The following is a 72089-nucleotide window of genomic DNA, read 5'->3' on the forward strand; positions in this document are numbered from 1 at the left end:
GCCTAGGAAAATCACGAATATTAAACAATCACAAACGTAAATTTATGACCATGTCCCAGCAGGATTCGAACCCGCGACTGTCGCAAGAGTAGGAGGACCGTCCTGTCGCTGTTATCTCTGCGCCACCAAGCTGGCGGATCGAGCTTTTAGAATGGCAAATTTAACTGTTACCGATGAACATTGCCTTTAATACTTAAGGCGTTTAAAGTTTGCTGTAGAGTAAAAAAACAGTAATAATTATATTGTTTTTGTACATTTTTAGGCATGATAACGAATACTCGTGACGTGATATTACCCACCTATTGAAAAGATTATTTATGTTGTTTAAATAGTAACGCCTGACTCTTCTTTATAAAAATTTATATGATGTTACAAATACTAAAAGGAAGTCTGTTTACTATTTACAGCAAAACCTCAGCGGTGGATTGACCATTCGATGCATTATTTGGAGCATTTTAAGCAAAACGATGAAGCAGGTGTAGACAGTTGACGTTGAAGGCCATTCAAAGCTACATGAGAACAAATCGTGCTATAAAATCAGCAGAAAAAAATTAGAATATTATTAGAATAAAACTATATACAAACTAATATTAGCACCACGCAATTATAGAAAATCTTGTATGTTGTAACACTGCGTTTATGTAAATAATATGATGCATGTATATAATTCAGTTATATACCAAGTGTTGCAAGTTATTTTCAAATATCTTAGACAGCACAATCACCAAAACTTGACATAACTATTATGGGGAATTTTAAAGAAGAATGTGAGGAAAATATTTCCAATTTCAATACTGTTGAAACAACTGACGCATGTTTTGGTACAGAAGTGGGACAATATTCGGTTGGAAACTGTTTAGACACTCTATGACTGTGTTAAAAGCTAATTCCTACTCAATACCTCATTTATAAACAAATATTGTGTATATGTCAGGAGTTAATACTATTTTATTAGACACATAGAGTGAGATTTAATAATCTCTAGAATAAGTTAGAATAGTCATTAGAATCAGTTAGGATATACTTTAAAATAAGTTTGAATAGTATCTAGAATAAGATTTAGATTATAAGTTCTACAGCAGATCACTTACTGAAGTGATCTTGTACATGTCAGGATGATTATATTATATAATGGAAATCATATAATAATACTTATTGCCCACGGGAGATTGTTGATGTTCCAAGAGATTAATAAAAAAAAACATATTCTGAAATACTGTATCATGATGAATCATTCAAACATTGGATGCTTTTGTTGGCCAAAGACTATGACCTGAACCGTTTCATAATTTACAATCCAGGTGTCATTCGAATCGGACCGAAAAAGCCGAAAATCGCCGACGCCGAGGACGAGGAGGCGGGAAGGGAACCCGACGTTGAACCCGTTCAATATTTATGTCGGACGGGGCATTGTCGGGCACCGGGACAACTTCAAAACATAATAGTTTTCTGAATGCAATACAAAATAAAAAACCGTACCGATGTCGTTTCCCACATAAGGCCGATGGTACGAACAAGCCCGCTGCATGTTCGGTCCCGTGTAGTCTCTGTAGAATCGGTCGATAAAGAAAAAAATAACACAACGCCGCCCGAAATCGAAAATTCATAAGATGCTGACGCAAGAGCGACGGTTTCTTTTCCCCGAAAAAAGGAAAAACACGATTTTTCGGCCTCGTTACCGAAGAATAATTGGACTGTGTTCACGGATCTTGTCGAGATTTCGAGTTATAGCCGATGAACATCGGCCTAGAAAGAACAAACCACTCTCTGTTATACGGCATGATCATTTCTTGTACCATTAAATAAAGGCTGATAGTTTTGTACGACGGTACTGCAATTTCTAAAACATCAATCAATTAAAATTACATAAAAAATTAAAGATAAATAATTTTTTTAATATTGTACAGCATTCCAAATATAATTGAATGATGGCTTTTTTATTTAATTACACTGTTACTAGTCTTTGTCGACAAACCTACGATTCGTCTTTATATTAACTTATAATTAGGATGACCCTATTTCAGTCTCTGGTGTAATGATATTTATGTATTAATTCTGCAGTTTTTCTATTAAAAACACATTACACTACATAAAATCAAACTGTTTGAGTCTTTTGAGTCCGTGTTCTGCTCTTGTGTTAACCAACAGTTTTAATACTTCGATATTGACACGAGAAGCTCTCCTTATATCTCCCTGCGATTGTCTCGATTTGCTGGGTGACAGTCAGTATCTGACGGTCTCACTGTAAATAATCAGTCCTGTAGTATGGCGGTGGACCTACAATACCTCTCAGGACTGTTCTGGAAAACTTGTATTTATATTAGTTTTCGCATCATCTCTCTCACCATCTTTTCAACATCTCCATATTTCAAATTAAATTCGTATGTCTATATAGGTTTCAATTCAATACTTATTTGTATAACCACAATTTATTATGTACGGATATTTCTAATATTGTTCCAATGAACCAATAGATTTTCCTATATTTGAAGTCCAATTCCTTTTTTTTCTTTCTTATATGTCCCCTCCAGCGAACTTTTACATCAAGGTTCATTCCGAGATACTTAGCGTCACTACTATAAGGAATAATAGAATTATTTATTGTTATTGATAGATTTATTTTCTATATTGTTACTTGTCGGTTTTGATTTTCATTTGACTTCTGTGTCTTCTTCTTCGTAGTGTGTGGAGTTAATTACCACTAATAAGTGATAATTAATTGAATTATTTCAACAAACTGATGGATTAACCTAAAAATACCCCTGTTCTCATGAAGAGCAACACGTGGTTACTAGGAACCGAATAAATATATGTAACTAATAATATACCAGGTGTACCGGAAAATCATTGCCGATTTTTCTGAAAAAAAAACTACATAATATTAATTTTTTCATGACTTCTTCGAAATTGCCTAAGAGCTGCTCTACAAGCGCGTGTCTCATTGATGCGAAAAGTTCATTATCGGACGGGGCAAGGTCTGGAGAGTACGGCGGGTGCATAAACATTTCTCATCTATGTGCTTTCAATGCTTCTGTGACCAGTTTTGTTTGCGTTATCGTCCTGTAAAATCACTTTACCCTGACTTCGGGCCCATTATGGACGTCTTTACATCAATGCATGGTTTCAATTGATCATTTGTTGTAGATAGCGATCACTGTTACGTGTTTCACCAGGTTTAAACAGTTCGTAATACACTACTGCTCTCTGGTCTCACCAAACAGAGAGCATTGTCTTGTGGTCAAAATAATTTGACTTTGTAGTCGATTAACCGACTACGCCATGTGATAAACATGATTTTTTACGCTTAACGTTTTTCATGGCCCGTATATAAAAATAACTTGAAGTGATACTTTCGAATCAGTATTTCACAGACGATTTTTTGATTTTCCATTTTCCTGTCACTCAATTGATGCGCCATCCTTCTTCCCATCTGTGGATATTTCGCATTGTTCGTGTTTGTTCGCTAATCATTTCTTGATGCACATTTAACGCTTTGCCAATTTTTTTTGAATTTGGGTTGGGTCTCTATCCAAAATCTCTTGCAGCTTCGCATCTTCCAGTAAACTTTTTTGGTCTATCAGCACGTTCTTTGTCTCGCACATCGGAATTACCACTTTTGAATTTTCAAAATAATGCCTCACATGTTTTTTTTTTGAGGACAGAGCATACTCACCGTAAATTTCAAACTTCAAGCTAATATGTGCAGCAAATGCAGGTTTTCAAGCACGAAATTTAACATATTCAAAGAAGTGTATATCTATGACTGTGTTATTTTCGCAAAATATGAAATGTATAGCTTTATGTAAGTTTGATGTCAGTAGAGTAACACAAACCTAGCGATATCAGTTACGATAATGAAAAAAATGGCAATGACTTAACGGTGTACATCTAAATGAGATATTAACAGAAAATTAAAATCAATATAATTTATTTTGAGTTGATAATATTTATATCTTAGGTATTATTATAAAGATATAGATTATTATCTATATTATTAGATTTCAAATTATTATAAATGGAGGCAACTATATCCAAATATTGGACAGTAGGCTGTTACTTGCAGTTGGTATTATATTTATTATTTACGTTGAAATTTTCTCACCACCACCTATGAGCAGTTCTGGTCGCGTTTTCTTGAATTGTGTGATGGTGGCTCCTGTGCTTTTGTAATATTTTTTCTTACGACTATAGCAAACTATTACGGCATAACCTGGCTGTAACTTCTGATAAACATCTGTGAAATCTGTTAGGCTAGTTTAGAATATATGCTCATGAACAGTTCTGCATCCGGTTGAAATGACAGATAAGAATGCCGGACACACAAAAAATTTGAGCATGCGAAAAGTGTAATGAATGATGGGAAATAATAAATGTTGAATTCAAGCCAGCCGCGATCGCTGGTTAACTGAAACTGTTTCCTAAAATGTTATATTATAAACAGACCAATGGATAAATCATCCTCTATTTAGTAACATAGTAAACCCAGAGTGTATATCAAAAATTACCTTTTCACGGCGTCAACAATTTGGAACACAGTACAGTAGTTGCGAAAAGAGACAGAGGCGGTAAGAAACAGGCGAACGAAAGAAAACGCACCGAAGGACAAGGAGGAGGAAAAAAACGGTATTTCTTGTTAGGGCGGTATTTAAAATTGATATGGTGTTCAGCGTTTTTAACCGAACTGATCTGATCGGAGATTAGATACGGGAACAATGCAGAATTTATAAGGTTTAGTTTATCGGACGAGATTTCGCTTTAATTGGCTTGTTTTCGATGCGAGCCCGATTTCGATTTGGGAAATGCGAAAAATCGTATCGCATTGGTGGAACATCATCTTGTTGCAACGCTACAACATCCTATTTACCCGGTCGGGCTTCTTCCATCATCATGTTGTTTGTTTTCGACGTTATTACTCCGATTGCTGTAGTAGTTCAACGTCCTGCAACATGCTGCAGTATCACATTATTATTATTCACTGTGTCGATTGTTGTATTATCAATCATTTCTAATAATGTCAACCTGTCTATTATTTTGAATTTTTAGTTGAATGCTTCAAAATTATATAATTATTCAACTCTGGTACTCTTTTTCTTTTCATTTATCTCCGCTCTATGTTAGCTTTCTCCACTTTGTTACACGAATATCTTTGATATCTTTAATTTCCACATTCAGCCATTTGTTCTCGGATCCTTTTTTTCTTCGTTTTTTACTCCCTCCCTTTACCCTATATGTTCAAGTCTTGCTTAGTTGGTTTTTCTTCCATCCATCTTAATTAAACGATCAAAATTTAGGTATTCTTATATCATCTACCATAAGGACCAACACATAAATAGTGTTTATATTTGCGACGTAACAGAGCTGAAAGAACTAATTCAATATGAACAAAACCAAACCATTCAAGAATGCTTAGAGAATTTGACACCAACTGAGGCTACAGACTATTCGTTGTGGAAAGCAACAAGAAAGCTTAAGAGTCAAAAATAATTGGGTTAGAAGCAATAAAGAGAAGGCCGACATTTTCTCAAAATACTTAAAAAGCTATATTAAGTTAACGAAAATAAAATAGCTATCTAATATACTAGCTTTCTGGATTCGCCATTTCAAATGAACTTACTGCACGAGAAATTAACGATCAAAAAAGTTAAACAAACAATAATGAGAGAAATTAATATTAAAAAAGCTCCTGGTTATGACTTAATTACTGGTAAAATTTTAAAAGAACTATCAGAAAAGGGTATGAAACTATTAACATTTATATTTAATGCTATGCTACGAATTAATTACTCCCTAGCATCTGGAGAGTAGTTAAAATACTAATGATTCTTAAACCAGGAAAAATACCAGAAGATCTGACCTCCTATCGGCCTATAAGTTTATTACCGATAATCTCGAAAGTTTTCGAGAAACTATACATCAAGAAGCTAGACTATATAATAGAAAAAAGAAAAATTATTCCAGAATATCGGTTTGGGTTTCGCAATATGCATGGGACTATAGAACAAGTGCACAGACTTGTAAACAAAATAAACACTGACCTAAATTCCCAAAACCACAAAAATAACTACTGTGACAACAAACGCAGACGACACAGCAATCTCGGCATCCTATGAAGATACAGTCACAGCATCAATAAACCTACAAACCCACCTAGATCAAATACAATTATGGCTGAAGACATGGCGCATTAAAGTCAATGAAACAAAATCCATCCATGTAACGATTACAATGCGTAGAAGAATATGTCCACCAGTGAATATCAATCATCGTCAACTCCCCTAAGCAGAACAAGTTAAATATCTTAGTATGCACTTAGATCGACGCCTAACCTGGAAGAAGCATATACTCTATAAACGAAAACAACTTCGACTGAAATTATATCAAATGTATTGGCTCATCGGGCGCAAATCCAAGTCATTTATTAGATAAAAAGGGGTAGCTGCATGAGTCTATACTCAAACCTATTTGGTCATATGGAATCCAACTATGGGGTACCGCTAGAAAATCTAATATATCTGATTACTGGACATATATAAACTTTAGAATAAGCTTTAGAATAAAACTAATTAATTAAGATAATATTTTATACAGAAGATCGCTTAATGAAGTGATTTTCTGCATGCCATGTAAATATAATATAGACATAAGAAATACTTATTGCCTATAGGGCAGATTGTGGAATCACAAAGAGTAAAAAAAAATAAAATAAAAATATTTGCGACGGAAAATTTGCTGCTTACTGTGCTGTATTTGATATTTTATCAAAAATCAAGTTCTAACATTCTCTCTTAACTCATTGACTGGGTGAACTGATATAAGTCTGTTTTTTATTGTTTTATTTTTGATTAGTAACAATATAACAATAAATGGATGATTTTCAAAAAACGTAGGCTAACTGGGCCTTGTCCGTCGATATATTTCCATTTGCAACCCTTTTGTTATGTTGGTGTTTACCATACATATGAATTCATGTACCAACCATGTTTTAGGCTCTTGTCGCTTTTTTCTCCCATTTTCTATCGTCTTCTGTTCGTTTCTGTAATAGTTGATGAATCGTCCTTTCGTTATGTATCAAGCCGTCCTCAATGTATATTATCTTTTCTTTTCTTCTTCCTCAGTTCAATTTGATTTTTTTAAATTTTTTGCTTCACTGATATATCTCAAAAAAAAACAATCTTAATCATATCAATTATGAGGATTTTCCTCTGCAATGTTGTTTTTTTCATTAGCCATTATTTGTTATTGCCTTTATCAAGCACTTATAGATAGCTTTTATCTTGAAACGTTGGCTCATCAGACCGATTTTACTACTCTTGTCGATCACTATTTAATTCTCGACTTAATTGCAAAATTTTAACTTAATCTTAATATTATTTTATGACTAAACCATTGTTGGTTAAATATTAGTTGCTGAACGACTTTCTGTACTTCCAATAGTACCTCTGAAACATCTAAATATTTTTTTTAACAGCGAATGGACTTTCAACGCCATACTATTAATACACACTAAATTAAAAATAATTAGTTTTAGACAGATGTTCACAAATTGAACATAATTTCTAGAACGGCACAAATCCTTAAATTTTAAGATATACGCATTATCTATTGAAGAATATCAGTGTTAGCTAAAAAGGAATATCTAGAAAAATTGCAGTAACTACATCAATGTTAGAAGTTCGTTGAAATTAAACCAGGAAATATCTTGGACGTCTCACAGGCATTTGATTAGGTATAAGATATGAAACTGATCCATCGCATCTTTTCGAAATTCTCTCTTTTCACATAAAGATGCAACATTAAATCCTATTTTGACGTCAATTCCGCTGTACTGGGGGTACTGTCTTAGGACCCTACTAGATTTGTTCTATACCGCTGACTTCCCATCAAAAATAGGAAGATTTATTAACGAAAGGTCATTAACACAAAATATATATCTCTGCTTAGAGCTATACGCTACCAAAAAGTGGTAGTATCCAAAAATACACACAAATGGACGAGAGACTCGAATGTACAGCTTAATAGCTTGAGGTTGCCGAATTGTTCAAGCAGACTCACTGAAATATCTCGGATCCACCTCAATGGCTGATAATATTGGAAACATCATTTTCAATAAATAAACTAAAAAAGCTGAATAATATACTGAAAAAGCGAAAAATACTGCCAAGTTGAACGAGGATCAGAGAGATTGATTTATAATGCTATTGGAGAGCCCATATGGATATAAGGATCAAAGCGACAAGACGGTCCTCCTACTGTTGCGATAGTCACGGATTCTAGACCTGCTGGGGCCTAGATGTACTTTATGTTAAAATTTTGAATAAACAAATAAAATAAACAAAGAACCAAATGTTTATGGGAATGTCCTTAGGACAAACAACTTGAACTCATAACACTCAAATATTCCCTTTTAACAATTTCGTCGGGCAGAAGGAATTCGGCTTAACGGAATAGTAAATAACACCACGACATTCACGTCTTACTATTTCCTGATCACTGCAGTAATATATTCAGGATTGATGCCTGACGTTACATCACCATAAAACGGAGACTGAAGGATTTATAGACAAAATGCATTCTGAAAACATCTTCGGGAACGGCAGCCCGGTTTTGCAGAATTTCGATTATAGCTCGAGGAAATTTGACTTAATAAACTTCGAGGATTATTTCCAATAAGTAGATAATTAAATTGTTTGGGATCGTGAATTATTAGGGGTTTACTCTGCTTTGGAACAGACCTTATTGCTCTCTAATCTATCGCGTCGTATAATAAGATACATTGTGCTATTTTAATTGAAAAATTCTTAAACTAATAAAGAAACTTGACGTACTTTTAGTCGATCGATGCTTGCAAGATTGTTCTAGGAATAAATATCAGCTTTTGTTAATAATAGGATATTAGTACTTTGACGTTAATTATCATAATAAATATACTAGAGCGCAGTTTAAGTCTTCATTCACTACGAACTACGAAGTATTAGTCTCAGAGCACGTAACGTTTACGTAAATATTAGGTACTTGCATATATTTTGATGGTTTTTTATACAATAAGTTTAGATGTCTACATAAAATAGCAATTTTCACTCTCTAACCGACTTCAAAAAAGGAGGAGGTTCTATGTTTGGCGGTATATTTTTTTACTGCATGTTCGCGGATTTCTTCGTCAATTATAAACCGATTTTCGAAATTATTTTTATTCGAAAGAGTGCAGTTCGGACATGGTCCAACTGGAACCACGTCAGGATCTGATGTGGAGAAGGGAGGAAGGAATGTTTCCACATATTTTTTATCTAAAATAATCAGTTATTTGGGTACAATGTTATTACTGAACTGATGTGATGAAAACTGGGAAGTAGTTCAATGTAAAAGCCATTCAGGTTGCTATTTAGGAACTAACCATATCATATGAGAAGTCGTAGAATCACTGTAAGCAATTGTTTGTATGGTGTAATGGTTAAAACGTTAAGCTCATACGCAGAGATCGCGGGTTCGATTGCTAACGAGGCAGCAACTTCTTTGGTCTAGTTTGATCGGAATATTAGTCATATCAGCTAGACTAGGTAGCGGACCCTAGGGCATGAAACGTTCCTTATTTTCAATCATTCTTTTTTTATTCCTATTTTTGCTCACATTGGCTGTATTTTTACTTGGACTATCCAATGTAATACTTAATAAAATAAATACGTCATTTATTGAGTAAAAATCCAACAGTAAAAAGAGAAAAATAAAATATTTTTAACAAAAAAATTGAACCGACTTCAAAGAATAAATAAGGAAGTCACTAAAACGTAAAAAATTAATCAAACTTAGATTTTTAACACAAAAAAACCTTTCAAAATGAAATACATACATAATAATCCTTGTAATAACTAAATTAAAATAAACATAAAACTTATTAAACGTATCTACTACACGTATTTTATATTCAACTCCTTTCAGTTCTTTGGTATACGAAAGGATATTCTTCTATAAAGAAAATAACTATATAACAATATATAATTCTTTATTTATTTATTAATATTAACACTAGTACATTAAAATTGATAAGATAAGTAATTAAGATAAAAATAATAATATATTATTCTTTATTTTGTTCAAATTGAAGCAGTTAGAATAAAGGGCAAGTAGCAAAGTATCAGTACCTGAAATAATATGATTTTTTATATTATTATATTTATATTATTATATTTTTTTATATTTCTATTTATAAAATAAGAAATGATGCTATATGAAAATTATTTTAATTTTGTTTAATAGATAGGTTTCAAGTCGCACATCTCTAGTAATTCCTATTCAATGAAGCCATGATATAGCGCAATTCAAAGGTAACAGTCCGTAGAACATTGAAGACATAAAAGTAATGTCATTCGTTCGCTCTAACCAAAAGCCAAAGAAACTTAATAGACGGTTAAATTTTAACGTTAGTCGTTTAGTAAAACGTTGAATTTTTCACATTATTTAGTAAGTATTGATTGAGACTGTTAATAGAGACAAAGACTACTAATTGCATAATATTATTAGAAAACATTTTGAACGATTCATTCGATGTCATAATCTAAAATAAATAGTAGGTTTAAGATAAAAATATTGGTGCACTGGAAAACGGTATTTGCTGACTAACGGCCGAGCAACAGGTTCTTTTAATCAAATTCTTCAGACTGCGACCCTCCTAAATTACCGGGATTATGATTTTGTGTGTTTTCGTAATTTATTTAATAGCTCTAAAGACCTGTATGTAATGCCTGGCACCTGAGTCATTATTAAAATGGAACTCAAAAAGAAGCTGAAAAACTCCTGCACAGTTTGTAGAGACTGAAATTGGAGCCGTTCTGGCGTTTGATACGAGGTGCGATCAACATTATTTTTATATCTTCTCTATCTCATCTTCTCAAAACGTTAACTAATTTTCTAATTGTCTTGAAGACCTTTCATACGAGATTTTATAATACTATAACACGTGGTATCTACCGAATTGAACGAGTATTGAAGCAAGGCCAATTTATTTTTGCATAACAACTGTTTCATCACTTACAATAGTTGTAGTAATAAATTAAATTGTAAATTAGGATTTTACCAAGAATATCCAATGTAAGATCTAATTAATTTAGAAAACTTACAGTAGTTCAAAGCTAGTAAATTGTTACCCACTTCCTTCTTCTGAGATTACTTTGACTGCTTGCAGAAAAGCCCGTCATAATATTATAAACATCGCGAATAATAATCGAGTGTATTTCTAGTTATACATTTTATATAAACAACATTTCGAAAATCATCTCAAAGGTGGAATTTTATGGCATATCCTTTTTGACAACTAATTATTTTGATAATTATCTGTTAATTAATATACAATACAAGACCTCAATACAATATTCTACAATAATTCAATTGTTTTGAAATAGAAGTGTTATTTAATATTTTTTAGGAATAGTCTTTTTTTTATTTAGTTTTTTATTTACCTGATTATTTAAATGTAAATTAAATTTTATAGGGCAAAATAATTTTTATATAACGAATGGTCAGAAATTGTTATTTTCAGTTATTTCCAAAGTTAAAAGCTAATCCCTTAGAATCTGCATTACCATGTTAATTGCTCTAAGTGACATTTTCTTTGGGATATACGTCATTGTTCTCCCATCTGCGGGGCTCACTGTTGTAATTAAAATGATATATAATAAAAATGATTGATAGTCTTGTGAATTGCACTGTTTTTACCCATAAATGTATATGTATAATATCCTAGAATCTTTGGTAGCGAAATATCTTGAATAGCAAGCTACTGTCTCAATTTTCATAGACTATGACTTTGACTTTTATGACTTTACATCCTGTTCGACGATGCTTGTGCTATGAATTCAAAAACTAGAGATATATGAATTGAAATTAAAAAACGGTTTATATCTAGCGACCTTTGAATATCTAAACTCCAGGGTGATGACCAAGGTATAAGATCAACTTTGACTAACATTCGGGAAACTATATCAAAGAAGGCTTGGAGTAACCAGTACCGACTGCGTTAGGTAACCAATATTCAAATTTTATTTTTTATTTTATGTTTCAGAAATAAGCTGACGATAAAGACGTTTCGGACACAAGTACGATTTCTCCGTAAACACTTACAAACATCCACGTTCAAAATATTTGTGTACTCCTCTAAGAAAAACCTATCAATCAATAATATTAAGAAATATTATTATTATTTTATTAATAATAATAATTCTTAATAATTAATTAAATACTGAAAATTGTTTGTCTTTAACTCAGATACATGATATTTCAAAGGCCTTTTAGTTAGAAAATATTTAAGAAGTTTATTTTTTTAGTTTATTAGTTTTGTATTAATATAAGAATAGTAACAACTAATTAGGCTTTGAGTTAAATAATTCAGGACTTAGTTAATAGGTTTTTTAATGGACCATCGGCGGTTGTTGATCACATTTGTTAATTTAGATATAGAGTACCCTTTTCGAGACATTTTTTACCACCGCCGCCGCCCTTACTAGGAACTTTTATAAATCTGTTGATAGGGTAAGGTTCTTGGAAAATATAATATTCTCTCAAAGTGAGCTTGTATACAACAACATCGTACGATTATTTACGTACAAGAAGTTCAATTGACCAATAAATTAGTAGTAAGTACAAGGAGTGATTTACTATTTACATCCAAATCTAGCTGAATCCATGTGAATCGCTGGAGCCAACAATATAAACAAATAAAAGGGTCCCCAAAGCAGTTTACTACAAGAGCTATCGAGAATTTCTGCAATATCGGCAGGAGAAGAATTTTTATTAACATTTGAAGAGAAACTTTTTAACCATCTGATACAAGCGAAATAAAATTCTTTATTAAAAATGTTATATTGAAAAATAATTTTCTTTAAACGGAATTTTTGATATTTTTATGATTTATTGAAAATTGGATGTATGTCGCGACACCATCATAATAACGCGGAGCCGTTTTTCCAATTAATGAGTTAAGAAGAATTATTTTGATAAAGGATCGGCGGCATGGGGAATTATAGTCGGCAAGTTTCCCGGACTTTGGAAGTTAATAACCATAACGGAAATACAAACTTGGACCATCCTTTTTCATTAAGAAAAGTTTTGATGGTGGGGCGGCGGATCGCGGAAAGCGGACGGAGCGTAAAAATTATCACCGTCCAATGGCCGATTCCGAGACGATGTGCGCCCGATTTATGCGCCTCTTAATTGATTTTTTACTACGACTATAAGTGGAAATAGAAAATGTATTGTTCAAAATATATTTAACTTACAAGTTTGAATTTTTCATTATCCGCTATATCAGGAACTGATCTTTGTCATATACTCGTTTAAATATGTATTTATTGTTCCAAAAGGCGGTGTACCGAAGAGTCATTAAAATCTTCAAAGTTATACATATTATATCACCTGGCTAAGCCGGCCGATCGACTCCAAGGCCAAATCGTTATGGTCGTAAGACAATTCTCGGTGTTTGGTAAGATTAGAGTATTGTGGTTTATTATGAACTATTGAATCCCGGTTGAATAGTCAGTAGTGATCGAAAAACCTCGAGAAAGGGCCCGAAGTCACCGTAAAGTGATTTTATATCACGATGACGCCTCGTATCTCAAACGAAACCGGTTAAGAAAGCATAGAAAGCACTTGGGTGGGACAAATTATCCCATCTGCCGTAATCTCTAGACCTTGTTCCGTCCGACTATCAAGTTTTCGCATAAACCGCGCTTGCAGAGCATCTTTTTATCAATTTCAATGTAGTTAGTAATGAATCAATGAATGATTTTGTTCAAAGGACAAGCAGTTTTTTGGGATAAATTACCTGAAAGATGGGAAAGTTGTATATAATCAATTGGCCAATACTTCGATCAAATACATTTTTCCATATTCTTGAATATGATTGTTTCTTTCCGAAAATAATTACTGACTTTCCGGAACACCTGGTATACTATGATAAATAGTATCAAAATGAATAGCCTTTTAAGCAATTGCCAACGATGCATTCATTTTGAGAATTCCGTACATATGTCTATCGAAAATATACAATTAATGATAGCCAATGAGATCCACAAATGGTCTAAAAACTGGAAATCAGAGCTATGTAGCTCAGATCTGTCCATAACAATGTTGCGTTGCTGCGAAATGATAAAAACATAATTACGTCACTTAGTTAAAGTCGAAAACGAACGATATGTTAAATTGGAAGCGTTACGTGAGACAAAAGAAGAGTAAATCTGCCTCAAAGTCGAGCAACTGCAGTAGTTAGTTCAAAAATACAACTCTGGCGGTTGATTTGATATCAAAGAGATTGCTTTATTATTGTAACAGTGAATTATTAAGCCTATTTGGACTTAGGAGATTTAAATATGGGGTTATACCAAAAAGTCAAACCAACTATCTACCTAACTGTGACAAAACAAAGTTCCTCGATTAATTGCCAAAGCTTGTCTTACGTAACTAACAAAGAATTACACGATGACCTCAAAATCAAATGCATCCAAAAAGTTATCCAATATTTCGCCTTAAAATATGAAATTAAGTTATTAAATAACACCAGCCTGGAAACAAAGCTATTGAACAATGCGCAGAAACCTAAAATATTGAAACCAACCAAACCACACGAACTTGTATGGTGTATAAGTTTTATTCCCAACTTTAGTTTATACAGCTTTATTTTAATTTTTAATTTAGGAAATACATATACATGTATATATCCTGCACTCGTCTTGCATGTGTATAAACCATACAATTGACGTTACTAAACCTCGGCAATAATAATTTCAAGCAGATTTATTACATCTTAATCCCATAAATTATGAATGATAATTCTGCATTGCTGGCCTTTTATTTTTGTATTAGTTTGCCACAACAGAGTAATCAATTATATTATGCCATATAATTGAAATTTGCTTAGTAACCAAAGAAGAACTCTCTATAAAAATTTTTAATAATAGTACTCTTCCTAATGGATATTTTTGAAACCATACAGACGTTTGCCATGCAATTGTTGATTGATAAACTCCTAGCACATCTAGAAGTTCAAAAGAATTTTATTTAGAAATAACAAACAACTTTCTTTCTGAAAATTTTTATCCAAGGATATAATAATAACTCCCAATTCACATAAAATGAACTTTACAGATTAGGTTTGGTGTGAGAAAAAATTATGTAATGATATCAAGATAATTTAGTATAATTTACAACTTCATTGTGTATACCAGTGAAATTTTTAAAATATTGAGTGCTTACATGTCTATTTTAATCCTCCAGTCCCTTCTTTGTTATTAACTTTGTTGGAAACTAAAACCGATATGACGAAGCTGCATCATCATAAGTATCTTAATGGGCTACCCAGCGAACATCTGTAAATTAATCAACAAAGCTAAAGATTGTCGAAAATGAAATTTTTGAGTATATTTATATAGTAAATAATTCAATAATATTAACTGGAAAACTATTGTTTTATGTTAACGTATATAAAAACCGTCAGATTTTGCTATTATGTATATTAGTCTTCTTCAGTTTCTACAATTTATATTCACAGCAGAATCTAATTCTTGTTGAAAATATGGGAGATTATAAACAGAACTAGAAAATATTTTGATTGAGCGGCTCTGCCTTGGGAATCATGACGAGTAGGGCCGAAAATTCAACTTTCGGCCCTTGTGGTATTGTATACTATTATAACGTTATTTAGTGAAATTTTCCTAGTATATTATTCAAATATTAAGTATTTGAAACATTTTTACCTGAATCAATTATAGAAACTGAAGAAGACTAAAGAAATTACATAATAGTAAAATTCGACGGTTTTGAAGTACATTAACATAAAACAATAGTTTTCCAATTAGTATTATTGAATTATTCATTGTATAAATATACGCAAAACTTCATTTTAGACAATCTTTACCTTTACCTTTGTTCAACTTTTGGCCCGTGTGTTGTATACAAAATTTTTTTTCATAGCCGATCGAAAGTACGTTATTAATTTAACTTTTAATTTTAATGAGCATATTTTTGATGCCTGCCCCCGACATCAATAGATTTCTTCGGCAACGTATCTGTATTTATTATTAATCCTGCTTCTGCATCAAAATTTCGTCATTTTCAACATTTTCCTCGCCCGTGGATTCATTTGATGATAACATATTGTTCATTTTCTCTGGATTATTGAATCGAATGACGACAAAACAATATTGGTGATGATTTTTAAGGTTAGAAGTAGCAACGTTAATGACAGCGGTAAACAATTTGTTATAGCGACAAAATACATAGTCTCTGGTTACGAGTATAGATACGCATAAGAGATTCTTTCCTCCCGCCTTCATATACGGTGCCGGTGGACTCACAGCGAGTAAATGTTTAACTCTCTTCCCTGTTATTAGGGACGAAAGTACGTACTTTCGACCGAGGTACGAAAAAAACGAATCTATTAGTATTGTGCTGACATATCAATGAAAATTGCAGCACTATTTTATAACTCCAATTGTTACTGTGCAATTTTTGTAAGCTTTGGTTTACGTATCACTAATTCATAACATTCTGTTAAATGACCCCTCCTGAATAACTGATATGAGTATAATGCTAATTCACTATACTGTACTGTTATAAAAAAACTAATAAGATATAGAAAACTAATCTGTATATTGTCAAAAGTAGTTGTATTTTAAAGTTATTTTCTATCGCTAATGATATTAAAACTTGCTTAAAACTGGTGATTTTGACAAGACGATCAGGTGCGAATGATAAGAATTAGAGGAAATGCTTGCCACGGATACATATAAACACTTAAAGAATTATACAAATTGCTCTCAAGAATAATATATAAAGTGGAAGAAAACTTAACTGGAACCGAGGAATGAAGGACATACTACAGAAAAAGAAGAAACTGAAAAATATTGAAATTCTGTACAGAAATATCTTTGTTTAGAATTTATTTACTTAATACTTAATACGAATTCATTTCATTGTTTGATTCACTCTTACGACAAATACAAACGGACGCTGTGTGTTTTGCCTTAAATTCAGAGAACAATCTCCGGAATTCTACCGGCTTAAATTTGGTTTTATCAGAATATCCGCTTCATTTGGTACAGTGCTTTTAATTTCGCCCATTTAAAAAGATGGCCGAATTAATGGAGGGTACTCCGCTATCAAACACGATTTGCCAAAACGAACGACGGTCGCTCGGACAGTTAAAAGCTCGAACGGATTATCGACGCTTTTCAGGTTTCCTGCGAAGGCAGGACTTATTTAATTAGTGTATAAATGCGGACGAGTGGCCGGGAATAACTTAGCAAATTTTTGTGTTCGTTTTACTCGCGAGATTGATACGATTTATGTCTGTGATGCGGTATCGTGTCGGTGGAACGATAAAAGATAGCCCCACCTACACTCGAACAATACTGCAATGCCAAAACGTCAACGGAGTATTCATATAAACGACAGACAATCACGCAGAATATTAACGGTCGCAAACCTCAAGCCAATAGTATCGTAAAACGTCTTTCTTCAGTTGGAATCGCCGTTGTGAAGACTATAAACACATCGGGAAATGATGGGCAAGTATTTAAGTTTCTTGCTTGTAAATTAACGTCACTTTTTTAACAGCTATAAAAGGTGAAGTATTATTCGACTTTAAATTCAGTCTAATGTAGAATGTTTTATAGGTTAACCAAGAAAGTAATAACGCACCTATTAAACAGAAATGCAATATACAACGTGGGGCAAAACTACCGCCATCATTTTGATTGCCTATATCTTTGCTCAAACAAAAATCCAAGTAAGTCTGTTTTTCACAAAAAGTTTGTTTGATCTTTACAATTCGCTATGAATCTATTTAAGGCATTCTTCATGAGATACATACCTACAGCATCTGAGGCTGAATTTCTTCAATTACGTGACGAATATTCTCTTTAAGATGTTGAATCCTTTGGGGCTTATTCGCATAAACTTTTGATTTTAAAAAAACCCATAAGAAAAAGTCTGGTGCTGTTAAATCCTGAGATCTGGCTGGCCATGCTAAATCGCCACTTCGCGAAATTAGCCTTTCTGGAAAAACATCATACAATAATTGAATTGTTGAACGAGCTGTGTATGCTGTGGCCTCATCTTGCTGAAACCATATGTCCTCTAGTCCTTTCTCTTCCATTGCATATACAAGAAAATTTCGCAAAAAAAGCAGTAACAGTAACTGCAACACTTTGGTCATTTTCAAAAAATAGGGACCAATGATGTTTCCAGCATGAATACCACACCATATAGTTCTTTATAGTGGACGCAATGATGTTTCACGAATTAATTGATAGTTCTGTGTTCCCCAAAACCGACTGTTCTGTTTATTTACGTAGCCACGGAGAAGGAAATTGGCTTCATCGCTCATTACTAATTTAGAAGAAAAATCTTCTATTTCACCAGATAGCCTAGGATTGCTGTACTCAACTCGTTGATCAGCATCTCCCGGTAACAGTTTTTGAAGTAATGAAAATTTGTACGAGAACATTTTCAAAATTCGCCTTAAACTGCATGCAGAAATGTGTAACTGGGAACTACTTATCAGAATTTATGATTCTGGAGACTCTGGTCTACCGTCTTCCAGAACGAGACCTGTCTGCTGTCGTACCGTATTGTCGAAAATTCGCATGTAAAGCGATAAATTGTGGTTTTGTGAGGCACTCGAAGATTAGGGTATTTTGGACGGAATTTTCGCTGAGTGGCAATAATGAAACGATTACTTTCAATAAATATAGTCACTATTTTTGCTCGTTTTTGTGGCGTGTATTTATCCACAACATAATTTGGAGGTCTACAAAATATAATGGTTAAAGCGAAACTGACCTAAGCGTCATATAACCAAGATGGCGAGCCATCAAAATGGTAGCGAAACTTTTACCCATCTTTTATAATATACACCCTTAAAACAGTTAGGATCCGTTTATTTTTTTACGCTTCTTTAGAATATAGGATAATTTATTTTTGTACCCTTGTTCAGGTATCTTACCATGTGGTTCCATTAGCTACGAGTAAGTGCGAAAAGATTTGTCAAAGTAATGTGAGATCCGAATCTTGTTCGCTCGCTCGTCTCTACACTACTACTCGTTACTGAAACAGATGAGGTTTGTACCAATCCTCACAATATCTTTCGCATTGCATACACATAGGGCTTGAGGATTAATAAAGAAAATACGAAAATATTGACAACTAACGGATTTTTTTTATTATTTAACATAAAAATATACCCTTTATTTCATAGCAATCTACAAAATTAGTGTTATAAAATGAAACTATTTTACTAATAATTCATAACTAATCTATTTATTTTCCATTATCTGCCCCTAATTTTCCCTATAAAATAAGTAATTATATTAGTTCAAGAACAGGTAAATACAAAATTAAGTTTGATTATTAGCCGGCTTGGTGGCGCAGTGGTAAAACCGATAGGACGGTCCTCATACTGTTGCGATAGCGGCGGGTTAGAATCCTGCTGAGGCATGGTCATAAATTTATGTTTGTGATTATTTAAAACTTGTGACTGTTTTAGGCAAGAGTGTAAAATCCGACAAGGAAAATGGATCCCAGTCACGCCAGTAACCAGGCTGTGTAAGACCGGATGTCTTCTGGGATGATTTCGAAAGTTGGTTACTCGCCAGTCGGTAGGCTTAATGCTTAGGACCTTGGTTCGGAACCCACGTTACACTTTAGGCCCAGTCCAGATAAACCCATAGTTGATGAAAGGAGACTTTAAAATATATATAAAAAAATTGATTATTTTTTAATTTTTAGTGAGTTCCTTATTTATTATTTAAAGTCGGTTGAATTTCTTTGTTAAAAATATTTTATTTTTCTCCTTTCAGTGATATATATTTACTCAATAAATACTCAAAAAATATGGGATAACTTTGTACGTGCCTTTCAAATTTAAGGGTTTCCCTCAATTTCCCTCCCTTCCCCCCAACAGATCCTGATTTGGTTCCAATGGGACCACCTCGAAGTGCACTCTTTCGAATAGAACCTCCTCCTTTTTCGAAGTCGGTTAATGACTTCTAACCACAACTCTAGTAAACAACAAGGCGTATATAGAAAAGTCTAGCAGTGAAATCTGTCAGGTTAGATTAAACAAATGCGCATGTGCAGTTCTGACCAATCAACACTTTTTGTCAAGTCATATACTATCGTCTATATTCAGTGACTGGATGATCCCAGATACCCTTCAACGATATCTGAAATTAACGTCTCAGGTAGTTAGATCTTCGTTATCTTCCTTTACAACTCGTCGCTGATAACACCTCCTACGTCTTCAACATCTAGGATATTATATGCTGGGTATTTTGTAGGCCCTTATTGAATGATGTAAAATTCGACATGCCTCAAAGTCGTTACATATATAACTATATTAGTTCAATGGTTACGTTTCTCTTAACTATAAATGCTAATGAAAGTGCAAATTCTGGGTATTGGCATCAAATCGACTAAAACTGAGACCAGCAGCTCTTTTCTCATTTATCCTAAATAAAATCTTCTTCAAATACTTAATTAACATTATTTATTCTTAATTAAGGCATTGGATGATAAACATCGGTGTTTGAAGTACAATTTTTAAAAATATTGTTGTTATACATTAACAAGTTAAAATCACACTTTCACTAGCAAGATTCGAACCCGAGACCATAAATATACTTTTCTTTAGAATTTGTTTGAAATTATACAAAATCCAATTTTTTTATTTTAATTATCAGTCCAACCATAATTATTCGTCGTTACCCAAATTTCAATCGGGTTTCGAGGAACAATCGCCCCGAAGCCGCAACCATTCACATCGACCGCGTATGTCCTTTTAACGGATCCGCTGATCAGACTGTTTCAAGTTTGGCGGCTTCTCGTCATTCTGATTGGCCGTTGGTGTGGAAGGACGCGTCTCGAACGGAGGGCGACACAGATCCACGGAACTCTGTGAATAAGACGCTTATGTGGGAGAATAAGGGATGATCAATCAAGAGCTCGATTAGGTGACTGTTGAGTTGGAAATCGCCAGATATGGTGTTCTAAGGAGGGAATCGGTCGGTTTCGCTGACGTCGGCGGGGGTACCGGTAAAATGGGAGGGTTGACGATTTATATATAGTCGAATATACATAACAGGATAACTCTTTATTTATTTTTGCTAAAAATAATATTTTATTATTCTTGTATATTCGACTTGCCTTTTGTCGGACATCTTCTATTTAAACCTTTTGAATAACAAGATTTTTTTGCGATTGTCAACTTTTAAGTTGATCTATATTTAAATTGTGCACCAAAGAATCGGCCAAAATGCGAAGTATTAATATAAACAATAGAAAAACTACGTAAAAACACATTTATGATATACTGGATGCTGGAAATTCTGGTATTTATGCTGGAAACATCATTAGTTCCTATTTTTTTGAATAAGACCAAGGTGTTGCAGTTACTGTTACTGCTGAACGGTACCAAGGCATGATTTGAAATTTTCTTGTGCCTGAAACGAAAGAGCAAGGACTAGTAGACATGTGGCTTCTGCAAGATGGGGCCACAGTATATACAGCTCGTTTAAGAGTTCAATTATTGTTTTTCAACGAAGATTAATTTCGCGAAGTGACGATTTAGCATCGTCAGCCGAATCTCCGGATTTAACAGCACCAGACCTTTTCTTATAGGTTTTTTTAAAATAAAATTTTATGAAAATAAGCCTCAAACCATTCAACATCTAAAAGATAATATTCGTGACGAAGTTGAAGAAATTCAGCCTCAGATGTTGTAGAATGTCATGAAAGATGCCTTAAAGGAGCCGAAAGTTGCATAGCGAAACGCAGTCACCATTCAGCTGATTTAGTATTCCAACCATAACGAAAAGAAAATGTAAAATGGTAGCGGGACTTTTGCCACACCTGTTATTAAATACTTATATTTACGAGGTTACAACTAATCGAGATAATAAATTTGAACAAATAACATAACTATAGTAATAAGTATGTGGCATAAAAACCAATATTACGTTAACATTTTCAATGTAAATAATAAAAAGGTGCAGGTTTAAATGCACAAATTTTAAATTCACCTCCCTTTCCCCTAATGGCTCGAATGGCATCGAACAATGGTTTATTATATAGTGCAGCGAGCGGACACTTGTACGAAATGTCACTTCTCGAACTGTGGCGGATTTATCTTCGCCGAGCTGTGGCCGTAGCGTTGAAGGTTGAAGGCTCGAGGACGTCGCCTGAATGGGAAAGTGCAAAAACAATTTATCGGCGATATTTCAAAAACGAGCCCACGGACCAGCGGCCGTAAATAAATTCGCGCTTCCAATGCCGCAAAAAAAACGAACTGAAAAATACTAGACGGCTTTTTTCGAACGGCACGGCGTTTGTTTGATTTCCAAGAACGATGCGACTTTTTGATTTTAACGTCTTCGCGGTGTTGAAACCGTCATTATAAGAGCGATATATCTGCGGAGAATAATACTATAATAGGATATTGATGCCGGCTTGGTTGGCGCAGAGGTAAAGTCGACAGGACGATCCACCTACTATTGCGATAGTCGCGGGTTAGAATACTACTGAGGCATGGTCCTAAATTTATCTAGCATTTATTAAACTGTAAACCCTGTGCGTTCGGGAATAATCGCCGGACGATCGCCTTTTTTGACGCTGCCTGCGAGTGGGATAGATGGCTGAGAGCTGAGATATTTTTAATAATAAAAGCCATAACAATTGGTTTTAAGAATGGAAGTCCAAAGGTAAGTAACTTTTTTGATTGATTTTATTTAAATTATGTTGAAAAAAATTATCAAAATAAATATTACATTTATAGAGAGAATTTAGAGTGTCAATTTTACAAGAAAACATTCTTGGGTATAATCCATTATTTCAACCAACGTTATGAAAATACATGTATAATACGTCCGCTACCAGCTGGAGGTAGTCAATTCATTAATGGAGTTTGTCCGTCAATAATAATAAGAAATAGTGCATTAACTGGTAACAATTAGAACTATATATTACTCATTATGTTTTAGTAATAACATCTATTTTAGGTGAAGCATCCCTCGAATATACTGACACATGTGGGGCATAAATATGATATTTGTTACAAAAAGTTGACAAAAGCCGAAGGGAATAAACTAAAAATCAACTGACTACAGGCGTTGTAACTGTTGATAGGATTTTGCAGATTGCTAGAGTGGTAGAGAATAATACTCTATAATAAAAGCATAAAGTATAACAAATGCACATAGTATTATTAGTTATCGACACCCTAATGATCTAACGGCTACTACTCTCAAGGTAGAAAAGTGGAACAAAAAGTATTTCTATTTTAAATAAAATAGGTAATAAGTTCATGTTTTGCAAACTGATGTCTTGACTAATAATTTAATTACTTTTATAGATTAGATACAAATAAAAAGATTCATAGAGTCATTCTAACAAGCAAATTGAAAAAAACTCTTCCATTTCCATAATTTTTTTTTGTGGGTTACTATAAGACTTTCCATGAAAGTTTGTTAAATCCCAATAAAATTTTACAATTCACTATGTGTTTTTAACCTTGCTATTCCTTCACTTTTGTAATTCTACCCTGGTAAACTGTAAAAAGTGTATATAGCGTTCTTTAATTAAAATAACAATTAAGTCATGAGATTAAGTTGTTACTTTAGGCACTACCTTCAAATTCACTGTTTTGACTTTATATAGCATTACATTTATCTATATTTACTAGTACCAATTTAGTCAGTATCAATAAGTTATTTTAACAACTGAATTAGTTCATCACTGATATAAAGACAAGGTTAACCTCAAGTATTCTACCAAAATCATTCATCAATAAAATTTTCATATTTTTTAATTAAAAATCAACTAAACAGGTAGTCATCTTCATGTATGATTAATATTCAATTAATAATCTAAAACCCACTAGTAAACAGGCAACATCCATTAATTAACACAGAAAAATATTATGAAACATCGGGCAACTTTTATTATCAGAAGTTTAACCTCAACGATCTACTTCTCTTGGATGCTGCATCATAAATGCCGGCCATATGGCAAAAAAATTGATCGGCCATGAGTACACGATTATACCCGAAGTGCAATTATATTTATGAACGAACGCAGAGGGTCTGCAGACTAACGATTGATAATTTATATTTGTGATTGCTTAATATTTGTGATTGTTCTAGGCGAGAGTGTAAAATCCGAGAAGGAAAATGATCCCAGTGACGCCAGTAATCAGGCTGGGTAAGACCGGATGTCGTCTGGAATGACTTCTAAGTTGGTCACTCGCCAGTCAGTAGGCTTAATGCCGAGGACCGTGGTTTGGAGACCTCGTTATACTGTAGGTTCAGTCCAGATAAACCCTTCTTGGTAAATGGAGTCGAGAAAAAGAAAAGATATAAAAAAAAAGAATATTTAAATTTCGATTAATGTAAGAGAGAAAGATAAGATTGGGTCAGAGATGGTGGTATTAAGTTTGTTTATTTTAAGCCTTTAACTTTCGATTACATTTTAGTGGCAAACATCTGGCAATAACCTAAATGAATATATCCCGAGATTGTTACCATTCTCTCCTTCTCCATCTATACATATCTTCCATTGATTGCTGTCTCTACTTAACACTCTTCCTACTTCCGCTGGGATTTTTCTCCTCTTCTGAAGTATTTCTCCGATACATCCAATGGTGGTTCTTAGCTTTTTTGAGTTCTTTAAGCATTTTTCTTTTTCTAAACCTATCGCTAGACTGTATATATGGTTTTATAATACCACCTAATGAGATATTTTAAGCATTTCTTAATGAACTGATCACCATTATAACCAAAATTTTTGATAAAATTCTTTTTGGGTGATTACATGAGATGACCGTTATTTGTTGACATTATATACAATATAGAAAACATAATAGAGCAAAAAAGAGAGCAGCGCAGTGTTACCTCAACAAGCGCGTGGACAGTCGATGGTGGTACGTTTGAACTCAAGGTCAGTGACTGAATGATACAAAGTACCCTTCGATGTTATCCGATATTAATGTCTCGAGGTTACCAGATCCAATATGGAATATTATTTATCGGTGTTTTCTAGGCCGTTATTTTAAGATGTAAATATATAGAATATTCGAATAAGAGTCGTAATATCTTTATACAATGAAATGTCAATATGCTTTGAAAATTAAGATTCCGAAAGTCCTTATTTACCAACCCAATATTTCGATATAGTTCATGATTATTATTTCACCTATTGATATTTTTGGTGAAACACCAAAATTATAATCTATCTGAATGTATAATTAAGAGAGTAACACATGGATAGGATATAAAATTGCTACGTTTTCTTTCACTGACAATTTGTTTGAAATGTCTTGCTTAAAAAGACACAAATTAAAAATTCTACTATAATTTGAACGAGCCCCAGAAAACAGATGATCTACTTACCTTCTGTTGCAGTTACTGTGTTTTATAAATATTATACAGAGTATTTACATTATTATGGAGTTTCACAAATTAAAGATTAATTCTTCTTAAAGAACTTAAAAAATTATTCTTCCTCTGCCCACTAGGTTTGCAAAATAATATTTAAATTTTTGTTTCACATTAAAACCATATTTATTTTATTATTGGAATTATAATCTTCATCAAATAACTTAAATATTACTTTTCCATCTCAACAAAATAAGTAACATGGAATAATACGAAATACCGATATAAGCAAGCATTATAATTATTCTTGTATATTTCGTTATATTCCCTTAAAGAAATCTCAAAAATGCGTATTATTTTGCTACGAATTCTCCGAAGGGTACTGTTTAAAATATTTTCCTTTTCGCTATAGCAATTTTGATCCTATAGCAAGTGAAATTCCTCGAATTCACCCTCACCCCCATCCCTTCGAAACTTTTACGATATTTTGCCGATCTAATAATTCGCAACATATCTATCTGGCTTCCATAAAATGATATGGAAACCGTTTATGTCGAACATTCTTCTAAAGTTATTACTCTATCATTTATATCTAAATTAGTATTATTAAAAAAATAATAAATAAGATTATGAAACCTGTAGGGTTTTTATACCAGTTCATTGATACTAGTTGTTACCAGCTAAGTTACAATTTGTTTGTGTAGTGTTTAAACAAAAAGTTTTATTTCAATTGAAAAATATCCATGTTGTATCCTGAATAGCTTCCCAAGTTTCTTTGTTCAAGCTTCTAACCAAATTCTATTAGATTGTGATTAGATTTCAATTAATGTGATTTTAGTATGATTCGAGATGAAAATATTTCCGATAGTAATTGTATGAAAATTGTATAGTAATTGTATTGTTAAATGAAAAAAAGAAGGAAAGTAGATGGCGCACAATGTGATGTAGAGAAGTAGTAAGTGGTAAGTGCAGTAAACAGTGAAAAATGTAGGTGCTAATATTGCATCTTTAATTTTTTGCTTCTCAACTAAGGCCCATCAATACTAATATATCAGCTTTTGGTGGAATCCTTTATTAATTTTTGATATATGAATTCCTTTTGTGAATTTCCTTTTTTGATACTTAGAATAACTTTTAGGAAGTGATTATTTCAATTTCAGGAAGAGGAAAGCAGATAAATTATTACTTACATTTATTAGGTTTCTTATGGAAGTAATTTTGCAACATAAAAACAAATAACCTAGTTATTTTAAAATTTCGATTCAGTTTTTTTTAATTTTATAGGGTTTATCTGGATTGGACCTGCAGTTTAACGTGGGCTCCGAACCATGGTAAGTATTAAGCTTACCGACTGGCGAGTGACTGGTCTTATCCAGCCTGGTTACTGGCGTGACTGGGATCATTTTCCTTGCCGGATTTTGCACTCTTGCCTAGGACAATCACAATTATTAAACAAAATCAAACATGAATTTACGACCATGCCCCATCAGCCTTTACCACTGCGCCAACCAAGACAGCTGCATTGGATTTGGATTTAAATTACTTTTCTGATAAATATTTTTTGCTCTATAAAAACAGAATGAAAAAATCAAAGAACACTAAACAGTAGAATGCACTCATCTCCTTTATTCGCAATTGTTTAAGTAATATGTATCTTAAATTAGAAACTATCTAGACTAGAAATGGATAAAAAGCCAAACTACTACTATATAATTAATTTTGAAGCCATCTCTTTCATAAAGTCGGAAGATCAGCTGGCATTTTTTATTAGGGGATAATATAAATTATTTATAATATATGTTTCAATTAAATAAATATTGATACATATTAATTTATCAAAATTTATCTTAAGTTGGTTGTAACAGAACGTACAGTGAAAAATAAGTTTATTAGTCCTGCAGTTTTTACATAAATAAGCGTAGATATTTCATGTGATAATAAAGGAAGGTTGTTAGGTGATAAGAGTAAGTTTTCCTTAGAAATTCAACTTTACTTATTAACATACATATAAAGAATGATATATTTTATCTAGCATTAGTTCAATTTAGTCAACATATTTATTACGCGAGCTAAATTTGCCTTTTCCTTTTTCCTTTTCTTCCTTTAGGATCTACGTAACTCCTGCTATTTACCAAATAGTTTTGAAGCTATTTAGTAGGATCAGGTTTAGAAATCACCGTTAGTTCAATGATGCTATATATTTGCATAGATAGATTTGTCAAACTCTGGATTATCGTTGAAGAAAATGCTTTTTACGAAATTTTCTGCGTGCTATAGTTTGTTATTTTGTATTTTGTCGTTTCATGTGGTATATGGGTCAGAAACTTTTATTAACAGCTCTGTGTAGAGTTCAGAACCTAAAACATATTTTCCGTTAATTTAGGTTCCCTGAAAATTACTTAGTCGTTCTTCAATATTCCTGAAATATTGGGAAATACATTATCTCGAACAACTCACCTTTTCTTTTTTAAAATGTGCTTTGTTAATGTTCGCTTTTGTTCGATCGTAGTAGTAGTTGATTTCTTTTTCACAGTTTATATGAAGTTATTATTTATTTTAATTAGACTCGTAATTAGTACTCGTATTTCGACTGCTATTGTTTGAAACTTTTTTGAGAGCTTGAATTGGCTTATCGTCCTATACATATTGCCATTTATTGTCTTCAAACTTTATTTTTGTCATATAAGCCGTTCTTTGTCACTGAAGTCAAAATGTCTACTTATAAATCTTTCAAACCAAAACCTATTAAGATATAACGGATCAGCATCACCACAAATTTCTAAAGTGCGTTCCCTATAATGAAGTCCGGTACTTTCATAAAAACAAACAGTGTGTGTATAGACTGAATAATTCAACAATTCTAAATCAACGATTGTTTTACAATAAGGGGCAAAAGTTCCGCTAGCATTTTAATTGCCTATAACTTTGCTCATAAAAAAAGGACAAGTGAGCTTGATTTTCATAAAAAGTTTACTAGGTCTTCATATTTCTTTATTCGTTATGACTGAAAAATTATATCGGCTAAATGGTGACCACGATTCGCTATGCAACTTTCGACGCAATTCGTCTCTTTTTAAGACATGTTTCATGACTTCCTGCAACATCTGAGACTGAATTTCTTCAATTTCGTGACGAATATTGTCCTTTTGATTTTAAAAACCCCCATAAGAAAACGTCTGGTGCTGTAAAATCCGAAGATATGGCTGGCCATGCTAAATCTCCAATTCACGAAATTAGTCTCCGGGGAAAAACGTCATTCAATAATTGAATTGTTGAACGGGCTGTGAGTGCTGGGGCCTCATCTTGGCACATGTCCTCTAGTCCTTGCTGTTCCATTTCAGGCAGAAGAACATTTCGAACCATGTCTTGGTACCGTTCAGCAGTAATAGTAATTGCGACACCTTGTTCATTTTCAAACAAATAGGGACCAATTATATTTCCAGTATGAATACTACACCATGCAGTTGTTTTTAGTGGATGCAATGATGTTTCATGAATGAATAGAGGGATCAGTGTTCCCCAAAACTGACTGTTCTGTTTATTGACGTGGCCACTGAGAAGAAAATGGACTTAATCGCTCATTACCAATTTAGACGAAAAGCTGCACTTTCACCAGACAGTCTTAGGATTGTATTAGTGTACTCATCTCGTTGATCAGGATCTCTCGATAGAAATCTTTGGTTATTAAAATTCGCCTTAAACCGCGTGCAAAAATGTGTAATTGGGAACAACGTCTTCGAATTGATGTTTCTGGAGACAGAACGAGGCCTGTCTGCTGTCCTACCGTACTATCTAAAATTCGCATGTACACGATAAATTGTGGTTTTGTAAGACACTGAATTGCCAATAATGGAACGATTATTTTCAATAAATATTGTCACTATTTCTGTTCGCTCATGTGACGTGTATTTATGCCTAATAAAGCTTGGACATTTATACAACATAATGGTTAAAGCGAAACCGAGTTAAACTTCGCATAACCAAGATGGTACGCAATCAAAATGGTAGCGAGACTTTTGCCCCATCTATTATTTAGAGAAATGTCTAAACCATCGATTTTAATAATCAGGTTAAGTTGTTTACATTGAGATCACATTTTCACCAATGGATATCGGGAATCAAAGTACATGATTCTAACATAATAAGTTTGGTAATTTTGCATGACCATAAGAATTCTCATTAACCAAATTGTCATTATAAATAATATCTTGATAATAAAATAATAATAAATATGTGTATTGCTAAAAAATCTATATTTTAAAGATACCAAACCTAACAATTATATTCCTCGCTTACAACTTTGCTAGGTAATTATTCAGCAAATTAAATAAATTCTTTTCGGTTAGCCGCAGCACAATTAAAGTTAAAATGGAGTTCGCAACTTTACATTTCGACAAAAACCGTTAACATCGAATATACAGAATTGAAGTTTTTAACGAATAACTGAAACCGCCGATTACTTCGGTCTTTACCTTCGCGGGTGGCCTCGACGAAGAAGCAAAAAAAGTAACGGAAGCCCTTAAACAAACTGGAAAGTTTCGTGTCTGTTAAGTCCCTGGAAGTCTGGCGGCCGCTAGACCAACAAAAGTCATTTTCGAACAGATTTAACCAATTAGGCCACGAATCGACGAATGTAAAGCTAGAAGTCAGCAGGGCTACGAAAGGAAAAATAAAATTCGGGGCGATAAAACGGTAAAGAAACCGACCCCGGGCTAGGGCGAGCTGGGGGGAGTCGTGGCGCTGAACTGTGGGATCGGCAGAATGGCTTGGTAAAATATTTCGGTCTCATTCCGTTGGTTTGATTAAAAATGTGAGGAAATTCTTTCCAAATCCGTTCGTAACTTTTGCGAGAAATGGAACAGAGCCTCTCGTGACATTAGGTTTTAATTTGTTAGCGTTATAAATATATGCTTTTATTATTATACCCAAAAATTTGTTCTTATCAGCGCTATTTTGCTGAAAATTTAATTCCCCGAGTCTTCACGGAGGCCTACGTTGTTCGACTCGAAGTAATTTTTACTTTCCTCGCTGCCGACTTCGATCTTATCATTATGAAAATACTGATTTCAAGGGTGATACACTGATTATAGCGACCCTCCAACTTTTCGATACCATTTTTGTAGTACGATTTGTCCTTTGCTTCAAAATGGACCTGTTTCGGCGATGACCTCTTCATTCGACGAATATTTCTTCGCAGCGAGCATCTTTTTGGGATCTGTGAACAGGAAATAGTCGCTGGGGGCCAGATCGGTAGAATACGGTAGATGATGGAGCAATTCGAAGAACAATTTCTGGATTTTTCACACGATGCCATTGCCTTGGTGAAGAGACATTTTCTTTTTCTTAAAATGTGCCCGATTTCGTCCTTCAAACAGTCCAATAACGCTATGCAATAGTCGCTGTTGGTGGTCTTTCCTTTTTCAAGGTAGTCAATGAAAATTATTCCAGGCGCATCCCAAAATACAGACGCCATAACCTTGCCAGTCGACTGTTGCGTTTTCCCACGCTCTGAAGCGGGTTGATCGTGTGCAGCCCACTCGGATGACTGTCGATTGGACTTCGGAGTAAAATGATGGAGCCATATTTCATGCATTGTCACATATCCATGGAAAATCTCGGGTTTATTGCGCCTGATCATTTTCAAACACTGCTCGGAATGAACGGAGAAGTGAAAATCGATTGACAATATTGTACGGCATTAAAATACAGCGGTGAATGTACTAGGTTATTTTGTTTTGGAGGAAAAGTAAAATTACTACAATGGGTCTCACCACAGATACATTACGCCCATTTGTTTTTGGGATGGAAAATTATTCTACCCACTTATTTTCTCACATTTAGGCATATATCGTAAATATTTCTTTGGTATTGGAATCATTCAAATTTGTATCAAGAAGAAGTTAACAAAGTTTTAAATAATTGCGGATATATGGACAAATTTATATTTATACAAAATATATATTTATACAAAAATCGGAGTCATTTTAAAAACAATACTGGTTTATGAGAATATTGTATTGGAGCGAACTTTTCTCTAAGAACTACAAAGGCTTGTTCATCATAACCAGGATTTAGTCAAAATGTTTAAAATAGCACTGAATTGGATGCTATTTTTTTTTATTACTCTTCGTGAGTCCACAATCTGCCCTATTGGCAATAAGTATTTCTTCTGTTTATATTATATATACATGGCATGTAGAAAATTACTTCATTAAGCAATCTTCTGTATAAAATATTATCTTAATTAATGAGATTAGTCTTATTCTAATGTTTATTCTAAACTCTACATATGTCCAGTAATCAGATCAGGTGGTGTTAAACGTTTTAGTCTACGCACTTCACTATCACGTCGCATATTTAGCTGATTAGCGAGTACATTGGGATGCACTGACACTCTTTCGAAGTACTTCACACAAACACGTTGGATTACACTCGTTATAGGTTCTAGAGGAATATCGCGTTGTATCACTTTATTTGAAATATAGTACGGAGCATCAACAATGGCACGCAACACCTTATTTTGGAACCGTTGAATGATGGATATATTAGATCTGCTAGCGGTACCCCATAGTTGAATTCCATATGTCCAAATGGGCTTGAGTATAGACTCATACAGGAATACCTTGTTATCTAATGATAACTTGGATTTGCGCCCAATGAGCCAATACATTTGATATAATTATAGTCCTAGTTGTTTCCGTTTAGAGAGTATGTGCTTCTTCCAGGTTAGGCGTCGATCTAAATGCATACCAAGATATTTAACATGCTCTGCTTGGGGGAGTTGACGATGATTGATATTTACTGGTGGACATGTTCTTCTACGCAGGGTAAACGTTATATGCGTGGATTTTGATTCATTGGCTTTAATGCGCCATGTCTTCAACCATAATTGTATTTGCTCCAGGTGGGTTTGTAGGTTTATTGATGCTGTGACTGGATCTTCATGGGATGCTAAGATTGCTGTATCGTCTGCCTATGTTGCCACAGTAGTTATTTTTGTGGTGGGCAGATCAGCCGTATACAGAAGATACAGTACTGGACCCAGTACACTACCTTGCGGAACTCCTGAATATATGGGATTTAATTCGGTATGTTCATCGCCTTGATTTACAATAAAATGTCTGTCAGTGAGATACGATTTTAGTAGCTGATAGTCCGGATGAGGGAGAAGTTTCTTTATTTTAATATATGTCTAGGAAAGCAGCCGAACAATATCTTTTGGCATTTAGGATGCTATTTGACAGCCAGGATATTGTCATTAAGCCTGACAAATCACCTGCCAACAAGCACGCGAGGAGGTTTAATTCACTGACAATCGACGAAATGGACAGTGTTATTATTCGAGAAAATTTTAAAGGCCGATCTAATTGATAAGTTCAGCGCATGATCTAGTTCATAATAAGACATAATACTCTGGACAGAATGACAAGGTATATTAGGTGCTTGAATGTATATGAACGTTATCATTATGTCTCTTTAAAATGACATTTATTGTTTATAAGTGGTACTATTTATAACAGTCAAAATATTTTCATATTCTAAAACTTCTTCCTGTCACGATATATAACAGAATATTCTTCTTTTTGGTTTGGGGAACAGAAGGATAATGTGGAGGATGTTGAAATGGTTCGAAGTGGTTTTTTTTATCAATCCAGTCGGCAGGCCTCATTTTGGAGTTTTCCTACAACATGTAAACATGTAGTAACAGTTCATTCAACAATTATTAATCTCCCTGAAAGGTCCATCATTATATGAGCTGTTTTCATCCACAAAGTCATTGAATTTATTGCCTTCGATTTTTCATTCTCTCTCAAACTTTATTTTTTATTGACGTCCAAATCTCCATTTTTGAATAATTGAATTCAAAACTGACAATTGATATATGAACAAGCAGCGTAAGCTTTTAAAATACATACCATATTTTGTCCAACAAATAGATGTCAACATGTAATTCTTCTTTTTTTGATTTTTTTATACACGTATTAAAGTCTTCTTTTCTAAATTAGGGGTTTAACTGGTCTGGACATACAGTTTAACGTGGGCTCTTAACCACGGTCCTCGCCATTAAGCCTACCGGCTGGCAAGTAAAAAACTTAGAAATCATCCCAGAACACATCCGGCCATACCCAGCCTGGTTACCGGCATGACTGGGATCATTTTCCTTGTCGGATTTTGCACTATTGCCTAGGACAATCACAAACATTAAGCAATCAAAAACATAAATTCACGACTATTACAGTAGGATTCGAACGCGCAACTATCGCAACAGTAGGCGGACCGTTCTGTCGCCTTTAACCACTGCGCCAACCAAGCCGGCATATAATAATTATATCCTTATTTCTCATTATTATGAACTAACAACTCTATTAGTTTTTTGATGTCAAATATATTTTAAATATCTTTGAATATCTTGTAATGAAAATTATAATATTATGAAAGTTTCGATGTAAAATTGGAAACTAAATTATTTGGTACAATAAAAACAGGAATACTTTAGAGCGTACAGACAAGTATTCCGCTTGTCATAAAGAAGATTTTCGAGCATGAAATTGTTCAGTTAACGACCGGGAGGCAAAGGCAGAGAGGAGAAGCGAACGAGATAAAAAAAATAATAATAAAAGGAGAAATACCCGAAACTCCGAGCGCGGAATCGTTCGTCTATTCATTCGCACTTAAAAATCAACTTTCGACATTCAAAACATTTCGTAATTCCACGCTTTCGGGGTCCTTCGAGCTCCGCGCTCAACTTTTCGGTTTCGTGAAAGTTTCGACTTTTGTCAGTTAGTCAGTCAGTCAGTGCCGATTCCGGGCTACGACGAATTCGAAAAAAGAGGCAGCCGCCGTCGTTCAGCGGTGTTAGGGATGCGGGGAACGGGGGTACGGGGTGGAGCGGCAGCAGGGCTAAACTTTCTTTGCTGCGGAATTAGTCGTCGACGTCGTCATCCTCGTAAATGCATCGAATGGCGAATCGGATTTCTGATGAAGTATTTAACGAACAGTTCCGGTGACGTTTTGAATAAAATATTTCGCATTCAGAATGAATAGGATTAGACGAAGTTGGCGTCGTGTCCCTCCGTTCTTGTGGAAAAGTTACCCTCAAGCGTCAATACCATAATCTTCGCTGGCGAAAATGGTAAGAAATAAAAAAAAAGAATGGTTCATTTCTCCATGGTAGTCAGCCCAAAACTAACTTAACTACCAGATAGCATACTTACGACTTAATGCCAAAGATTGTGGTTCGGAACCCACGTCAAGAACAGTACGTCCATTCCAGAAAAACACTCGTTGACAAGGAAGAGACTTTAAAATATATCTGAAAAAAATCTGCAAAAGTAAGCAGAAGCTCTTCTCCTATGCCAAGTTCGTGTAAGTAGCTCTCACATGTTTTTCTCATTTTTCATTTTCTTCTTCCTTCAATTTTAATACAGGTATCGTTGAAGCGAGTACGCATGAAAAGTTAATTAAATGGTTTTTTTACCTTGTGTACCTAGGAGGGAGTACTTTAAATAAAGTATGTAAGGTGTTTAAGGGCACAGATACGATCACTAAACCACATTTTGGATAAATACGTAAAATTTCATCTGTTAATGTTGTGTTTGAAGAAGAGTGTGTATTGATTTGAGTGATTTTTATGAAGACGTTATGTAATTGTGCCGACGACGTATATAGACTCGTATAATTTGTGTAGAGACTATCCACAATTAGGGAGATACAGTACATTTTATCCCCCATTGCTCCTCCCTTGGTTATCTTGTATTAAGAAACTCGGCTGACTTAACTCTCCTGCTCGCAACCTGATTACTAATTATTTCTAGAGAGGGAAGGACTAGTATCTTTTTCGAGTATTTTTGTGTAATTAATACACCTGATATAAATAAACTGGACACAAATGAATTAGATTCTTAAACTAACTTCTACACCAGCAGCTGATGGATTTTTGAAGAAAATTAAGAAGGGTAAGAAGCATCTATGCAATATCTAGATAATAGATCTCAACTAGATATTTAACTATATATCTCTAATAATGATTTGGAAATATCTCTAACTATAATTTCAAATTATTATCAAAAAGAAACTACCAGATAACATACCCTACCAAATGAAATAAATTACAGTGATCCATCTAAATCGATTCAAAATAATATGATGTTGCAAAAAATAGACGAAAAGAGCGATGGAACCATTAAAACCTCCCCGATACCAGATCGGTCACAGTAAACATCCGAACTACACGATTTAGAAATAACAAAAAAGTGTCAAGTGCCGATAAGCATCTGTTTCTCAACGACCATTGTATGCTAAAGCTACCAGAATACATATTTCTGTCAGTTGTCTGGACACCATAACTTTCAGTCCGCCACAGAGACCGCTCCGCATTTTTTTCGCAGTTCGTTGTTTTCGTCTTTTTTCCTCGTATTCCTCTTCGTTTTACCGTAAACCTCCCCTCGCCCGCGCCCCCCCGACCATCCTGTTCTTCTTCTTCTTCCTTCGCCGCTGTCACCGTACCTTGGCCGTACGTAGGTACGTAGGCAGCGGGCACTCCCATTGTTGCCAGACGAAATAGCCGCCGATTTATGGACCCTCGCTTTCACGTCATCGACGTCAAATTAACGACGTTGCGGCCAGTGCATGCAATCGAAGGAAATTAAATTTTAAATATCCACCCATAACTCGGCGAATTTTTATTGTCTTCATTCTAATGAGGCCGGGTGGTGGACGAGGGACCGCCACGGTCGCAATTCCGATTCGGAGCCGAGAGTCTCATGGTAAAATCCAACAAATTTGAATGGATGGGGTCGCGGACGATTTCGCATTTAACGAGTCCGACTCGTTCGCCGCGAGTCGAATCGATTGAATATAAACAATATTTTGTCGGGAATATTTATGCTCGAATCGGACGAAATTGGAATGAAGTTTCGGAATATGGAAGCAGTTTTCAGCTGACCGTTTGAAATACAGCGATCTCGATTCAGATATGTATTGATCGAAATCGGCACCGTTGAATTTGCAGCATTCGTTGAAATCTATTACCGTTTTTATTATTCTCCAAGTTAGAATGAAAAACTTAAATTAACTTAATAATAATAATAATAATTTAGGGTAAAAAAGATGTGACTCGGTGAATGGAGGTAAAACGAAATAAAACAGTGGTGTTTACATGATGTGACCGTTATTCATTGACAATATAAAAAAAATGTGAAAATACCAAATAATAAAACGGATGGCAGCGGAGTTACCTGAAGACGAGGCTTGGGCAGTCGATGGTGGCACGTCTTAACCAAACGAGGGTTGAGCACTGAATGACCGAAATACCCTTCAATAATATCCCAGATAAACGTCTCGGGGTTGCCGCCAGCTATTCGTTGTCGGGTTCCAGTTGGCACCCCGCCCGTGTTCAACATCTGGGATTATATTTCTGGGTATTTTGTAGACCGTTATTCCACGATGTAAAATTCGACATGCTCAAGGTCGCTACAGTAATATATATATATATATATATATATATATATATATATATATATATATATATATATATATATATATATACTTCTTTCCTTCAGACAAGCACTCTATCTGCTTTTAACTAAAATAAAATGAAAAGGAAAATATTGTCTGGTGTTAAAATGACGTTAGTACACTCCTACTTTGAATAGGCTACATAAAGGTTGTCATGTAACTAATTCGCATACAAGTAGTACTACATGGTGTCATTTGGCCTATGTTCTGTATATATTATATTAATTAATTGTAAATACACATGTTCTATAATCAAAAGACATATTCATCATAAATTATAATAGAAGAGCACATATATCAAGAGAACTAGACTTAGTTTTGGTAATGGAAAATTGTTAATTATACAACTGTCTGCCGTTGATTATGCTTAGACCTCTTCTCACAAGGTTCTAATTGAATTTTCGTTGAAATTTAACGGCATTGAAAGTAGTTAAAATTTCTCGGCGACAAGTTCGTGGCGGAACGGAAGGTAAGACCGTACTAACGTCAAATCCACAACCAGATTTCCGACGGAGACTCAACTTTCCCATATTAAGTAATTTCCTCGAAACAAAGCACTTAAACCTGGCCCAGGGCCGACTTTCCTTCGATGTTTGGACTTAATTAAGGGTCTCCCAAGTAAAATGTTGATATTGTGTGGGCGACAGCGACGCCATCACGGCTTTTATAGAGGTAAAATGTCACGACAGTAAAACGTTATGAATATTGAGAGTGGATACGGCGCTAGAGAATTCTTAACTTTTCAGACATTGTCCATAAACCATTTTACATCTGAAATTGATTCATAAAATATTTCCGACTCCGATTTCAAAATCAAAATATATTACAATTTAATTCAATATTATTTCTAACATATTTTTGAAATTTCTAATTTTCAATTCTCAGATATTATTTTAAAATGATTTTAGAATGAATATTGGTTCATAAAATATTTCTGATTCTGATTTCAAAATAGATTATAATACCATATACAGTTCCATTGAAAACACTATAAGCTGGAGCCCTCATTTTCAATAGAAATTGTTTTTAGTTAACACATTCTTACCAGTAAAATGTGTTAGAAAGGTAAGTAGTCATACCATTAAGTATTAAGTTTCTGGGATATTATTAGAAATATTTTCTTGAGTTAAAAAAAGTTAAAAAAATAATATTGTATTTACCAAAATGAAAGATACTAATACATACCTTGATGTTGATCTATTCAAGATTTAATTTAGGAAATGTATAAAAATGGTGAGTAGTTCTTTTAATATACCCATAATTTAGAACAATTATTTCAATGATAACTGTTAGTATGGAAAGAATAAGAATAAGACATCACATTAAACACTATTTGGATACATAGGATTTAAATAGAACAAAGATAACCCATGAGAGCTCCAATACAACTTCCAGACATTGTTTTTAATAGTAGAATTACAGCAGACTTGTTATTTTAATTTGTGTACAGATATAGGTATTTCGAAATGGAAATAGATCACTTTTGACAAGACGCTTATAAAAGGAGACAAAGAAAAATATAAACTAGCAAGAACGGAAACTTGAATATGTAGAAAGAATAGTCTACAAAAGTATAAATTAACAAGTGATTGAATTAATGTTGGATTTGGAATGAGATTGGAAATTTGAAAAACATTCTTGGTGTGGGATTATGATTCAAAACTGACAATACTGAAATAGTGCAATAAATTTTGGGGGTATCCACGAATAGATCAATCTTTTGGTATCTTCATAGAAAGTTCTCAGGTAGGTCTCGACTAATCTGCTGGAATAAGTATTAATCCGAAGAAGCAAAGTCTGGAGAATATGGCAGGTGAGATAGCACTTTCCTTTTAATGTTTCCAAGTAAGTTTTCACCAGTTTTGCCACATGTGGTAGAACATTGTCTGGATTAAAAACGATATTGTTGTGTCTTTACTTGCATTTTAGTCGTTTTGTAGACAGTACTCGGTTCAAACATATCAACTGTAGTCGATAGAGATTGATGACTTAATCAAATATTGCCTTAAAATCCTCGTTCCCAATTCGTTCGTTTGTTTATAATGCTAAGTTCCGTATCAAAATCACCCATTTGGAAAGATCTAAACAATAATTCATATGTTGAATTCGATGGAGCATGGTTATCATAAGGTCCACACAGCATTTATTTATTTATTTATTTATATATTATAGACCTATCAGCCCCCTGGACTATTTAGGGTCTGTTTACAAATATACATTATAAAACACATTCGCATCAGTTAAAGTATACAATATTATTCCAAGAATAGAATACACAGAGCAATATAAATACATGGAGGGAATATAAAAACTAGAATTACATGACTAGAGTACAGAGTACATACTGCAAGATAACAAGTAAAGTATGTAAAAGTATAGAGATGCATGAATATATGAATGCTACAGTACAATGGCCGCACAATCCATGACCGTGATAAGGATACAAGATACAAAAAATGTAAACGAACATGCATAATATTACATACGTGGACAGTATAATATAGCACCCTATTATGTTTCTAGCAATACTCCTGTTACGACTAGAAAAGTAATCTGCTTGTTGAGGTTCTCCAGCCTAAGCGACTGGTCCATCGTCTCCCAGGTTGACGTCTCACATTCGACGCACAGGGGTGGACTTCTTCCATTAATGAGAAACTCAAGGTCAGTTTACAATGGCCATTTCTAAGACGTGAGAATAAGCTTAAGTTGCGCCTGCTGATATTAGTGCTGATAAGGCCCTGATAGTACTCTTTTTCACGTCCCAAAGCTTGTTGTTTTTTGTTGAATACCATCTGAGCTGGTCTAATATCGTCCGTAAGTGATCCCTACCTCTTCTTGGCTAAGTAATCCCCTCTTTCATTTTCAATGATCCCAGAGTAAGAAAGGAGCCACGTAAAAGTGATAGTTTTGCCGCTCCTTTCCAATTTACAGATTAGTTCATAGATAAGCACCCCTAGCGGGTGTTGAAGTAGATATGGCTGGAGCCACTTTAAAGAGCTAATTGAATCAGAGATTGATCGTTTGTCTTATAAGATGGCAAATGGTTCAGCCGTCAATAGACTCGATGACACAGGGAGCCTGAAGTATTTTTCCGGCATTAACGATGTAAATGCTGCCCCCACGTGGTTGCTCTTGAAACCGTTCGAGAATATGAAAAGATGTTTCTTGTTAGGAGATTTCTCAGTTTTCAATTGATTGAATTGAGTGCTTATATTTCTAAAGTTAGAATAAACCTTTGGTAGACTCTTCATGGAGAGAACGATAGTCACCTGCGACTGTCGCCATGGAGATAAGAATCTATCGTTGGAGGCGTATATCGGTGAAAATCCAGTGATAAGCGAAAATTGCATTTGCATTTTCAGTTTCTCTTTATTTTAGAGAATACTGAATTGTAAAATCATAAAGTATATTTTAGGATATTTGTGAAAAATCTTATGTTGTTTTGAATTGTCTAATATCCTGTCTGTTTGCTTAAGTGATAGGTAAACGGAAAACTTTTCCTACACATTCTTTTTTACCGTCAGTAATTGAGTCTAATAAAAAGGGAAACGTCACCAATCTCATTAAAGCTCTTGCTATTTTCAGCGTGGCCGATCAAACGGACCGATATGTCGACGGTAATGACTTTATTTAACCAAATCCATCAAAACCGTAGCACTTTGTGTGACCGTTACCATTAATATCGCTGAAACTAGAAGCCTGAAAACGCTCGAAAAACTACAGCTCTATTTTCCCCCGTTGGTTTATTTATATTTTGATGTGTTTATCAGGCCGAGCCAATATTGTGAAACTCGCTAAATAAATGTGGCCATTGCACGGACGTTAGTCAGTTAAAAATGCAACTGATCTTTATCTGTATTCTTTTAGTACTTGAATAATAATCTCCTTTAACGAAAGCTTTGTTTTAAATACGATAGATAGACAACTATAATAAGAGCGTTGTTTCTTAATCAATGTTCCTTTAAGAGGTATGGTTATCTGTGTCATATTTACTTTTTAACGTAAGGTTACCAATTTCAATCCTAAAATTTGTCTGACCTGACCAGAGATTTAAAATTGTACTTATTGCCCCTTTGATATTCATAGTTTGTTATATTGCGAAAAGAACTTGCAGAATTATTGCAACTAAGTCTGCAAAAAAATTAGTTGAGTGTGAATGAACAGTTTTAGTGTCTCAGAAACTTTTTAATTTTGATAATTTCAGATCTGAGTATGACATGGACTGATTTTGATATTGTAGAGTCTATATTAAGGACTATATTAAGAATTTATTATACATTTGATAACTGAACTACAGAGAATTTGCAGATACTACAATAATTTTTTATTACCTTGGTAGTTCAAAAACCTACCAAAAGCATTATCTAATAAATGTCTCCTATTGTGGAAATGTATATCCACATGATATGTCAAAGATCATCTCACTAGAAGAATTCTTGTGTAAAATAACTTAATCGAAATTATATATGTCAAATAATTAGATCCGATATCATTAAACGGGTTAAGGGTTTAGTTAATGCTCTTCACTGCTTTACCCATCTTATCTATACCTCATTGACAAGTACATTCAGGTGCACTAACACTCTTATGAAATACAGTTTCCTCTGAACGGCTACTTAATGAAAGTTATAATGTGTCTCATATTAGACGAAGAGGAGTTAGTCGCTCTATTTTCCATAAAATGTCGACATCATAGACAAATCCTGAAGAAAGTTTCCAGTTCTTTATTTGACGACCATTTATTCAATTTATATGATTTCAAATCAATAGATTAATACGAATTTCTAATTAGTAGGTTTGTAACGTTTATAAAGGCCTACTAATTGTTATTACTAATCTCTCAATTATAGAAAGTCAAAATGAACTGTTGAACTCAATTTACTATCGACTTCCCATATCCTATAACTTAAAATTAATCCTATATTTCTGTCTTAAAAAAATCCGCACAATATTCATTCATAATAATAATAATAACAATAAAATAAATAATTTTAGATTATATAAATATAATAAAGAAAGACATAATTGTTTTAGAATTCATTGATTATTATTCTTTTTCCTAAAACTATGTTTGAGCTGTAAATATCTTGGCCGCCTTTTATAATTTTAAAATGACTGTAGAGCGTTGTATCTAACAATTAAACGTACAAAGCGATGAACATGCAGAAAATCCCATTATTTTGTCTTATATGTTTTAGCAATATAATAAATTAACACTAATATGCTATTTCTTTTTATTATATATTACAATTACAAAGTACTCTATTTTACACCACCGAGGTGTAGTAGTGAACTCTGAGAATGTAGAGGCGGAGGTGTAGTACAGTTGAAAACCATCAGTACACACTTTGTTTCAAGACTTGTTGGTAAAGTGAAAGCTTATTATATATTAGCAAAACTGAATATCTACTCAAAAGCCAGTAAATTTTTTTATACTTCAGCTTGACTCCTTCCTTTTTCTTATTATGTGGCTTCCACCGGAGTTTAACATCAAGGGATATGTCAAGGTATTTAGCTGTATTCCCATATGGGATTACTTGCAGATTCACCTACCTTGCTTATCTTCAACGACTAGGATTGCAACGGCATCTGCAAATGTAGCAAAAACATTTTCAGTTAATTTAGGAAAGCCCCAAGTGTAGAGCAGATAATGAACTGGTCACAACGCACTTGATTTTGAACCTTATGCTTCAAACCCTCACGTCAAACTTCGTCGAATATTTGAGCAACATCTAGAAATATTGCGGGAAAAAAATCAACTTAAACACCCGTAGGGTATTGTTTCCTGGCACTAGATTGGTTTTATCCTTCTCTCCAGATGTTCTTCAGATAATTTGGACATTTTCGGTAACTGTGATATTGAATGGTACGAAACTGTTCCATGAGGTGGATTTCATGGTCCAGAAGTCATAATTACTTCAGCCACCTTTCACAATTTTTGTAGATATTGTAGTCTAAATAAAGCATATGTTAGTTTGATCATCTTAATTAGTGCCTTTCCTGTAAGCTCTTTTGTGGCTATATTGTTTTTTAATTTTTTTAACTTCGGTTAAGTGACAAATGGAATTTTCATGTTTCGTTGTCCAGTGGCGCAACGTAATTATATAACATCATACACTTTATGGAGTTGTATAGACTTTTAGCTTAATCTTGATTAACCATAGCCCAACCTCCAGTCTCATTTTTATCGGGGGTCATTTAAGTTTCTAGTAGCCCTCCATTGCAAATTATCAACACTAGTATTGTCAGCAAGTTCACGCAGAAATCCACTCATAGTTTTATTTTTTCATCCTTTCGCCCTCACTTTTCAATGTTCTGATATCAATTTCTTCATGGTGGTTATTACTGTTTAGTTTCCTACTAATTTCTTTGGTAACTTACTAGACTATTGAAGTGTTGAATATCTTTGATCTGGTTCTCCAAGTTGATACATTTCTTCCAATACCATTATCTGAGAAAATAAGTAGAGAATTTATATTGTTGCATGATAATTCTTGATCTCATATTTATTGTTATTTATATTCTTAATACTAAATTTGCTGAAATTCTTGAAAATATGTCAAATTAATTAATATATAAGTTAGGTTACATTAACAAGAGTATTCTGTTCATCGGTTATTTGTCCTACTGGTACACCTGTTCTAAAAACTAACTAAATCTGAAAATTTCATCGTCCCATTATATTGACATAAAATACGTTGTAAAACTGATTCAATTTTAATTCGGCTCGACCAAGTTAATAACGTCAACAAAAATCGCTCGTCTCCGAATAAATCCACCCCGGCGACGGTATGCAAATGAGCGTGGCATCCTCTTTCCCCCTCGTGTCCCCTTTTCCAACCCCCTTCCTAACTTCCGACCAACAATGCAACCCCATAAGCAAAAAGCTCATAAGATAATTCAGTCGGGTTAGAAGAATTTAATTTCTTTCGACGGGAAGACGAAAAGATAAACAAAAACTGAACAACGCTGCAAGCGAAAATTAATTTCAATTTTGCAATAAGGCTTTTATTTGTTTTATAGAGTCAATATCTTATGTTATTAGTTTTCGAGTTTCTATACGCAAAAGGATATGAATTCGAATATAGGGATTAAAAAAAGTTTTAAAAAGCAATAATTTACACAACTGATATAAACTTATAACCTTGTAAAAATTGATAATAAATTTCTACATTAGGCGTATTTTGATAGCATATATCTATTAGCGAGAATGCGAAATATCAATATAACAAAATTTTAACTTCGATGGTTAGTTCTTAGTTAGTTCTTAGATTGAAAAGTTCTTCATTTGGTCTTTTTGAGTTATTCAATGGATATAGACGCTAATTAAAGAACGCAACAACAGCAAATACCTATAATAACTTATAATAATACTTTTCAGTTTCATATGCTTTGTAATTAATGAAACAACTGTTTTTAGATTACATGTGATGAGAGTCCAGAAGGAATGAAAATGGCTATGACACGATTTGACTGAAAATGCCGTTTTCAACGGTTTTAGTATCGCGGTTTCTTTGCTTACTAGGCAATAAAAAATTGTGGCATATTGTGAGTGGAGATAGAAGGTTGATCTACTACGATATTCTCAAGCTCAAAAAATCATGAACTGTGGAAGACGGGAAAAAGTTTTTTTGCAAAATGATAAAAATATATGAATTTACATAACCATTATAATTTACTTGCTTAACATAACTTATATTTTACAACTGCAAATCATAACCGATCTATTAAAATATCATGACATAAAAGTTTTCGAATTATACTGAAAATTGAGGTAAAGTTTTGTAATTTAATGGTTTATGTGGTAAACGCTTTATATGCAATATGAATACACTACGAGGACTTCATTAAATTATAGGCATGTTATATTATACTTATTATTTCTAAAAATTGTGCCTTTATCGTGACACATTTTTTTCTCATCCCCTGATATGGAAACAAAGATTGATTTTGTAATCGAGATAAGGAATAATTATAATTTATAACTTTTTTATGGAAATTAGATCTTAAATTTTAATCCAACAGCAAATGTAGAATCAATTAAGTAAGCCTAACTTTACCATAGAAATCTATTATTTTTTTGGAAAATGGACTAGTCATATATAGATTAGATCTCTAAGTCAGTTTACAATTTTTTTTAAATGTATAGCTTTGTTCTGGAAAATCAATATAATCAATTTTAAGCATTGTCCATTGATAGCCTATCTTTTTTCCATCTTTCGGGAAGTTGTGGATTTCGTCTTGAAAGAACAATGTATCTAGTGAAAGTATCAATGGATCGACCTATTTTTTGGTAGTTTCCTAAGATGTGAGGGTCAGATAGGTTAGTATTCATATGTTATAATACATAGTAATCAGAAGTAGAAGAGAGCCAGGCGCGGAAGGCATGGTCATGCTGAAGAATAACATTGTTGTGTCTTTGCTCATATTTCGGCCATTTTTCTGACAGAGCATCACCTTGAACCCATAGTTTTTTCAATTCGTCAACTTAAGTTTATTTTGAGTGTCCAGAACACACTTTGACTTCGGTGCCAAAATAACCACATCTAAAAAGCCGAAAGTATTCACATATTGAGATCGATAGAGCATCGCTGCCATAAGCTTGACTTAGCATTCGATGACCATGAGCCGTATTTTTTTTTAATTTAAGTAAGAACGTAATGCTTCCCGAAAATGCAAATGCATTTTTTCCGCATCAATTTTACGAAAGAGAAAACGCAGATTAAATAACACTGAAGCCACACTTTGTTAATTGTTAATAAAAATAAGCATATAAAAATAATATTATCAATTTTGAACACATGATACATGATCTACAACAAACTCTTTTTATATTAACGCGAAGAGATTTCCAGTTTCTAGGAAGTAAGTCTTATGCGTTTTAGTTATATCTTCTTATTCGTCTTAGTTAGAAATATTACTGATTTTGCAGTATGTTTATTAAATAAAACTATCAAGATATGACAACAGAAACGAATGATAAAACCATACGTAATTTTATGGAGGCATCCACTTTAGTCGATTTATAGAAACATCGAATCGATTTAAGCTAAGTGTGGAACGTTACGCAGTCCTGGGACTTTCTGAATATGGTCAAAGAGCGTATTGAAGATTCGATTTAAATTTCAAATTATATTCGCGCCTGTAAAGCTTCCCATTTTATTGTTGCTTTATCTCGACATTATTTGGTAAGCGGCCGGGAGGATTTTTCCTCCTTCAATATGTATATACTTTAAACAAAGCGCCTGAAAATGCCCCAATTTGATTTAGAGCAGTTTTCAATATTCTTTGTCAATTTACCACCAATTCGGAACGAATTGAGAATTGATCTATCACGCATATTTATTAACATAAATCGTAAAATGTAAAAATGATGGTGTTGTTCTGCTGAGTCAAAATGTAGTCCAGTTATTCATTTTGAAGGTTCATCAACGCAATTTAATTTCTTTCAGATAATGAACCTTCTCATTAATATTTGGGATAAACTTAATTACTTAGGATTAATTTTCCAGATTCAGCAATGTGTCTTTACTGTATTCCAATTTATTAAAATTATATATGAAGCCCAGTCTCTCTTTTAGTAAAGATACCTCCAAAATATACGTTTTAAGGCACACACAGTATAGCGACCTTTATAAACGGACCGAATACCAAATTCTTTCATCAACTTTCTTGATATTCGAGAGACGGACTCCCATTTTTTTCTTTGGCAAGACGTCTTTACTGAATTTATGCCTTTCTATCGAAAAAAAATTAAATTATTTTGAAATTCTCAGAAATACTAATCGGCGGCAGATATCATTTTAGAATTAACAAATTAATCAGAATATATGTGAAATTGTTCCCGAATCTATATTGGAGAAGAGTATAATATATACCACTTCAATAGCTCCGAAATTACATCTGATTTACATTACGCCCTTAAGTACTGCGCACAGCTGACTACCTCAATTAAATTTCGTTGTAAATAAATAAAACAGCCATTGCGCTTTACTTAATTTAGTTACTCTACTTAAAATGAACTGAACCAAGCCGACTTTTAACTTCGGTCAAATAAATAGCATACAGTAATCTTCACCGATTCTATATTCTGTATTCGCATTCTTAAAATATTTCTATATTTCCTGTAATCCTGCCTATTATTTCAATACCCGCAGGATATTGTTATTAATTATAGGTAAAATGTTATGTTTTAGTAACAATAATTTTGCAGATCCCTAAGGAACAATATTGGTTTATGTTAAATATTATGAAAATACTAAGCATTATGGCATAGTTTCGGTAAGTGTGGTATACCAAGTTTAGACGTGGTGAAATGAGAACTAAAAACGGTTAACGCAGTGGACGCTCAAAAGAGGTTGTTAGCGACGAAAGCATTTAAAACATCCACAAAACGATTTTGAATAACCGTAAATTGAAACCGAATGAAATAGCAGACACTCTAAAGATGTCAACTGAACGTGTACAGAATATCATTCACGAATATTAGCGAATGAGAAAGCTCTATATGCAAAGTTGGTGCGCGAGCTCACTTTTGACCAAAAACAACGACGAGTTGATGATTCGGAACAGTGTTTGAAGATGATCAAGCGTAATAAACCCGAGTTTTTACATCGATATGTGACAATAGATGAAACATGGTTTCATCATTTCATTCACACGATGAAACGAACAGTCGGCTGGCAAAGTTATGGCGTGTATTTTGGAATGCGCAAGTAATAATTTTCGATGACTACCTTGAAAAAGGAAGGACCATCAACAGCGACTATTACATAGCGTTATTGGGCCGTTTGAAGAACGAAATCGCCGAAAAACGACCCCTGTTGAAGAAAAAGAAAGTCCTGCTTCACCAAGACAATACACCGTGTCACAGGTCAGTGAAAACGATGGCAAAAATCCATTCATCCACCGTATTCTCCCGATCTGGCCCCTAACGACGATTTTCTGTTTTCAGATCACAAAATAATGCTCGCTGGAAAGACATTTTCGTCGAATAAAGAGGTGATCGCCGAAACTGAGGCCTATTTTGAAGCAAAGAACAAATCGTACTACAAAAATGGTATCAAAAAGTTGGAGGGTCGCTATAATTAGTGTATTAACTTTATATGAAATTATGTTAAATAAAAAAAACTAATTTTGCCAAAAAAATGTGTTTTATTATGGTAGGCCGTTGACTTTTCATTTGACCTGTTACATATTCGTGTTTTCTGTTTTTTTTTTTATAAGGAAAGCAGCCTTACCACATCAATAACAGATTTTTGCTGTTATGTGAGTAGAATTGGCGAAGGTTATTGTGTGATCTTTTTAATTATATCGTATCTGAATTTATTCTCATATCATTTTACAATGCGGATCTATTGAGTGAGAAATATGAGACCTGTAAGCCTCAAACAAATGAAATTGCAACTTTTTACAAACACAACACAAAGTACATTTATCACTCTCAAACCTATCAGTTGGGAGACAACTAATTGGGTCGGTATGTGTAGTTCACGTAGTCCATAATGCGATAAACTGACTCCCAATATATGTTATCGTGAAAAATATATTCTTTCTTCTACAGCTGCAGCATTCGAGTGGAACATCTGAAAGAGTTTTGTGATTCAAGATACACAAAACATCGGAAAGGATTGGGAAACAGTAAAACAAGGTGATTGGCGTTTAGATTTGCCCATAAGGACTGTAATTCAGAATGTTTGTGTTAAGTTAATTAGAAAGAGTGTTACTGCACCCAAATGCATTTGCTAATCGGCTAAATGTGCGACATGATAGTGTACTGGGTAGAACTAGACGCCTAGGCCAGGAGCAAAATGGGATGCAAATTGGTGAGGTGACGCCGGGTGAGTCACGGCGAAATTTCATTACTTTAAAGAACAACAGCTACTGCGTAATATTGCATTATTTGACGCAATTTTGGTGATCTTGGGGCAGTTTTTCGCCTAAAGTCAAGGTGAGTATTTAAGAATGAGAATCTGTACGGATTCGACAAATTTTATTGGAGGACTACATATTAAGGACGAAATTCCTTTATTGAAATTCTCCACCATTTTTAATTAAAGTAGATTATCGATGGGGGAGATAGAAATTACCATTTAAGATTCGAGTTTGTCTTCCGAATCATATTCAGAACTAAAATCCAATTTAGTCATTATTAGTGAAGCATCAAATGCCATTGTACCAAGCCTACTTCTGTGTACAGTTCTCCTGCGAGGCGAGAACTGCCATCGTATGTGCATGGTTTCAGCGTCTGCCAGCTTTATCCCACATACACTCGCAGTGATCCTCACTGCGTCGCTTCACCAAGCTGCGTTCCATCTTGTGTTTGACCTAAAAGTTATCTAGTCTGATTAGTGGATATGTGTAGACTTGTAGTATTTAATCTTTCATACAATCCGTAGTTTACTAGTGAAACTGTGTGTAAGTGTAATGTCAGTTTCAGAACGATGAAGATCTAGAAATGATATATGCACAAATTTCATTCAACTCTAAAAAGAGATGGATTTATATACAACATAATTATTTATTATTAGCTACCAAAATACGAAACTAAATGAATACATTTTAGTATCTACATTAAGGAAGATAGTATCACTAATTATAACTCTGAGTAGTAATAGTAGTTGTGTATTACAATCAACGGAAATGTTATTAAACAAAATACAATTTAAGGAATATTATATCAATCCTAATCCTAATATGTAACCTAATATGTAAAGGAATCTTCATTATTTTAGTATAAAACTTTATATTTCAGATAACATTAACTGTTTGCCTACGGTGCCGATCTCTGCATTATTGAAAAAGGTTCGGAAATCATCCAAAATGCCGGATCATCCATTATTCATCGGCCCAACATATTGGCCTAACCGACTTAATTTGTACCTTTCTCCCTGGGGAGGAAGCCAATTAAATTATTTTCAGTGTGAAAAATAGGTCTTTATGTACGCAAAGCCCTACTCTCCCTTGAAAATTCGGGTCTATGGGGGGATGATCCACCCCAATTTCCTTGTTTAAGGTTCGGTTTCGGGACTACGGTAGATGCCCTTCTCGGTAAAAAGGGTGTTTTTTTTACGATGACTGTTTATACGGTACATTTCTATAATGTAATAAAGATTTATGGTTGGTAACATGTAGCAAGGTACAGAGAAGGCTGTGTTTCAATCTCCAATTTCGTTTCTTTCCTCATATAATATTGTTCATTTGCTAAAATATTTAATGTTCATCATAATTTAAAATCGAAGAAAGATAAAGATATTAATACTGAGACGTATCCTTCAGTAAAAAAAAGGACGCCATAATGAATGTTTCTTGCGTGCATTTTGCATGTTTAAAAGGAATAAAAAACATTTAATATATCAGTAATCTGATCTTATCTTATTATCGGATATATTTGTACGACTGAAATTCTAGCGGCTGTAAATCAGAGAAGATAAATTACGCATAATAATTTTAATATACAAAAACATGCGTAATTTTGGCTCATTCAGTTATTCCGCGGAGAGTTGACACTGCCTGAATGTTATATGTTCATCGAAGTTCTAATTCAAGACATACCAAGGTCAATAAAAGATATTCTACTCAAGATTAGTATATCAACATTTGTTCCAGAAAACTTCCGGTCTTTTCCACCCTGATTATTAGTATAACAAGAATCGTTGTTCCTTACCGAAGTTTATAGCTTTACCCAGGCATCTTGAAAAGGGACAAGTGAACCATTGTATGAGACCCTAAAAATGTAGAGATTGCTTGGACAACAATCCAAATTAACACATGTGGAAGGTATTTAATGAGTGTACCTTCAATTTCTATCAGTTCAGGTTTGATACTATAGACTTCTTTGAATAATATTATTAAATTAGAATTAAATAGTTGAAACTAATGGTAATACATGATCTTATAGCTACCGAAATTTCCAATTATCCTAACAGTTTCCATATGATAGACATGTTTTCATGTGGTAAGCATTTTCATCATAGGAATAACGCCATATTGTGCAGAATTATGCCAGTGGATATAAGTAAGTAGGAATAATAACATCATCGCACAATATTCTGCTTGACATAAATGAAGAAATGTTGAAGAAAATTTAATTTTGAATTTTTAGCACCTACCTCCATTAATACTTATATAATGATGCCATTCTATAGCGGATTTTGAAAGAATAATTTTTCTTCGCTGTACTGAGTTATCCTTAAAAGAAATCCTTAAAATTTAGAATGGATTGATTGATGTTTATATTATGAACCTAAGATAGCTGCTTGTAATATTCGAAATATCTTCTAAACCAAGCAAAGACGATTCTTGTTATTTTTTAAGTGTGTTAATCTATATTAGGATCAAATTTTCGCGTATGCCGTGTTTTTCTTTCACAGCTGAATATACCTTCCGATAAAACAAACTCATTAACTTATGGTCCCTACAAATAATGTAAAATGTAACTTAGCAGCGGATCTAAGCTATATTTGGCAGACATTTTAGACCTAAAAATTCTTCCTCTGTATAATTTATAACCGTACCAAATTTCAAGCGCCTCTCGGTGCTTCCCTTTTTCTAAAAAAGGTACGTAAAATTTTCGCTATGTCCATTAATATATAGAAGAAGTAGATTATTAATAGTCAGCTTGATAGCTGTAATTCTTAAGGTGACAAGACGGTCATATCGTTGCTGCAATAGTCGCGGGTTTTAACCATTCCAGGGAGATCGTGCATCTAAATAAAAAAGATTGGCAGTTAATATGCTATTTTTAATTAAATGAAAACATACACGACAATATATTTTTTCTAGCGACCTGCTCACTAGTCACCCTTCATTCAATCGAACCAACAAAACGATTTACACCACCACATCACTGAAAGTGTTATTGTAACAATATCGAAACCGCCAACTGTCACTGTTTACCCCCCTCGTATTTTTTAACTTCATCTATTCCAATGGCCCTACAATTGCCCCGAACAAAAACCAAACTCGCATCCATTAATACGAAAAAAAACCCACCCTTTGCCCCGGAACCGTCAAGGGGGTCGGTCGAGAGGGGAAAACGGTCCACCCTTTAGCCATACAATAAGGGATGATTACAGTAACTTTCTGAGCCGCTGGGGACAGTTTACTTTTGTAATAAAATTTCGTATCGGAATTGCTTGGCGTCAGCTGAAAGACGCGCGCGAAGAGAACGGCCGTGACAGGGGGCGGTGGGGAACAATTGGCTCGATCGGACGGGGAATGTGACGCGGTGGATGAGTCGCCAGGAGCGGGGGGCGGGGGAGGGGTCAAGTGATGTTGATTGATGGCGGCAGGACAGGGTTGTTGCATGACAAATTGTTCCGCGGATGCGGGGACGGGTACGGGTATGGTACGGGGATGGTGAATTGGGAGTTGAACCCCGTGAAATGGACGTCTGTTTGTCCTTTTCTAAGCGTTATGATTAGATTGGAAAATTGCTGTTACGTTCAAGAGTGGTCCCTGGGGTACGGTAAAGCAAACGCTTTAAATTGGAAGCACTTTACCATCTTTTATCTGTCCCTATTTCAAAGTTGGCCGTTAGTTAGTTCTTAAAGCATAATTGATGTGGTTTAAGTTCAGCTTAATAAAGGGAGATGCGACTGGAAAATTACTTGGAAATCAATAAAATCAATAGGGTTCGATTTTTAATACAAGATTTTGTTTAAAAACTACGAATATTTTAATAAGTTGAAATTTAAGACATTTAAATTTCTTTCACCAGTAATTGAAACCAAAATGAATCTGTACTACTCTGAACATAGCATCATACGCTTAAGAAATTGCAAGGTGCCTGAATGTATTCTGATATTTGTTCACTTTAGTACGGTATTTATTGATTGATATTTATGGAAACGTTAATACGATATATATTAATCAAAATAGTTTTCCCCAGGATGATACTGTGTCTAAAAAAATATGGTTGTTTCTCAACGATAAAATGCGGATTTGTAAACCGTGAAACCCAACCTAATCATAATGAATCGACACGAATAAATGGTTATCAGAAAGCATTAAATGAAACAGCGATGTTGAAACCGTTCCAAATGGCATTTTCAATCATTCATTCATCGCAAGTTCTAGTTTTCCTTTCTTTTGATCTTTTCATGTAAATCATCTTATGTAAATGGTTGAAAACAATTGTCTCATCAACTACTAAAATGTGTAAGAGTTTTTCAATATTAAGCTGGGTTGAGTTTGCGTCCAGTCGTCCGTCTTGGGACACTTTTTGTAATCCAGTTTGTTCCTTGTCGTTCATCATACATCAAAATCATCAAATTGAAATCTTTAAAGCTAAAATCGACAATAAAAATATGATGGCATGGTATTTCCATGTTGCTAAAAGTGTTTGGCGTTAGTAGATTTCTTCAAATTTGACAAAAGTAGTAATAGAAAATTTAATATATACTGAATAACTTAGTAATGCTAAATGAAAAACGAAAAACAAAAATGAACCTGAATATTTATTTTATGAAGAAAAATATCGATATTATCCAACATAAGCAAGCACCTAATAATCTTCTATATATTAGTCGGCTTAGTAAAACTTTTACCACCCTTGTTGACGAAAACGAAAGTAGAGTTCAGAACAGTATCACATAAAATTATATTTTACATTTTTTGTAGAGAGAATAAACTAATGTGTCCATCCTTTCAGAGGATATATACAGCTGTGATAGAAAAACCCGACATCAAGAAAATTTCGTTCCAAACTCGTTTAACAAAATTTGAGAATAGCAAGAATCATCTCTCCACTTTGTTTACAAGATATTTAGAATTTCGGTAACACCTTTTCATTTATTTTGATGCCTGTTTAACAGATAAACTTCTAAAACAACTTGTTCTTGGTTAAGAACTGATAGTAAATGATAAGGCTCTGGAGAAATAGTATATAAATGTACGAGACGTAATTCTAAAGGCTATTAAAATATTTCTATAAAATTTACTAATATTAACATCAGATTAACTTCAGGTTTCTTTAGCCAATAAATTTCTTTACAAATCACCAACCAAAAATAACATATGTAATAAATATGTTAGTTTACTCATCATTAGTCAAAATGAATGTTGCCTAGAGGTCACAGAGAGCAAACTAAAAATTAGCTATTTGCAAGTATGAGATCAAAGACTTTAATGAAAAAGCAAAGACGATGCAATTTTATTTCAAAATTTAGGTAAATAAATTATTCTTTTGATATTCTTCTAACATTCTTTTAATCATCATTTATTTTCTTAATAATATATATGCTAGGTGAGCAGTATGGATAAAAAATTAAAACTATACAAATACATAAATGAAGCAATGAAAATATGCAGCTGTTAAAATGAAACTGACAATATAATATATATATATATATATATATATATATATATATATATATATATATATATATATATAAATATATATATATATATATATATATATATATATATATATATATATATATATATAATATATAGCATAGATAAAACACAGAATAAATAGAAGAATTTATAAAGTAACAGCAAATTTATATGTGAAAAATAAACATTTTAAAGCATTGATAAATATTAAGGTATTTAACGAATAAAGTTATAAGTTATAAATGTGACTATATGATATTTTATTGTTTGAACTTTGTTTCAATTATTTTGGTTATTTGTTTTATAGATCTAAGTTTTGAAAAACCAAATTGAACAAAATTGATTGTAAATATAGTTCTTTAATATACATTTTTACATTTAAAAAAATAAATTGTCTCATTGTGTTTGTTATTTTTTTAATTTGCAAGCATGTAATGCTTCATTTATTATTACAAATTTATGTTTATAACTGAAAACCAAAGAAAGGTTCTATATACTTTTATTTGATACTCAGAATGTGTTCTGAAAATAATTTTACTCATGATAATTTTGTTACAGTTTAGTCATTTTAGGTTAAGTGCAGTATTCATACTTATCAATACTTATTGAAATTTAGTAGAGAATATATTTAATTAAAATATGAATTAAAACTATTAGTTACTGTTGGTTCTTCAAACAGCTTCCTTGTGTTTTTATATGTTTTAATATACAGATATATATTATTTTAATTAATTTAATGTTATATATCAAGTACATTTTCTGATCTCATATTTAAAATACAACAATGTGAAAACAAGTTTTGGCAACATATCATTTTTAATGTATTCGCTCTACTCTATAATGAGAGAAAAGTGATTAACTTAGTACATTGTAGTTGAATTTCGAGCACACGGCGATGATTAGTAATAATAACTTGACTATTTAATATTTCAGAACATAATTTTAAGAATATACGGTAGATTTTTAATATTAATTTTTTGTTATTTTACGGACCGTTTCCTGATGTTACGAACTACTAAGTCACTTATGTGAAACCAGAAATCATTCGAAAATAAATGCGAGTAAACCGATAAGCCTATTTTTGTCAAAAAGCTGTACTGCTATAAGTCGTCACAAACTATATCACCCAGTATTACAAAATTTTGAAAGTCAAATATATTGGGTAAAGCAAGGTGAAACAAGTACACCAAGATAATGAGTTTTGAAATCGTTTAAAACTCTGACTCGTTTACATGCATCAGAAAGAAGAAAAATTGAACAGATGGCTGCTTGGATATTCCAAGCTTGTTTTGCAGGATGGCAACATTGTCAGGTCGTCATGCTATCCACCCTATTTACCAAACATTGCATCTTATTTTGAATTCAGTTTTCTTATTTGAGATTCTTTTATTTGCCTTATCAATTGGTATGATGCGGAGACATACTTTGAGTACATTTATATTTAATAAGCCAACAAATAGCTTTTATATATAAATAAAAAGCGGAATCATGTTTGTGTTATTAATATAATAATCCCTCGTTAAATTAAATTCACTTGTTTTGTATTCTAATTCTGAGATTACTAAATCAAGAGAATTGAATGAAAAATGCGACCTCTCGTAATTCATCCGTTAAGTCGCCCTTAACACTAAATAATATCCATTAGGACGAGACTAAGGAGACTGCTTTATGATTCCTATTAATCCATTTAACCCAGTTTTCGTCGCTGTAGTCGGTAACCCTCTCCCGGAGAGGTGATCCAGGTTAATATAGTTCCTTATCTGCCAGTGCCGATAGTCATCTCTCTGGATATCTTATCCCTTATGTCCTACGTGACCTGTGTGCCGTTATAACAGGGAGTTTTTGCGGGGATTACGATAAGGCTACGGTGGGCGCTTTAATGGAATTACGGAAACTGATTCGTGTATTTACTGTAAACTGTATATAAACAAGAATCAAGCATTCGATATATCTCCAGTTTGAAACTCAGAAAAACATAAATTTAAAAACGTTTTTCATGAATACAATCTTTATCCAACCTTCTTCTAGCTTCTTTTCTTATTTATGCTTGCTATTATTGGTTATACATTCGCTTAACTATGTTTGTTATTCAGGTTTCATTAATTATCACAACACATCATTTTACTTGAACACCTCCTAATAACGCTTTGAACCTTTAAAGAAGTCATTGTGTTCATGTCGTACTCAGTTCTTTGTTTTTTTCATTACTTTCATGTAACATTGTAGACATTTTACCTTCTGATTCATTCATCACTTGAAATGTCTTTTATGGCTTGTATTCAACAGTCGCCGACCTATATTGAACTATCAGCATTTATTTCAATATACCAGTTGATTGCAATGATACATAATCACTGCGCTTTTTGGTTTAAACAGTGTTTTCTTCCTTCCAAGAATAATGTTAAATTAAGTTATTTTGCCAAAACCAAAACAACACGTGAACTAATAGCTGCAGTACCTTTTTGACATCTGTATTTTGTAGGTACATTTATTTTGAAATGGAAACATCTTATAAGGCATTGCCTATGGTTAACAGCTATTTATTTTGATATTTAGAGCAGCACATGGATATCATGCTAGAAAAACTCTTCATCTTCGTAATTGTTAAAGACTAATCGATATAATTATTGATAAATTCATGTAAGAATAGTCAGACAAGTAAGTAGTCACATATCATAAGAAAGAGCAGATATAACGAAATATACTAGATTTTTCAACAAATGGCCATCATTTTTCCTTTTGTAGTAACTTATTTTAAACGCTGAAGTAACTTTAAGCTAATATAATCGACATCTTGATACATTTCATTAACTTAACGTTCCTTTTTAAAACTTAAACTGTCCTTTAATCACTTTTTTAAAAATTGCTCTCGCTTGAGGTATGGTTTAGATTGAGTTGAATAAGTAGTGATACTTACTCGACCCGAAACTCGATATACTTACCAAACAATAGAATGCTGATAAAAATATTTTTAGTAGATGTCCGATTTTACGATTTGATGTTTCGCCTAAAACAATTTAGACCATAACTTACTGGGGATTCCTATAAGTTTTAAGTAATTAACCGCAGTATTTCCAAAACCCTAATTCTAAATTAAATAATTAAATATTGAAACAAGTAAGCACTGGAACATCATATTTGGTAGAAAAAGTATTTCAAAAGTTTTGATAATTAACTAAGTTTGTATTTTAACAGATTTTAACACGTAAATGATCTCTAACCATATCTTATTGGTGATTCCTTTAAGATACAAATAACTAAACACATTATCTCCAAAGCCATAATTCTAATTTAAATAATTAAATATTGAAACAAATAAGCACTGGAACATCACATTTGGTAGAAAAAGTATTTCAAAAGTTTTGATAATTAACTAAGTTTGTATTTTAACAGATTTTAACACGTAAATGATCTCTAACCATATCTTATTGGTGATTCCTTTAAGATACAAATAACTAAACACATTATCTCCAAAGCCCTAATTCTAATTTAAATAATTAAATATTGAAACAAGTAAGCACTGGAACATCATATTTGGTAGAAAAAGTATTTCAAAAGTTTTGATAATTAACTAAGTTTGTATTTTAACAGATTTTAACACGTAAATGATCTCTAACCATATCTTATTGGTGATTCCTTTAAGATACAAATAATTAAACACATTATCTCCAAAGCCCTAATTCTAATTTAAATAATTAAATATTGAAACAAGTAAGCACTAGAACATTATATTTGGTAGAAAATGTATTTCAAAATTTTGATAATAAACTAAGTTTGTACTTTAACAGATTTTAATACGTAAATGATCTCTAACCATATCTTATTGGTGATTCCTTTAAGATACAAATAATTAAACGCATTATCTCCAAAGCCCTAATTCTAATTTAAATAATAAATATTGAAATAAGTAAGCACTGGAACATCATATATGGTAGAAAATCTATTTCAAAATTTTGATAATAAACTGAGTTTGTACTTTAATAGATTTTAATACGTAAATGATCTCTAACCATATCTTATTGGTGATTCCTTTAAGATACAAATAATTAAACACATTATCTCCAAAGCCCTAATTCTAATTTAAATAATTAAATATTGAAATAAGTAAGCACTGGAACATCATATATGGTAGAAAATCTATTTCAAAATTTTGATAATAAACTAAGTTTGTACTTTAACAGATTTTAATACGTAAATGATCTCTAACCATATCTTATTGGTGATTCCTTTAAGATACAAATAATTAAACACATTATCTCCAAAGCCCTAATTCTAATTTAAATAATTAAATATTGAAATAAGTAAGCACTGGAACATCATATATGGTAGAAAATCTATTTCAAAATTTTGATAATAAACTAAGTTTGTACTTTAATAGATTTTAATACGTAAATGATCTCTAACCATATCTTATTGGTGATTCCTTTAAGATATAAATAATTAAACACATTATTTCCAAAGACCTAATTATAATTTAAATAAATAAATATTAAAACAAGCAAGCACTGTACAAGTGCAACTGTTTGTACTTGAACAGATTTTAATAAGTAAATGATCTCTAATAAAAGAGAATAGCCATCTTTTGTTCTTATATATTTAACGAATATCCAGTTACTCGATACACCCGAGCAGAGATTTATTCTGATGGCATTTTCGGTCTGATATTCTCCGGCAAACAGTGGGAAAACTCCAGAGGCGTTGATGTATATTTCTCGGCGTATATTGAACCACCCCGAGGATCTCTGCTTACATGTTTTCTCTTGAGCACAAGTTGCAAAGTTGACGATAAAACTTTTTTTGTTAGTTTATATGCTGGAGGATATCGTATCGGTATAATGTTTTCGTGAAAAACAAAATCTACGGACTTTCCGGTTCAACGACGCCTTTCCACACCATCTTTTATAGTTGATTTTTCTTGGGAAACTTTTTTCCCTCTCTCCCGTCCTTATCCCGCAAAGAGTGCGATGTGACTTATTCAACATGAAATTGTCTGATTTATATCGGTGTAATGCTTCATTTGTATCGGGATGTGCGAATTAATTTTGATGTACTTTTATTTTTATTAAAGTTGTTTTATTAGGTGCTCACACCTCTACCGGTAGTGCAATACTCTAGCTTTCATCCTTTTCATAAAGGAAAACAACATCATTCCTGACGAACAATCAGGCTTTCGCGCTCACTATTCATCCGTCCATCAGGATACCCGTCTGGCCGCACACATCCATCACGACATTGACAGCTTCCTATCTCCTTCTCATCACAAATGTTCGTATCCATACTGACCTTATCCCATTCATTTCCTGTTTCACGAAGAACAAGGTATAGCGTCGGTGAGCCAAGGAAGATAACCATAACAAGCTCTTTGAAATTAAAACTGCCGTAATTCTGAATGGACTGAGATTGGGTCACTGTCTTTTCTCGGACGGTCATTAGACGAATTTGAGTTTGCTTTCTCAGTGTGAATTTTGACGCGTTGCCTTCATTCTACCTCATATTCGGCGACTGTCTATGACTGACCAAGAGTAAAGCTATATATGCTGCTGTATATGCTAAGATAAGCGCCGCTGACCAATTAATCATTACCACTTCGGTGTGGGTGCTAATGTGCGCTCTCTGGTTAACAATCCAAATTATTTTAGCAATTTGGCAATTCCGTAAGGAAGATGTTGATTTGATGGTGATGCCAATAAATAGCAATCTCAACAAGCGTTAATCACAAGGCACTATATCTGGTTAGTATACTGGGTTCTACAGGACTTCCCATTCGAGTTGCAATGCTCTTACAACGTATAGTTGAGCGCGGTCATGAAGTTGGATAACTTTGTGTCTGTTACTCGTTATTGGTGATCTTTTTGCAACCATTTATGTTTAAGCCGTATTACGCTCAAGAATATTGCAGCAGATCCAGTTTTTATCACCAGTTGCAATACGTTACAGAAAACTTATCCATTTTTGTCTGAAAAGCAATAAAGCCGCCATGTATGATGCTGTTGATAAATTGAGTTGGGTTCCATCGAATAAGTCTCCCATTTCATTGTCTTCGATTTTTTGGATTCATTAAGCCTTTTAACCGCTGGAATCAAAACATATCTAATAGTATTTGATGGGCTTCGAAAGTAAATTGCTTGAAATTAAAGAACAAAACTAACGAGTATCGAAAATTGAATTTTGGTATTTCCATGATTAACATGAATACACACTGAATAACTGAATCATATTAAAAGGTTATTTTATGTAATGAAATATCAAAACCATAGAATGTAACAATCAGGCAATGTTTAACAGTTGTTCACATTTATATTTCGCATTTTCAACAATATTTATCTCTGATCAAAATACATAAAGCCTCGGAACAAAATGATTTGGAATTATGGATGGATACACAACTTAAACTCACCACTTAATTTCAACAGCTTTTAATGTAAGTTAAGAGGCTGGTTAGATGCTGTCTTAAATACCCTTAAGGGTGTGTTAGTATGTTGAATTTTATCCACTGATGAAGAGCTAGTCCATATTCTGATGATACTATTTGAGAAAATATACAACATGAGGAATTACTGGTAAAAAAATCTTCAAGTTTAGGGAATAGAAACAAAATGTTGCTTTAAATACAAGAATAAAAGACTTACTGATATAATGCTGATTTGTTTGAATATGAATCCCAGTACGGTTAAGTATGTAAACCAAATATAGGCTCCCAGAGCTTTCGGATATTCAAATTACAACAACTAGAGCTAGATAAGTAGAATTTATAAAGCAGATTTAAAGCAATTGTATCTTCTACCATGGTCTTAGATGGTCATGCAGTTTCTGAGCTCGGATGTTTTGCGTCTGCAGTTTCTGAGCTCGGATGTTTTGCGTCTACCACATTAGAGGCATTTGGGAGTCAGTGATGACCAACTTAAGCCAAGCTGTATATTGATTGGATAGCTGGATGATTAGAGAGCCAATAAGTTTGATTTTGAATTTATTCAGCTAACCTGGGTCAATCACCAGTCTACTTAGTCTCAGGAAAAATTATTCACCATTCGCTTCGAAGATATTCAAAGCATCCCTTTACAAAGCATACTGAAGTTTGTAAGACGTCAAAGGCCTACTGAAGTTATCCTCATTCTATGAATTACTAGAATTTGTATATTTCTCTATACCAAAAGCATCTTTTTCATAGCTTAGAGGAATTTGGGAACACCAAAAGCTATTACTCGATGTTTATCAATAAATTGTATGCAAAGTTTATATATCGACCACATACAATCCTTTAGCAGTGGTTTCTTCAGGAGTCATTTTAAAGGGCAATATTTGTTCGAAATAATGTGTATATTAGAGAATAGCTTAAAATGTGTCCATGCCTCTGACAATTTCAGTCGCCATTTTTTCTTGTATTGAGTATATGTCCGTCAGATTTGTAGCACGGTTGAAAAAATTAGTAAGCACATGTTGGAACAAAGTAGGAATAAATTGATTATGTCATTGTTCTTTCTAAATTTAAAATTACGATTAAATATAATTGGGATCATTATTGCATTAATTTTTTTACATTGCCCCTTACCAATTCAAAATTATTTAAAATGTAATGATCTGTACAGTATGGAGAATCATAGAATTATTTCTATCTCTTTCCTCTCCTCAAATTAGCACGTAAAGAAATTCGTACGAACCATTTGTTAACAGTGTAAGAAAGCCAGACGGGGCTTGCATTTGACTGAAATAGTAATTAATATTTCCGATCGGTAATTTTTTACTATCGACTAGTTCCACTGTTTTGCGACCATCAACTGCTTTAAATATTTTCAGTCGATTGTTCCCAACTTATATATATATATATATATTCTATATATATATATATATATATATATATATATATATATATATTAAAACGGTTTAAAGCTTTCCACTATTATTGATCTTTTTGCTATAAGCTGCCACTGTGTTAATTTAATAATTTAATAATAAATTAATTTCCTTTGGCTACAAGAGCTTTTGGTGTTCATTGTGTTGAAATCATCGTTTCTCAAATGTTTTCACTCATAAGGATATGCTCACCGTGAAACACCAGTATTTATAAAAACCGTTTGTTGTGTTATGAGGTATTTTGAGTACAACAGTACTTATTATTACAGTACACTTCAAAAATATACTACTAATCTGCTTTACACATAAGTTTGTAAGTATGACACAAATCAACAATGCAATGAAACTATTAGCGCAGAATTCTACTACAAACATTGTGTTGAAATCGGCGTTTCTCAAACGTATTTACTCATAAGGGTATGCTCACCGTGAAGCCCCAGCATTTATAAGAACCATTTGTTGTGTCATGAGGTATTTTTGAGTACAACAGTACTTATTATTACAATAAACTTTAAAAATATACTACTGATCTGCTTTACACATATGTTTGTAAGTATGACACAAATCCATAATGCAATGAAACCATTAGCGCAGAATTCTACTACAAACATTGTGTTGAAATCGGCGTTTCTCAAACGTTTTTACTCATAAGGGTATGCTCACCGTGAAGCCCCAGCATTTATAAGAACCATTTGTTGTGTCATGAGGTATTTTTGAGTACAACAGTACTTATTATTACAATAAACTTTAAAAATATACTACTGATCTGCTTTACATACTACAATCTCCATAAATCAAAATAACTCTTAATTAATTCATCCCATGTAGATGGAATTTAATGCAAAGTTTCGTCAATTTCAATGACACAAAGTAGGTGTAGATTTTACAGAGTAAAATAGGACAATATAAATAGTTTCAAAGACTCCGTAATAATGGTAAAAAAGTTGGAATCTGGCAAATTCTTAAAATCAACACAACTAAAAAATTTGACAAAATAAAATAGGAAATTGATTTAATCACTGTCACAGAGGCAGTCGTGAAACATATATTCTTGTTCCAAGCTTTTTAAGTTTAAAAATCGGTACATATTATATATTAAAATATATAATTAAATTGTTTCAAAAATATGACTGCTTGGCACGAGAATTTTTTTAATAACATCTTTATTAGATACGCTTAGTACAATCTTAATTTACAATTAATTTATTACTATTTTTCCTATGTACTTGGACTAATTCACAAACACGACGAGTGTGAGAAACTACATCAATATGTATTCCCCCATTATAAAATTATAATAACTTATAGCCATAGTTTACAGTAAAGCTATACACTTTATATATGTTTGTATGGTTTTGTTCGCTTCAATCTTCTGACATTCTGCACGCCGTCCAGCGGTTGTATTGCTTCCACGTTAGTATGATTTAGTAATCTTTTTTAGTGCTTCAAGGCGAAATCTTGGATAACCTCGCAAATCCATTTGATTTCCAGGTCATCGTGTAGTTCTTCGTTGGTTAAATACCGATAGGCACTGGTAATCAATCGAAGAACCTTGTTTTGAACGATAAAAATGACCTTTCACTCTGAAAGAAGTCATGGATCAGTTCACCACGTTTCGCTTTAACCTGCACCTAGAATAGGATCACTGAATGCCTTATCCCAGTCAGTCTGATTTCCAATATTTTGCATTAATACCAAAAACCAACTAAACTACAAGATTTGCTGGGCTAACTATGTTACCTATATATTACACCTCATCATTTTCGTAAAATATAGTGCTTAGTTAAAACATTGTCTGATAAGGAACTGTATACTTTTTTGTTTATTGGCTTTAACAAGTCGCCCCTTCTTTTCTTAAAATAACATAGTATTTTGAAATAAATTAATAGTTTTTATGTTTTAAACCCTTTTACATTTCATAACTTATATAACCTTAATTTAAATTCCGCTTACGTATCAGCTATACGAGGTTATTTATCTTAATTTTCCAGTTGCACCATCTCCTAAGGATCGTACGCCTCGTCGTCTTTTTGGCGAGGCGGTAGCTGACTCGACGTGCCCAACAAACGGCAACGCCGTAATTACACGACGACGTTGTCAGATTATAGTAATCAGAGTTTGTGTGCGTGTAAAAGTCAAATAATTACGGAGCTCCGCTCGGAATTTGATTATACTTTACAGTTTAATATTCGGTAGTGTAAATGGTTGTGTGCCGGCGTGTCACTTTGCATATGACGGAAGGAATGGGCGCTTTAATTGCCGGCCTATAGATGGAACGGCAGGCAGAGCTGTCATTTCGCGCGACAATTATAATTTAGCGGTGAAAAAAACAACTCTCGTATTTCCAGCTTTATTAATTTTGTAAGTTGTGCGACTCAATTATCACGACTGGAATGCGAAACTGGTTAACAGCCACGCATGCAACAGCCATTTTTTATATGGTAATCGCATGACAGTGTATTGAAACTGATTAATATAATAAATAAAGAAATACTGTATCAAATAACACGGTTTAATGAACATAGAGGAGACGTTCGTTCTTAGTTTTCTACACTAAATCAATTTTCCGTGAAAATAATATGTGTCCCATGCACTGGCTTAACTGTCATAAATGAAAATTACTTGAATCTGATGCTATGCTTTGATAATGTGAAGGTATTCGTCTTAAAGTTAATTCTATTTCTTATCTTGTCTTAATTCTTTTTTCTATAATTTTAATGTGCATTCTCAGAATTAATTTCCCGTAACTTATTATATTTTATATTCAGTCGATAGTTCCCAATACTAGTTCTTATGTTTTAAACCCTTTCACAACGTATATAACTTTAATTTAAATCCCGTTTACATATCAGCTATACTATATTTGTTATTCCTGTAAGTTAACTCTATATATACATATATATATATATATATATATATATATATATATATATATATATATATAGATATATATATATATATATATATATATATATATATATATATATATTGAATTGAATTGAATTACACTGGTTATAGGTTCTAGAGGAATATCGCGTTGTATCACTTTATTTGAAATATATGAGCCTATGCATTTGATATAATTTTAGTCCCAGTTGTTTCCGTTTAGAGAGTATGTGCTTCTTCCAGGTTAGGCGTCGATCTAACTGCATACCAAGATATTTAACATGGTCTGCTTGGGGGAGTTGACGATGATTGATATTCACTGGTCGACATGTTCTTCTACGCAGGGTAAACGTTATATGCGTGGATTTTGTTACATTGGCTTTAATGCGCCATGTCTTTAACCATAATTGTATTTGCTCCAGGTGGGTTTGTAGGTTTATTGATGCTGTGACTGGATCTTCATGGGATGCTAAGATTGCTGTATCGTCTGCATATGTTGCCACAGTAGTTATTTTTGTGGTTGGAAGATCAGCCGTATACAGAAGATACATTACTGGACCCAGTACACTATCTTGCAGAATTCGTGAATATATGGGATTTAATTCGGTATGTTCATCGCCTTGATTTACAATAAAATGTCTATCAGTGAGATACGATTTTAGTAACTGATAGACCGGATAAGGGAGAAGTTTCTTTAGTTTAACCTGCAAGCCCGTATGCCACACTTTGTTAAAAGCCTGAGATATGTCTAGAGAAGCAGCCGAACAATATCTTTTAACATTTAGGTCAGCGTTTATTTTGTTTACAAGCCTATGCACTTGTTTTATAGTCCTATGCTTATTGCGAAAGCCAAACTGATATTATGGAATTATTTTTATTTTTTCTATTATATACTTTATCTTTTTAGCTTTTTTATGTATAATAAAAAAATTTTTTAAACCTATAGGTCGGTAGGAGGTTACATCTTCTGGTATTTTTCATGGTTTAAGAATCATTAATATTTTAGCTACTTTCCAGATACTAGGGAAGTAATTAATTCGTAGCATAGCATTAAATATAAATGTTAATATTTTTATACCCTTTTCTGATAGTTCTTTTAAAAGTTTGCCAGTAATTAAGTCATAACCAGGAGCTTTTTTAATATTAATTTCTCTCATTATAGTTTGTTTAACTTTTTTGACCGTTAATTTCTCGTGCGGTCAATCCATTTCAAATGGCGAATCTAGAAAGCTAGTAATTTTAATTTCCTCTTTTTTATGTAGCTGAGACTGGAAAGGTTTAAAAACATTTTTTAAGTGTTTTGAGAAAATGTAGGCCTTCTCTTTATTGCTTCTCGCCCAATTATTTTCGTTTGTTTTAATAGGTGGTTTACGCTGCTGGGATCTCCTAAGATTTTTTGTTGCTTTCCACAACGAATAGTCTGTAGCCTCAGTTGATGTAAAATTTTGTACGTATTCTTGAATGCCTTGGTTTTTTTTCAATTTGGATTAGTTCTTTCAGCTCTTTTATTGCCCTATTAAATTTTTTTTTATTCTCTTCAGTCCTTTGCTGTTGCCAATTTCGTCGTAACTTTCTTTTTTCTGCCATATTTTTCTGTATTGTATATGATATATGTGTATTTTTTCTTGGAAATGTTTCACTGCTTGGAGTCGCGGAATATGATGCCTCCTGTATATTTTTTGTAAGATCTATTGCTGCTATTTCAATCTCCATTTCAGTTTGTAACGGTAAGTTTAGAGAGATGTTTCGGTCTAAGTTTTCTCTAAATGAGGGCCAGTTAGTTCTATTATTACACATTCTATTATAGAAGGGGGTTTATCCTTGATGGTCATTTATGAGGAAATTGTTACTAAAGTTAAAGCTAACTATTAAAGTTATCCAGTAGCTCCATGTCTTCGACGTTTTTGTGATTTAGTAAGCTTATCATTTTTGAATGCAAAATCTTGGGCCAATTTGGTAGATCCATTTGATTTCGAGGTAATCGTATAATAATTAATTAGAGTAATAATAGGTAATTAATCGAAGAGCTCTTTGACAGGATTACTAAACGTTTTAATGTTTTGATGCAACTCCATTTGTGTTTCTCACAGGTCTATTTAGGCTTTATAACACAGTTATAAGCCAATCTCTTTGAAAATATCTATATTTGAAATTTGAATCTGAGTCTTATTTGCTCTTATTTTTATCTAATGTGATATTTCGAAGATAAAATACCATCGAGATTAATTATGCCTAAGAAATTGTCTGCCAGAAAGAAATAAACTGTTAGAAATTGTTGAGTATTGGTTCCTAATATTTTTAATAAGTTTTTGTAATGAGGAAGTAGTTAAATTAAATTTCGAATGAATAAAAAATAGTTATTGGTAATGATGTAAGTATTTAGAGAGTGCACGTAACATTTCACTTTAGTTCCCTGTTCATCCAGTTTTCTCATAGTTATTTATAGTGTGATTAACAAGAACGTGGTTGATTTTTAAGCGTCATAATAATTATGAATATAAACAACAGGCGACAAAGTGCAATTTGTTTTCGTTTCTGGATGACGAGGTCGAAAGCCACGGCAAATATGGAAATGCCAGTGCGCCAGCCACCGTTACGTCGGCCGAGCCGTAACGCACCGCGATATATCTCTAATTATATCTTTTATCGGGCAGGGCTCGACGGACCGCCGCGTCGGCCGAACGACACGCGACTTTTTACTACCGGCGAATCGATTAGGATCTCGCTCGCCATTTTTCCAGCCGCAATTGCAGTTCTATATTAATTTAAACAACCTCGTCGATTTCATATGGTAAACTGACGTGAAAATATGCTTTTGCCAGTTTCGCGCGACTTTTATCGGTCTTACCGCGAACGAATAGCGTTAAACGCTTGTCGGCGATTCGTCTATAGTCTCAATCTTTAAGGGATCCACCCCAATTTTTTTTAAATTTTTTTATTATGTGGCATTAAAAAATACATAAAACCCTAAATTTTCAATTTTATATATAACCCCTGCTTTTTAATAATAATTTTAATAGTTTTATAATTTTTTATCTCGCTCGATAACATCAATTATTATCACTTGGTAAGTTATCCCCTCTATGTGTCCCCCGGTGTCACTTCTCACCCAGTAAACAGCACGGAGTAGAGATGACAACGAAGATGGTCTCCTATTTCTCTCAAACAATAAGCCTTCTCTCACTCCCTCTAGAGTTTTCGTCTATTGTTAGTGTTTATGCGTCAAGCGTGTAACTCTCATATCAAATATATTCTCAAGTAACTTTATTATGTATTTATTAATAACTAATATTATTAGGAACTAATAAAATGATTAATTTTGAGTGTAATTCGCACGATCGCTTAATTAAGTGAAAGGGAGAGTTAAGAGAAATGGTGAAAAACGGTGAAAGTTAGATTTTGTTTGTTAGATTTCAGAAATTTTTTTTCTGTTTACTTATAAGAGCCCTAACTTCTACAGATTTTTTTATTTACGATATAATTAATAAGAATAAAGATTTTCCCTTTCGTGAAACTACCTTAGATTCACATGTATATTTAGTGTAATCAAAGATAAAATAAATTATTAATATAATAATTTTGATCATTAAATAATTCAATCAGTTCTATTTATGTGTGTTTTGTATTCTACAGTGAACAATGCCGACAAAACGCAAAGGGGCCAATTTGAGCTGTGATACAAATAAATCTAGAAGCCTTCGAAATAGAAGAGCCCAAAGAACCGAAGAACAAGTTCTGGAGGAAAATACTGAAGCTCGTCTGAGAATGGCGCAATTGCGTCAAAAACAATTAGACGACACTCGAGCTAAACGCAATGAAGTCATGAGATTAGAACAGCGACAATCGCACAGTTTTAGTGGAAAATGGTAAGTTTCGAGGTGAAAATATATTAATACCACGAATACCTATTATACACACAGAAGTGCCAATTCAATTTAAGCGTATTCAATTTCCGATTAGATTGGCATTTGCAATGACTATTAATAAATCCCAAGGCCCAACAGTGTATGTTTGTGGCTTAAATTTGAGCACGCCAAGATTTTCGCGCGGACAGTTATCCGTTGCATGCTTTCGAGAGGGTAAACCATCAAGTTTGTCTCTATTAGCTAAAGACGGGCTAACAAAAAATATTGTTCAGTAGTTGTAGCATTAAGAGATTAATATTATGTAATGAATTAATGATATAAATAATTATTACGAGAAATAAATTTAAAAAATTATTGTTTGATGTTATGTTATTTTTATATTCCTTTATTGTGCACAGCGCTACATGCCTTTTTCACTCATATCCTTACACATTTCCAATAAGGTTTTTTTATAACAAATTATATTTTAAGATAGCAACAATTTCAATAGCGATCTCTATTATGTTTTCATTAGGTTTTAAGAGTTCATGCTATAACGCACCAAGCTGATTCCACTAAATAGATTTTTCTTAAAATTGTAGTAAAAAAATAAAATTTATCGCAGATACGAATTTTAAACATTTTAACTCAGTCAACAAAATGTTTGTTCATACTTTAATGAATTGACATATACTGAGAAGTGAAGCCTGTCAGTGAAGGTTCAACAATAAGTTGACACAAATGTACCCGATGGGATTTAATACACAGTAATACCTCCCACTACAAATCCTTTAAAATTAATGTATAGACCTGATATATTTATTTCATAGAGCACCCTATTTTGGGGCATTTTTTATTTACGCAGTCTTATTCCGAATCTTATTTATTTTATATGGGTTTATGCGTCCTGACTCGAAACATTTGCAAATCCTTTGATGGGGTTATGTCCTTTGAAAATATAATACCATGTAGCCAGACGGCATCGTAACAAAAAGGCTGAAACAAAACTATCGCGTCTTGATTCACATTGTTGGAAATATTACAAATAAATTTAATGTAAAATAGAACGGTGAGTGAACGCTCACGAAATATTATCATCAGTTATGATAATAAACAAATGAAGGGGCTACTAAATCAGATTAACGAGGAATCAGTCTTTCTTCTCTTTTCTTTTTTAATAAGGATATAAGCAAAATTATAAAGGTATGTACAGTCTTGTCGAGCAGTTTTGATACTCCGGCGTTTTTATGTTCACGAAATCTATCTTGCTGTTTTATCGTACTCCATTTAAATTTTGCGCAAACTATACCTTTAAATGTTCGCAGATTTTAACATAAGAACATTGTTTTGTTAACTTCGATCATTGATATTTTATAATTTTCATCATGTTGATTTGGATCATATTGAAACTAGGAAAAGATGTTTATTTCCGTATTTGTAAAATATTCAAGGGATTGGTTCGCTACTGCTTGAACCAACTATTAAAATTGTATAGCCAAACTAAAAACCTATAACCCCAGATGTATAAATATTAGAGCAATTTTGTTAAAACCAATTTTGTAGTAAACACAGATCAAAAGGTCACAATATATTTTGGGCTAAAAAGGAGAAAGTCTTCGTGAAAAATAAATCGGTTACCTTGACGATACATGGTTTGGCTACCAGAATTTCATCACCTACTTTGCGCTTGAACTTTGTATAGCTGATATATTTCAAATTAATGAAGATCAGCAAATATATATATATATATATATATATATATATATATGCAAATATATATATATATATATATATATATATATATATATATATATATATATATATATATATTTATGTTGAAATGCTTGGAAGAAACAAGGAATTTTGTAATATTTTATATTTTGTCTCGTAACTAAAAGAGCACTATCACCTATTTCATCAAAACATATTGCACTTCCAATGCTATACATATATATGCCTACAGATCCGAGATAAAAACATCACAAGATAAATAAGACAGACTTTGCTTGTGTCTTAACTTACTGGGACCTTAATAATAAACAAACAAGGCTTCAAAACTTAAGAATTAACATGTTCTCTTAAACCAATCCCCATATTGTGATTATCTGGTGTCAAATAATGAAGACTAAGATGGCAATCCCTGAATGATTAAATAATTCTACAGCTCGCACCTGCCTTAAATGCGTGAAGTTAAATTACCTACAAACATTTGAATATTGGTATAGTCAGAAACAAATTACAGTAAACAGAAGAGGATGATGAAATAAATTGCAGACATACTTGGAAAAAGAGAGCTTTTTAATCCATTTTCAAAAAAGGACATTCATCTTGATAACCAAACTCTATCCAGAAACTATCTAAAGACACTTTTATCTGGAGGATTACACCAGTGATAAATGAACTAAAGGATCCAGAAAGAAACATGACATACAAGTTTATATAGACTTACCATACAAGTACACAATATTAAATATTAATGCAATTATGCAATATTTCTGTTGACAGGATAATTTTTTTATCACGGCATATTTATTTTCTGTTTGTAAATTCATTAAGTAGAAGACCGGAATAGGTTAACTATTTTTACGATACTCAAGCTCAATAAAATATTTTTTGGCTATAAAACTCTGACCTCTTCTTTCCGCTGAACTACTGGCTTCTTCAATTTAAAGGCAACTTTTAATTGTGCGATGCGGATCGTTTCAGATGTCATTAAATGGTCTTCGATGTCGGTGTCGGTTCGTGTCTCCAGCATCCCTAACTCATTACACAGTTCACGAAATAATAGAGAGTTGGGGAACTAAATCACGGAGCGGCAATGGTTGCGACATAAGGTCCTGACGGGATGGCGAATTCTTGGTTGATTTTCCTTGAACTTCAGTTCATTCGCTTATGGCAGATTAACGAATAACTTTTTCGTCTTAACATCATTATTTAACGATACTTTGGTGTTTAAATTATCGATATTTCTGCAGGATTTCGATGTATTTTATCAAACATATCCCAGAAACTACCTCTTAGAGTCTTACTTCATTTATATTAGACCTAATAAGTTATTATTACTATTTTACAGTTAGGCATAAAAACTGATTAATATTTTGTAAACTTTTATTGAAACCAATCCAGAGAGGTGGTATCCAACGTACTAAACTATCACTTCATATTAATTTAAAAATTAACATTATAAAGGGAAAAAGAAAAAGTCCTTTAATATATTGCAATTGTTTTTATCAAAAAAAAA

This window comes from Rhynchophorus ferrugineus, unplaced genomic scaffold, assembly GCF_030347505.1.
Source record: "Rhynchophorus ferrugineus isolate W39M unplaced genomic scaffold, kcgeb_rfMv2 rfM1, whole genome shotgun sequence".
Lineage (NCBI taxonomy): Eukaryota > Metazoa > Arthropoda > Insecta > Coleoptera > Curculionidae > Rhynchophorus > Rhynchophorus ferrugineus.